Below are 72089 nucleotides of genomic sequence, written 5' to 3' on the forward strand. Positions count from 1 at the left end.
CATTTCCAGATGATGGATTGTACAGTGCTTTGTGATATGTTCAAGGTTTGGGATATTAATTTATAACCTAACCCTGTTATAAACTTCTCCACAACTTTTCCTTGACCTGTCTGGTGTGTTCTTTGATCTTCATGATGCTGTTTGTTCAATGAAAGCGTCAGCGTAAGTTCTACCAGGAAGACTCTAATACCACGTCATTCATTCATAAAATCGGCTTACCAATCACAGCTCAATGCCGACTATTTAAACGCTGAACTAACACTCTCTCCTGCTGCCCGTAGGTGTCGTAGCTGAAGTTCGTTTGCTCGATGCTTAGTGCAAACCAAACGTTTTCAAAGCGATTGTTACTCGTCCACGCAGAATCGGATGTCAAAACGCTCGCCCTTCCTCTGCTTATTTGTGAATTCAGTATGTTTACTCGGCCCGCAATGTTTTCGTGTCAATTTAACCTTTTCCCAGGATCTCTCATCCACGATATGCTACTCGTCTCATTTGCCGCTCGTTCTCACAGACTGCAACACAAGGTTACAGTAGGCGTGTTTGACCAGTCCCTTCGAACGCAACTCATCTTTGCCAAAGACCCTTATTTAGGGAAGCTCGCAAAACTTGGCACAAAAACGCAAGGAATGAGGCCGTTTCATTTCAATGAACAGATTAAAATACAATGCAGTCCTGTTAAGCGTAAACTGTAATCGACCATAGCAACTCACTGGACGCTTGCACAGGTGTCACTGATGATTGCCTGAGAAGTTCGGCCGCAACAGGTGTCACTGATCATATTGATTGCCTGAGGAGTTACGGTTCATGGTAAACACCGAAGGGTGATGTCTTCCTAACTAAAATATCTTTGTCTTCTCATCTAAACGAGAGTCACCACACGAAGGCTCTTTAAAGCAAAGATATAGATTTTTTTTACGGCATTATTCCTCCTGAAAGGCGATCGCGTTTCAACAGCACGGCATTAACGCGTGAGTAATTAACGTCAAAAAGACCCGAACCCAACTGTCTGTTTTCTGTGCGTGTTTGTTGTAAACAAATGGTGTAAAACGTGTAAACGACAAAATGGTGTAAAATCATATGTGTCTGCCTAAGAAACAAGGTAAGGTCACTGCTTTTCATAATTTTCCTGAATATGTCTAATCTATACAACCTTCACGATATGTGCCTACCTGTTCCTACCAATTTAAGGGACATATTAAATGTTACCTACTGTATTTGTCAGTTATTGCAGTCTTTGACCAAAATATACGGGATGTCTTATTTTAGTTGTTAATGTCATTGTTAATGTCACTGTTAAAATCACTATGCAAGCTGCTCAATACTGACGATAGGCCACATTGGCATACTAACACAGGAATAAGCACGCAGTCGTAACGCTCAACTTGCATTTCTTGCGCAAATTGCGAGTGATTGTCTGGTTATGTCGGTCAAATGTACAATTATCAATGTTTCGTCCGACGACCGTCGGAAACGCTGTCACACAGTTGAAATCAATTGATTGCATTTCATAAAATTGTGGCATTAAATGTACTGTCATTTTAATTTGGTGTGAGGTAAGTTACATCATTAAATTATATATATATATTTTTTTGCTCTAGTGTTGGGCGATATTATTCAGAGAGATAATTATATCGCAGCCCGTGAGATTGCCGACACGATAGTACTGGGAATGTGACAATTTATTTCTTCTATTTAATATAGCAATGCTGACATCGCGGGTACGCGCATCGAAATTAGGCATAAAATCTGCTTCCGCCCGCGCGGTACTTTTACAATGCGTCTCATGCAATATTCAGTCATCGTCGCAAGGTCGTAGTATGTTTTCACTAAATACGACAATAAATACGTCAAGTCCGAACACCGGAAGCGTTTGATATTGAGTATTCAATTCGGAGGTGTTTTTAGTTCACAGCAACGGTTTAAAACTGAGTGTCACTTCCAACCGGTCGGTGTGCTTCCACTAAACTCTGTCAATAATGAAACGTAAATGGACCACAATATATATCTTTTATCTTGGTGCTGAAACATGGTAATGGTATGGAGGAGATTGTATTTAAATAAATCGCGAAAATTTGCGTATTACGTTTCTTGTTTTAGACTACAGTGAACGTCATGTCAGAATGTCCACTGCAGGCATCATTCTAAAAATAATGGTTAACATGGGTCCGATGCCCATTCTGACTAAAGCAGCAAATGTTTATAATTTGATTTTGAAAGTACTAACAAAGTTCTACCTTCTGTCAAAATTTCATGAAAATATCTGATAAAATGAGAGTTATAAGCAAAAACATGTAAATAAGCAGCATTTCGGTCACACACATTCCATAGACATCCATATAACTTTCCTCTGATTTCTAATAATAAAAATATCATAACTTTCTCAATCTTCATCGAATTTTTCGTCTGCAAACCTCTTAAAACTTTGTTGCACATCACTGATACCTTAGCGGTCTGAAAATTACCTTGTAACAGGGAATGGAACTCTCTCTCATTGATTTTAAACCCAGCGTGCATTTTAACCACCCTAGTGCGAAGTCCACGCTACATGCATTACAAGTTCAGGTGCAACGAAGTCAAAGCATTACTCGTTTATTGAAAAGCTAGTTTCTTATGAGGCAAATCATGCTATGCATATTAGTGTTGCAACTGCAGGTTATGTAAGAATGGTATGTAAAAATGTTCAGCATAATTAAGTTAAATTTTATGGATAAACAAGTCAATCGCATGTTATCAAAGACTTTTGGTGAAGTCTGACTCGCAGTATGGTCTAAAATATGTTCTCTAAAATTGTTTGAGGCTACCGTGTCAACACAATCACATCCCGTAAATGTTTGGGGATCGCTCCCGTAAAGAGAACCTAGTAAAATTGGCGAAAGATACACGTTAAAAGTTTTCTGTGTGAAACGATGCATGCTCACTATACGTGCTGCTGAAGCTGAGATCATTCACCTGCATGACAGAGCAGCGTATCACACGCTCCTCATGATCTCATTTAAAATATGAGTTACGAATAACTGGCAAACCTCAGAGCGCTTAAAAGACAAGCATGTGCAGGACTTTACATGTATCACATGTCTTTACGGGTTTTCGCAGTAAGCATGACTCCGAAAAATAATCGGTAGCATAAATGACCCAAAAGTCTAATGATTCCGGACAAATCCTGGAAGCATTTTCTGTGTAGTATTCATAATCTCTGCGTGAGAAGGGCAATTGATGGTGTCGGCTATCATTGATCGTGGTCTATTGACATAACCTGATCCCGCACCTTCTAGTAGTTTCAGGATTTTAATAACACTCCAGTCAAGACACTAAGCATTCAATTGTGTATTGTTCGTTCACATTTAGTTCATACAGTTTAGATTAATTTACTTCCATATTTACTAATCTTTCTAGTCTATAATACCTTAATTTCTTTGTTTTATCAGTTTCATGTTAATGTTATGATTCTGTTTTCCTAGGTAATTTTTTTTTTTTCTGCCATCAATACACTTGAAATTCATAGCCAAAATCCCATCTTTTACTACATAAATACTTTGAAAAGTGAATACACTTGAAATGCAACGTTTCATCAGGTTCTATAGCTTTAAGCTGCATAATGATCAAAGTACGATCCAGCAGATACTGGTGGTGGTGTAGGTTACTCAACCATGTCTCATTTCTCGCTAAACTTATCTGTGGCATAGCGCGCTTTATAGGAATATTGTCGCTTTCCATCACAGCCTCCGACATAGCATTCGCAGCCTTTCTCACTATAGGGTATATTTTGTTGCCCCATTGCATGGCTCTCGTGACCTCCTTGCTGCGTGGCATATCATTGCCCTGTATCCAGCATTCGCAGTCGTACTGCTATACTGCAAATTGTTGATTTGTATCATGGCCTTCTCGCTAATCAGCATATCATTGCCTTATCATTGGCTCCAGCTCTGTTTTTCGCCATGTAACTTATGGTTGCTCTGTATTATGGCCTTCTCGTTACTTTGCATATGGTTACAATGTGTCATGGATACCACAACCGACTTATTACATTGCATAGGTTGCCCCGCATCTATCCTCCGCAGCCTTTATTATGATTCAGCATATCGTTGCCCCGCCTCATTGCCTTCGCGGTCTTCTCGCTACATGGGAAGTCGTTGCCCCGTAACCGTCTTTGTCGCATAAAGCATATCATTGCTCTGTATCTTGCCCTTCGCGGTCTTCACACTAAATTGCAAAACGTTGCCCTGTAAGTGTTCTCCACGGCTTTCTCGCCTATCGGGGCTATCGATCGATGTGGCCTATCGTGGCTTTACAAATCGCCTATCGGGGCTATCTATCGAAGTGGCTTTACATATCGCCTATCGTGGTTTTACACATCACCTATCGGGGCTTTCGATCGACGTGGCCTACCGTGGCTTTACACATTGCCTATCGAGGCTGTCGATCAAGTGGCCTATCGTGGCTTTACATATCGCCTATTGGGGCTATCGATCGACGTGGCTTTACATATCGCCTATCGGGGCTATCGATCGACGTGGGCTATCGTGGCTTTATACATAGCCTATCGGGGCTATCGATTGCTGTGGCTTATTGTGGCGTTACATATCGCTTATCCGGGCTATCGATCCACGTGGCTTTAAACATTGCCTATCGGGGCTATCGATCGTTGTGGCCTATCGTGGCTTTACACATTGCTATCGGGGCTATCGATCGTTGTGGCCTATCGTGGCGTTACATATCGCCTATCGGGGCTATCGATCCACGTGGCTTTACATATCGCCTATCGGGGCTATCGATCGACGTGGGCTATCGTGGCTTTACACATTGCCTATCAGGGCTATCAATTGCTGTGGCCTATCGTGGCTTTACATATCGCCTATCGGGGCTATCGATCCACGTGGCTTTACACATCGCTTATCCGGGCTATCGATCGACGTGGCTTTAAACATTGCCTATCGGGGCTATCGATCGTTGTGGACTATCGTGGCTTTACACATTGCCTATCGGGGCTATCGATCGTTGTGGCCTATCGTGGCTTTACACATCGCTTATCCGGGCTATCGATCGACGTGGCCTATCGTGGCTTTACACATTGCCTATCGAGGCTATTGATCGGTGTGGCCTATCGTGGCTTTACACATCGCTTTTCCGGGCTATCGATCGACGTGGCCTATCATGGATTTATACATTGCCTATCGGGGCTATCGATCGTTGTGGCCTATCGTGGCTTTACATATCGCCTATCGAGGCTATCGATCAACGTGGCCTGACGTGGCCAATCATGGCTTTACACAACGCCTATCGGGGCTATCGATCGACGTGGCTTTACATATCGCCTATCAGGCTATAAATCGACGTGGCCTACCGTGGCTTTACACATCGCCTATCGCGGCTATCGATCGACGTGACTTTACATATCGGCTATCGGGGCTATTGATCGACGTGGCCTACCCTGGCTTTACACATCGCCTATCAGGGCTATCGATTGCTGTGGCCTATCGTGGCGTTACATATCGCCTATCGGGGCTATCGATCCACGTGGCTTTACACATTGCTTATCCGGGCTATCGATCGACGTGGCTTTAAACATTGTCTATCGGGGCTATCGATCGTTGTGGCCTATCGTGGCTTTACACATTGCCTATCGGGGCTATCGATCGTTGTGGACTATAGTGGCTTTACACATCGCTTATCCGGGCTATCGATCGACGTGGCCTATCGTGGCTTTACACATTGCCTATCGGGGCTATTGATCGGTGTGGCCTATCGTGGCTTTACACATCGCTTATCCGGGCTATCGATCGACGTGGCCTATCATGGATTTATACATTGCCTATCGGGGCTATCGATCGTTGTGGCCTATCGTGGCTTTACATATCGCCTATCATGGCTACCTATCCACATATAGCCTACCGTTGCACTTTACGACGAAGCATATTGTAATTCTTATCCTATTCCTTTTGTGTGAATCAGACATTAAAGTGAATGCCTATGCCTATCGTGGCTTTATTTTTGGGGGGGTTCCAATAAATGGCTTTTATAGCTTAAGAAGTCTGATTCCTTCTTAAAAATTTCTCTTGTTTCAGGATTGACATCTCTTCAATTTCTTAGCAATCAAGCCAGTCGATCTACTTCACTTTTGGGCGTAGGCTCCGCCCCTGCCTTCAACATCAGGCAGGATCTGCCGGACTACAGCTAGACCCGGACGAAAGGCGGGGCATATGCCAAAAGAATCTTACGAGACTCAAGCATCTCTTTTATTTTGAGACTGATTCGAATTTCTGTCTTTTAATTCAACATGGAATAAATGTCATTCAAACGTTCACTTGCCTTCTGAGTCTTTATGGTAGAAATGAAAGCGTCAGCGTAAGTTCTACCAGGAAGACTCTAATACCACGTCATTCATTCATAAAATCGGCTTACCAATCACAGCTCAATGCCGACTATTTAAACGTTGAACTAACACTCTCTCCTGCTGCCCGCAGGTGTCGTAGCTGAAGTTCACCTCCATCCTCCCCACCACCACCAGGTTGTTCCCTGTTCTTTTGTCCGGGGGTAGGCTCCGCCCCTGCCTTCAACATCAGGCAGGATCTGCCGGACTACAGCTAGACCCGGACGAAAGGCGGGGCATATGCCAAAAAGAATCTTACGAGACTCAAGCATCTCTTTTATTTTGAGACTGATTCGAATTTCTGTCTTTTAATTCAACATGGAATAAATGTCATTCAAACGTTCACTTGCCTTCTGAGTCTTTATGGTAGAACTAATGTTCTCTAACACGCTTCTGAGGGCTTCACAGAACAGCTGTATTTATCCTGAGATTAAATTACACACAGGTGCACTCTATTTACTAATTAGTTAGTTATTTAGTTAGTTAGTTAGTTAGTTACCGTAAAACTGCAAATAACAGCCCGGGCTTTTATTTTCCCAAACCTATCATCACACCAGGCGTCTAAAAGAGACAGGCGTCTATAAGAGACAGGCTTTTAATTTAATTGTTCCAGCATGACAGCAGGAGGTTACCACATATTACGTTTTATTTTTAATTTGAATGTGTTTAACAAATTAGTTCGTGTAATAACAACAGTCTTAAATTATTGGCAGTATAAATAAAGCAAACAAGGATATGTTTTTTATTGGTGTTGCGTGAAATCTTACCCAGATACAACAGTGCTATTTTCTGATTGGCTATTGTGTAGCCTCTTTCTTTTTTTTGTATTGGCTCGCTCGACTAGAACTCTAGGGAAGACGGGCTTGATAGAGAGAGAGAGCAGTGCGGCCAGATACATTTTAGGCGCTGCAGCATATTAAATATGATAAATAGTGTTTCCGCGTGAGAAATACAATGTGTGGCGGGAGTGCATGCATGACAAAAGACTGAAAGCCCGGCTATTATCAGCGGCCCCAAAACACTACCGGCCCACCGGGAAAAGTCCTGACTCTCCCGATTGCCACTTCGCTACTGTCATCATCACCTCAATCCTGGCGACGAAGCTTGTTGTGTTGTCATAGTGATGAGTAAAGGAACGACTGCGTCTGTCACGTGACATCTACCGGTAAGCAAAAAAAACTTTAGCGTGTTCAATCTGCACCATAGAACTGTCTTAAACAGACTATCTGACGAGTTTTAGAAGATTAAATACAACCCGAAACTAAAAAACAGACCAGGCCTTTATTTGAGACAGGCGTTTATTTACCCAAACCTGTCGTCACATAAGGCGTCTAAAAGAGACAGGCGTCTATTTGGGACTCGGCTATTATTTGAAGTTTTACGGTAGTTAAAGTTTATTTCGGTCAATTTCAAAAAAAAGAAAAGAAAAAAAAGACAATTTACAAGCAAACATAAACACAAACATTAAATTGCAATATAAACAATTATTTAAAAAAAAGAAAAGGTTGACCGAAAAGGTACTGGCTGAAGCGTATGCTTATTACGCCAATCCTTTTTACATATCATTTGTTTTACACACAACACAAAGACCCAAATTCATCTTACATGTAATGACTAAAAGAAAAGAAACTAAGTTTGATTTGCTTTATATAGTGTAATCTTTTTTTTTTTTATAATTTCTTAAATCTACTAATGGATTTGCAAATTTTCATCTCGTCATCGAGGCTATTCCACAGTGTAACTCCTTGAACTGACAGACTTCTTTGTTTAACATTAGTACTAATTCGGGGTTTACTTAACATAAGAGTTCCTCTAAGATCATAGGAGATTGATTTCATTTGAAACAAGTTCTGGACACAGTCAGGAAGTTTATTATTTATTTTTTTAAACATTATTTTAACTATTTTGAATTCCACAAAGTCATCAAATTTTAATAAATTGGAATTTGTAAATAACTTGTTGGTTGGGTGAAGATAATCTGTTTTATTTATAGTCCGTATAGCACGTTTTTGGAGAATTACAATTGGTTTTATTATTGTTTTGTATGTATTTCCCCAAATCTCTACGCAATAAGTCATATACGGCAGTATTAGAGACTGGTAAAGTATTTTTAAGGCCTTTAAATCAAGAATATGTTTTGTTTTAGACAAAATAGCCAGAGTCTTAGAAATCTTTGACTTTATGTAAGTTATGTGGGGTTTCCAACTAATCTTATGATCAATAATGACCCCTAAAAATTTAATTTAATTTACCATTTCTAGTTCAAAATTGTCAATTCTAATATCGACGTTTGTATTTATTTGTTTGTTACTAAATAACATAAATTTAGTTTTATTTAAATTTAATGACAGTTTATTTACATCAAACCATTTTTTTAACATTTTCATTTCTGCTTCCACTATGTCCAGAAGCCGTCCCAAATTTTGATTTGAACAAAACAAAGTTGTATCATCTGCAAATAAAACACAATTTAATTGAGTAGACACATTACAAATATCATTAATATATAATAAAAATAACTTTGGTCCAAGGACTGATCCTTGTGGAACCCCACAAGTAGCCCTCTGTAGGTCAGACCTGCCATAGATAAATTGCACAAACTGAAATCTATTCCTGAGATAGTCACTAATCCATCTTAATGCAACACCCCTAATACCATATATTTCAAGTTTTTTTAATAATATTTTATGGTCAATGGTGTCGAATGCTTTTTTCAAATCTATAAAAATTCCATCTGAATGATTTTTATTTTCTATTGCAGAGGTCAGTTTTTCAACAAGCTCTATTACAGCCATTTCTGTGGATCGATTTGCTTGAAAACCATATTGATGATCACTTAATAGTTTATATTTTTTAATGAAACTATCTAATCTCATTTCAAATAGTTTTTCTAATATTTTTGAAAACTGTGAAAGAAGAGAAATTGGTCTAATTTGAAAGTAAATGGCTGTCACCATTTTTGAAAATAGGGATAACTTTAGCTATTTTCATATTGTCCGGAAAAACTCCAGTTTGGAGAGATAAATTGAAAATATAGGTTAATGGTTTAACGACAAATGTTATAACTTCCTTAACTATTATGTGACTTCTGAAGGAAGTTGGTTTCACAGGATTTTAGTTAGGGAATTAGAGTAAAGGAGGCTGAATACAAATGCACGCCACACCTTTCAGATACTTATTTGTCAAAAAATTGGACACTATTTATCATTTTCATTCCACTTCATAAATATGTGCAACTTTGTTTCAGTCTATTTCATAAAATCCCAATGCAATACATTTTTTTTGTGGTTGTAACATGTCAAAATGTGGAAAAGTTCGGTGGATATGAATACTTTTGCAAGGCACTGTATCGATGTGATCATAGCAGCCATAGAAATTATAAAGCTGGGCCAATTAGACACTGTAAAGCAGTTTCAGAGACTGCTAGGGCTCATGGCAGCTGCTTCCAGCGTGATACCTGCTGGTCTGCTGCATATGAGGTCTCTACAGTGGTGGCTAAAGACCAAGATGTTTTCCCAGAGGGGCAACCCATTTCACATTATCAAAATCACGCTTCTGTGTCTGCAAGCTCTGGTGATGTGGCAAAAGCCTTGGAATCTGTCCCAAGGCCTGCGTTGGGGGTGGCGCTGACAACAGACCCATCCCTCACAGGTTGGGGTGCAATTCTAAAAAGCCTAGAGGGCCAAAATTGCTAAAAAAAAACATTATCGCTATGGCACATAAACTGCTTGAAGATGATGGCAGTATGGTTTGGGCATTTCCTTCCAGACGTAGGGGGGGGGGGCTCATGTGCTTGTCCATACAGACAACACATCAGTGGTTTCTGTAGGTCTGCAATCGCCCCAGGGATGGTGAAGGCCTTTTTTACCCAATGCCAGTATATGTGCCTAAGGTATTAAACAATGTCCCAAGGACCATTGTTCTGCAGGCCTTTTGTCCTCCCCGATTGCAGACCAAGGAAAACTAAATTCAGTGTGTCCTTTGCAAGCAGCTTGAGTTCCCTCGAAAGGGAACATCTCAGGTTATATATGTAACCTTGGTTCTATAAGAAGGGAATGAGACATAGTGTTGCTATGATGATGCAGCGTCTTGTTTCCTTCTCGTAGAATCAGGGTTACATATGTGACCTGAGATGTTTTTTGTCTTTGTCAGACTGTCTTGTTTGTTTGAACTAGCATTGCTGATCTATAAAGTTAAGTTTTCCTTTTTGTTTTTCTTGTTTAACCTTTTAGTTGTTACTTTTTTATTTAGTTTTGTCCTTTGTTTTGTTTCATTGTGTTTTTCTTTGTTGTACTTTGCCAACTCATCTCGTCCTCTTCCCTGCCCTTTGTCTGTCCACCCTCTCCAGTCCAGCATAGCCTTGCTGCTTCTCCAGTTCTGCTCTTGTCACCTAGGTCTGCTAGTCGTTTCTCTGCTGGCGTTGCCTCATAGTCAGCTCTGACTGGGTCTGGGTTCTCCGCTGGTCATTTGCCTGGTCTTTCCATCCATCCATTTGCTCATGGGTTTCTGGCAGAGCTCTGTGATAACATTTTTATTGCTTCTCTGTCTTATTAACCCTTTGAGGTCTAAGGGGTTTTAGGGCCCTGGGAAAGTTTTGACCAGCAATGACATTTGTGACATGTATGTACATGTTTGTATTTTTGAGAGACAAAAAATATTTATTTGCACTACCATTCACTTAAACTTCTGTCATTGTCATTTATTTGCTCTACAGATTCTAACTACCATCTAATGTCATGTATATGTCATTTTATCTGTATTTTTGAATTAAGAGAATTGATTTACATCGTCTGTTAAGGAACCAACGCTGGACTTGATACCAAAACTCTTTCTGATTAACTTTCCTGGTGAAACATCTGGAAATTGAATTGCTGGTTTTGCTCTAAATTTTGTAACAAAAGTTGTGTTAATGCTTAGCCATATGAAAAAATACTGTAGTATTCTTTGGTATTTACTATAGTAAACTGTAGTAAACTGTAGTAAATTATAGTATATTATACTATTTACTACACATACCATAGTATTAACTATAGTAAACTGTAGTAAGTACCATAGTATACTTTAGTTCTTACTAACAATCATGACAATAAAGCATTTCAGATGTATATAAGAAGACTGCATTTGTCACTTTAGCAATGAAAGACCACTCAGTAGATGTACTTATGAGACTTAATACATTAAACAACTTACACTACACTATATATGCTAGCTTTGTGGAGGCCATTGTGTGTTATAATTCATCTGTAATACTCTTAAGAGTTATAATAACAAATAGGTAAGTATTATAATGTATTAAAACATAATGAGATGATACAACATATAAGGCATTATGCCTGCATTATAATGCATTGTATAATGCAATAATCCCCTTTACAATGCATTATTAATACCAGCTTCATAGAAAGTGTTACCTAAATGTATTAAAAATGTAAACCATTAAAGCAAATCTTAAGCAATTATGAATAACTCTCAAGGTAACATTGTTTTTCCAACTGCCCTTTATGTGTATTATTTCCACAAAATAGTTTTAATTCTAATGATATGAAATATGAATTATTAAATTAAATATAAAATATATTATAAATATATATATTTGGTTAATTTTAGGGGTTTTGGCTGATTAAGGCCTGATTAAAATTGATGTGAACAACCTTTCAAAATAAAATCTGATTTGAACATAAAGTTAGATTTAGGTCACATTTAGCTGCAGTAGGCATTATAAATTTTTATATAAAAGCATATTTTTGTTCTAAAGTACAATGCATCTCTGACCTCTGTGTGTTTGACCTTGTCATTACACTTGTTATTACATTTTCGGTTAAAGAGACAGGGGCTGCCAAACAATAATTAAGTATGAGCCACTCAATCCCTAAAGTAAAGAAATGAGCAATCAGAGTAGTCTTAAGGGTTGCTTGGTATTGTTTTTGTGAACAAGTCAACACAAGGTATCATTTTCATGTTCTAATCAATGATCCCCTATAACCATGATTTAATTGGATATGAGAGGTCTGCTTTACACCACTCGCAACTAATTGAATCGTGGTTTAGAGCGAACGTGATGGGGCTCTACCTGTCCAATTTACCATTGTCCTCAGGGTTTAGGGTAGGTGTACAACAGCCTCTTAGACAAGTGCTGACAAGTAAGTGTTTCCATCTCAAGTGATTAAATAAGAACCTTAGGTGTTATTCTGTAAAGCAACAACAATGCATTACATCATAATTAATTAACAGCATGACTAAGCATGCTAGGCAGATGAGTGAATTGTGGGATCAAAAGCTGACAACAGGTGTCCTGAGAATCCAAAATCTCAATCAAAACACAATTAATGACTGAGCTTCTCTGGAAAGGTTGGACCCAAAGGGAGAAACTCCCTAAACAAAGCCTTGTGTAACCTCATTGACATTTATCTGTTTCTTTTGTTCTAGTTTTTAAATAGTTATTATTATGTTTTTAAAACACAAAAAGAAAACAGAAGCTATTTCACAGCATAACAATAACAAGACTTCTACAATGGATGTAGCTTTTCCGACAACATCCACATTCATTGTTCTAACCACTCCTTATTTTTGAGTCCAGTAACCGTTTCACTTTTGTTAATCTATAAAAAAATATATATTTTGTAGAATGTTTATGGTGAATATAAAGGAATAAGATGTTTATACAGTTAAACTAGTTTGTATAATCAAAAAAACAAATTTAAAAAAGTTAACATAAAAAAAACTTAATAAAACCAGTAATGAGACAAGAATGGTGTTATCATTGCCTCTAGATTTATTCAAGCATGGAAACTAGTAAAGCTAATGTTGGTGTTAAATCACAAGAGGGCACTGCAGACCTGAACAGCAGGCAAATACACTGAATGGCAGAGCCAGAAAAAAATATTATATTGAGCAAAGACAGGCAGAACAGAAAAGGAGGTCAATAGGGTCCCAATAATATTATTATTAACTACTGAGAAAATAAAAAAACATATATTAGTTTCACATATTTGCTTTGTTCTTTTGTTTTGCTTAGTTAAAGATTGTGTCAAGTAAAGTCTGAGCTATCAATTGCAATCATGTGAAAAACCTTTGATGCACTGATTTATGTTTCTGCTGGTGAATGTTAATTTTGGTGTTAATATTTTCTAATTATAATAATATTTTTAATATTACAAGTAAACATTATAAATAAATATTTTCTGATTTTCTAAAGACAGAACTGTATTAAAAATGTTTTTAAAATAATGTTAAATAATATTTTTGTGACTATGACGTGTGTCGAAACTGTAACTACAAAAAATGGATACATTTGTATGCTGCATTTCTAAAAACATTGAGGAAATTGCAGACAGTCTGAGTTATCCGAAACGTGAAGCTTTAATACACATAAGAGTGAGGCCCTGTCTGACCAAAGAAATATCATGAAGAATTCATAAAGTATGGTCCACCTGCTCTAATGTCATCAACTTAGACCATCTAACTGTTTAACTAAGTGCTTGACCATTAAAGTATGACATCGGAAAGCACTTGTGTTAAAAAAATATAGACTTTATTATTGCTTTGCTAGAGCTGTCCAGCTATAGAACATTCAATGTGAATAGTCATATCCACTTTTAGGCCACAGATTAAGCTTTTGCGATCCCAATAGCAGGTTTAAACCTTACTTTGTTAACTTTGTTTTGTTTATTGTTTGTGTATACTGTAATAGTGAGGGTTATGAGTATCAATGGATCTTACTTTATGGGTTGTTTGCAAGATTATTTTGGTTGTTAAATTGGAAAAAGTCACTGTCCTGTCAAAACAGTATAATGTGGTATATGCTTTTAATCATGGGCAATGACTACAACAGAGTTATTAACACATTGAGCAATTTTTTTAAATTTTATTCTCTCCATTTCTCTTGTGCATTTCTTATGTGATGAGAAACTTGTACTGTAATTGATTAAAAGTTTATTGTTTCTGGTTCTGCTGTTTTAAATAAAATAACAGTATGTAATGCAGATAGAAAACAAATAGAGATAAATAAAGATCAAACGAGATAATAAGAAAAATCACAAAACATGAAAATCAACAAAGTTTTTAATTTAGTTTAGTTTTCAGTAAGATAAACATGTTTGTAACTTCAGAATGTTTGTGGGCAGAAGGTCAGGGTCAAGCTGAAGTGACAAGCAGAAATGCAAGCCTGATGACTTGATCTTTGACATGATTCAACCTGAATAACAGGCTGATGCAAAAGCTCCCGTGGCTTTTAATCGCCCGGGAGCAAATTTAATAGGTGTTTTCACAAAGAGGAAAAACACATAAGAAATTGTTTAATTAAAGCACAGCTGGAAGCTATACCTTATTAATATCATCAACACGTTAAGGGCAAAAACTGTAATAAACAAGTAAGCCACAGAAAAACATATGATGCAACATATTGTTTACTTAGATGCCATTATTTCTATGTTTATTTTTGGTGTGAAATGTCACAAAATACAGTACATACATATGTACATAAAATACATATCAGACATTATATTTGAATGAAATCTTAATAAATTTAGAATATAAAATGTTTCATTTATTAGCAAGAGCATGCATGTTATTTAATTAGAGAAGAAACATGTAGAAGAAAAATAATGATGACTATATTTTCTGTTGATAAGTAAATAAGTATTTACTGATTAATAAGTCATATGTATGGCCACTGACCTAGGTTAGTTTTTACATATTTTAATTTCTTAAAAGACAAGGACCCTGGTAAAATGATCATTTGAAAAGTTAAATAGTGACCCTGAACATTTTAGGTATTTGAAAGAAGGTATAAGATGGCCTACACTGTAAAATTTTGGTTTGACTTAAAATATTGCTTCATTTGGTAACACCTAAAAAAATTATGTGTATAATTGTTTAAACATATAAGTTGGAACAACTTGTTTTTTTAGGTGTTACCAATTGAAGTATTTTTTAAAGTCGATCCAACTTTTACTTTTACACTGTAAATGACTGGTGGGTCAACCCATTTGTGAGTTTATTTGCACATAATGCCAAATTGACCTACATTTATCACTATTTGATATTTGAACAGTACACTATCACTGGAAAAATCTTTGCTGCCTTAAATATTTTTGTTGAATCAACTCAGATTTACAAGTCATGTCAACTTATTATTATTTGTCTTGACAAGAGATGAGTTGCTACAAGTTATAAAATGAAGTTGATTTTTTTAACAACTTCTCTGTAGTCAAGATAAATAAAAGTAAGTTTAAATGACTTGTAAATCTAAGCTGATTCAAAATAAATAAATAAATAAATAAATAAATAAATAAGGCAGCAAGGAATTTTTTACATAATAAGTATTATGTATAATGTATAATGTATTCACATTGCTCAGGAGTGAACATCAAAGCCATTCACAACTGAAACAGTGCTGACAAATCACACATGGGCAAAAATCTTTAAAAGGAAATGTACCTTTTTAGAATATAGCACAGGAACAAACATTAGTTTTTAAACATTTTAACACATTGTCAAAAAATATCTACCTATTGTTGTCACTTTTGATAGCTATTACCAGAATTAAAAAGGCCTTTTTAAGACTATAATTGGCTCTTTAGTCCTTTTCAAATATCTACTTGAATACAATATTTACAAACTTGATTCAAATGCTATAATAACATAATTGCTGGATCGATTTTTATAGAAGTAAAAATCAGTGGTTGGACCTACAAAAATAAAATGTTAGATAGTGATATTGTACAGTATATCAGTGATCGATAGACAGGTTCAACCTAAACACATTACAGTTTGAAATAATGAAAAGAAGTGGAACAAATGAGCAAATCACACATTTTAGCCTTTACACTTAAACAGGTTATATGTGCTTTGGCTTTGTTTTTCCCCGCTGTGCCAGGTTATATCACATTTACTGTATATAATCCAATATATCTTATTTATGTGGAACTATTCACCATTTTAGCCAAACTTTGTTTAACAATTCTAAATATTTGCCTCAAAATGTTAAACAATCCTTTTTAATCCTGGGTAATAGAGAAACCTTTTATGGGAAAGCACCATCAATGTCCTAATAAGAAAAAATAGATTTTTTGTCTGTACATATGCTACATATGGACAATGTCACAGCTAGAGGACAGTTTGTTTAAGGTTAGGACATTCTGGACATAAGGAGCCTGCTGTCAAAAAGTGTAAAGAAAGGGTACAAAAGCTGTCACTAGGGTGGTACTTTTTCAAAACATACACATTTGTACCTAAAGAGTTCATATTATCACAAAGGTTCATACTGTATTGGTGCCTCACATTTCTGTACCTAAATGGTACATAAAATTATCTTTTTAAAATGGTACTGCCCTAGTGACAGCTTTTGTACCTTTATTTCTGAGAGTGCATTTGTTTGAAAGAAAGTGAATAGTTTACATTTGATAAACACTTTTTGTCGAAAACTGGTGAATATTCAGAAACTGTTTCTTTATTACCACTTACCACTGTGGCTCTTATTAAGGCCGGAAATACAGAACTTTCCTTCCTGATTCTCTTTTCATGGTTAACTTTTTGAGCTTGATGGTGATCAGTGTGTGTGGGGGGGGGGGTGTAGTGACAAGCAGAAACAAGGCCTGAGGAATTGAATTGTGACATGTTGCAACCTGAAAAACTGGCTGATGCAAAGGCTTCACTAGCATGTATGCACTTGGGAGTTTAATTAATAGGTGTCCCTACAAACAAGACCAGCAAATGGGAAACCTATTAATTAAAACATAGCCTGAAGCTACAGAATAATTGCGTCATGAACAGCTGAAGGGATTTAAAAAATTGTAAACAACTAAGATCAAATATGATGCAACTGTTTTTGACTTTGTGAAGTTGTTTTTGTTTCTAAAATGTAACTCTCTGTATCTCATTCAGGCCTCACAAAAATATATTTCATCTTTGAAAAGATAATCAAATCAAATAAAAAAGATGGTATAGTATATATAAAGTAGTGAGCAGTAATTGTAAAAAATCTTTGCTGCCTTATAATTTATTTTTTGTTGTTCAATCAAGTCGAATTTACAAGTAATTTCAACTTACTATTATTTGTCTTGACAAAAGATAAGCTGCTGCAGCTTATAAAATATAGTTAAAATCGTCAACTTCATTTTATAAGTTATAACCACTCTATCTCTAGTCAAGATAAATAATAGTAAGTTAAAATGCCTTGTAAATTTGAATTGATTGAACGAAAACTATTAAGGCAGCAAAAAATATGTGCAGTACACTGCACTTTCATGTATATGTTGTTTACCTAAATTTTAAACTAACATTTTAAGCAACATGTCCGTGGATCATGCCATTCTGTTTCTATTCAGTACATTGATTTAAGTAAACCATTGCAGAGTAATGTGAATATAGATCATGGATCTCTACTCCTTCTTCAAGTAAAAGCCGCAGTTCTACACTTTTAGCATCCAAATTCGCAGGTCAGAGTTCACCACATTTGCACTTTGGAATGCTCCGAAATGCAACTTTTTTGCATTTAGATTCTGTTTAACTGTATTTCACTATCACTACATTGTCATAACTACATCATGCCTCTCGAAAAACAATGCATGGTGTGCATGTGCATCTAAGTGGGTAAATATAGTTGAAATATTTGCAAGTATGTTGTAAGTGACATACTTCTTGCTGCCTTGGTGTCGTTGTGACCCACAAAAGCCACATTTATGTGATCAGCTCTTCTGACCAAACATACAGTTTAGGTTTGATCTAAATCGTCCAATGCACACAGAAGATAGTATAGAGACACTTTTTCTTTCTTTCTCTCTTTCATTTTTTGCCTTTCCAGGGCAACATTGAGATATCAAAAATCTTTGCAATTTAGCATCTTTTAGCAATTTAGTTTTGACATACTGTAATATTGATCAAGTTTGAAGCACTTGAATCCCCTATGAGGAGTATTTACTGTAAAAGTTTACATGCAATGCAGTTTTTAAAGTTGTTTGGTTTGGTGAGAACAATTTAGTTACCAATTTGCCCTATCACTTTAGTCAATTTGCCCATCCATGGCCATGTCTAAGCTTTTGCCCTGTCTGTTGTACGCGACACACTTCCTGCTTTTAATAGGTGATGCTATGACCGAATGTTATCAGACTCTATGAGCAAATATAAATCTCAAGTTTCATCGAAATCACTCAATGCATGTAGAAAATCCAAATTTCACTATCAATTGATTGGCTCAATGAGATCGTTGTGATCAGATCCCATGACTAAACTTTACTTTAACTCTTTCCCTGCCATTGACGAGTTATCTCGTCAATTAAAAGAAAACATTTGCATTAAAAAATGTGTTCCTGATGAATTTTTATGTTAATCTGCAATTCCGCAAAAAAAACCTAAAGCCAAAACATTATTTACTAATTTTAAACCTTGTGTATGTTTTGATAATCGTTCTGATTCTGATTTCTAATAAAATTCCTTTACAAAAATGCAATTATTTCAGCTTTTTGCTAAAAAAATATTTTTAAAGAAAAATACCCATATTTAAGAGTTTATAAGCAGAGAAAAAAATAGATAGGATGAAACTTTTTCCCCGTTTTGTTAGTTTATTTGTTTGATTTATTGTTTGTTTGAAAGCAGAGGGTATGTTATTTCATTTGATAAATTTGTGTTTATATATTTTTAAAATAAAATTTTCATGGAAGGCATTTTGTGAAACTTTTGTGAAAAAAAATGCTGGTGAGCAACTTTTCAAAAAATGGTTGGCGGGGAATGAGTTATTATATATTCTAGCCTTGCTTGACCTTGCATACAGTATGTCCTGCCCTATAAGGTTTCTGACTGGATTCACAATCGTTCATGCGTGATAATTGTGCATATAAAACAAATGCTAAAACTGTATAAGGTCAATTGCATTAGAAGTTGATCTCAGTTTTTGGGATGCTTATCTTGCTATACAGACTTCTGCTTATCTGTCATCTTCATGCAAAGGCAGAAAATGCTCTTTGCCAAATGATGGGAGACCACAAGTACCCGCTGCTGTCTAAGAATGGAGACCTAACTATTGGAGGACTTTTTGCAATCCACAGTAAAGAAACATTATCTTCATTTGAGTTTTCACAGAAACCTCAGCTTCTCTCATGCTCCAGGTTTGTTATATTGAAAATAGTGATTACATAATGTATTTCAAACTAATTTGTAATAGCAACATGACATCTTGATTTACATGATTTATAATGTAAATAAAATTGAACTTTTCTTTAAATTTCTGTGCAATTATTTGTTTGCTATTTAGCCTACTGGTTTCATGTTTTCACAGTGTGAATCTAAGAGATTTTCGGCTGGCTCAAATCATGATCTTTGCCATCGAGGAAATTAACAGAAGTGGAAATTTGCTCCCACATGTTTCTATTGGTTATAAAATCTTTGACACTTGTGCTTCAAGACTGTCTTCTATGAGTGCAACTATGGCAGTAATGAATGGTCAGGAGTTTGCAGCAGGAGAAAGATGCAATGGTCAGTCTCCTATACATGCCATTATAGGGGAAACAGAGTCCTCAGCCACAGTGATTTTGTCCAGAACTACGGGACCTTTTAAAATTCCAGTGGTAAGAGACAATAACAGTAAATGATTGACACAATTTCAAGCCTGATGACTGTTTCATTGTTTTTTTGTGCTTTTTTTAGGTAAGTCACTCAGCCACATGTGAGTGTCTCAGTAATAGGAGAGATTACCCTTCATTCTTCCGGACTGTTGCTAGTGATTATCACCAGAGCAGAGCTCTTGCATACATAGTCAAACACTTTGGCTGGACTTGGGTTGGAGCTGTGAACAGTGACAATGATTATGGAAACAGTGGAATGGCCATATTTCTGAATACAGCACAGGAGGAGGGGATTTGTGTAGAGTACTCTGAGAAATTTTACAGAACAGAGCCTGAAAAACTCCTAAAAGTGGTTAACAGAATAAAACAAGGCACAGCTAAAGTGATTGTTGCATTTATTTCAGTTTTTGAGATGGGACTACTAACTGAACAGCTATATATTCAGAACATTACAGGCCTCCAAATGATTGGCGTGGAGGCATGGATAACAGCAAAGAGTTTGATCGCACCAAATAGTTTTCGTGTGCTAAGAGGATCACTGGGGTTTGCAGTGAGAAAAATTAGTGTTGAAGGTTTTTCAGATTATGTTTTAAGATCATTTTGGGACACAGCTTTCCCATGCTCTCATAGAGATACCATTTCATCTAAAGATGAATTTAATTGCAGCACATATCAAGATTTACTTGTGCTAAAACATTACAATGAAGATGTACCAGAACAAAGATTTGCAAGCAACGTCTACAAAGCAGTGTATGCTGTGGCTCATGCACTACACAGTCTGCTGAAGTGCAAAGAACAAGAAGGTTGTGAGAAAGGCTTGACAATACAACCACAGCAGGTAAAAAAAAGAGAGAAACTGAATGCTTATGTATGCTTATGCATTAATGACTGGTAAAATGATTTTTCTGTCAGGTCGTCGAGGCCCTTAAAAAGGTCAATTTTACCGTAAAGTTTGGAGATAATGTTTGGTTTGACAGCACTGGTGCTGCTGTAGCCCCTTATGAAGTTGTGAACTGGCAGCAGGACTCAGATGGATCAATCCAGTTTAAAGCAGTGGGTTACTATGATGCCTCATTGCCCCCTAACCAGCGCTTTGTACTTAACCCTGAAAACATAATCTGGGCTGGGGGACAACTGAAGGTAAATGACTATATCCTGTTGTCCAACAATCTAAATTCTGCTGGGTTATTTTTAACCCAATGCTGGGTAAATATTAGACAGAGCACATGTATGTTTAATAAATATACCTAAGTTGGGTTGTTTCAACTCATGGTTGGGTTAACAACATCATCTTAGTATAGGTTTATTTGTATAAGCCAACATGTGTTATGTCCAATATTTACCCAGCATTGGGTTAAAAACAACAGAATTTATAGTTAAGTTATGGGGGCAGTTTCCCGGACAGTGATTAGACTAGTCCTAGACTAAAATAAATGTAAGAGCTGTCCAAACCGAAAACAACTTGCACTGACATATCTTAAAATGCATCAGTGCCCTTTCTTTTGCCTCAAAATACACACAAGTAATGTTTTTAGTAAGGCATGTTTGTTTCCTAATTAATCTAAGGCCTAGTCCTGGGTTAAGCTAATTCCTGTACGGGAAACCACCCCATAAACTACTAGATGCTCCCTAATTATTGTGTGAGGATATAATTATATTTAAATTGAAAGTAGTAATTATGAAAAATTAAGAGTGATTTTCAGTTTGGTCAAGTGAAAAATGACAGAGTGTGTTACAGGGAGTTTTTGAGATTCTCAATACTAATCTGCACTCCAGTTGCACATTTTGATAATTTTAATACAATATACAACACCATGTTCTCAATAGTAGATTTCAGTCTTTTTAGTATTTAATATGTTTTCCAGAAGCCAAAATCTGTGTGCAGTGAGAGTTGTCCTCCAGGCACTAGGAAGGCCGCACAGAAAGGAAGACCTGTCTGCTGTTATGACTGTATTACATGTGCAGATGGAGAAATCAGTAATGAGACAGGTAAACTTCAGACCATCTTAAAAATCCAAAGAAAACTGGCAAGCTGCATTTTCTGTGTTCTCCTCCTTCTGTTCAAGATGCAGTTTTATTTTCAAAGAGTTCATAATTAAAATATTTTTCTTTTTGTCTCTAACTACAGTGATCACAACTTCCTTTCCAGATTCAAATAACTGCCAGCAGTGTCCAGGGGAATACTGGTCTAATACTGAGAACACTGAATGTGTGTTAAAGGCTGTAGAGTTTCTGTCATTCACAGAAGTTATGGGTATAGTGTTAGTCTTTTTCTCTCTGTTTGGAGTAGGATTAACTTTGGTCTTGGTCATTCTGTTTCACAGTAAGAAGGACACTCCCATAGTAAAAGCCAACAACTCAGAGCTGAGCTTCCTGTTGCTCTTCTCGCTGACTTTGTGTTTTCTCTGTTCACTTACTTTCATTGGTCGCCCCACTGAGTGGTCCTGTATGTTGCGTCACACAGCGTTTGGGATCACTTTTGTCCTCTGTATCTCCTGTGTTCTGGGGAAAACAATAGTGGTGTTAATGGCATTCAAGGCCACACTTCCAGGAAGTAATGTCATGAAATGGTTTGGGCCTGCACAACAGAGACTCAGTGTTTTTGCTTTTACACTTATACAAGTTCTTATCTGTGTGCTTTGGCTAACAATATCTCCTCCTTTTCCCTATAAAAATATGAAATATTATAAGGAGAAGATCATTCTTGAATGCAGTCTGGGTTCTACTATAGGTTTCTCTGCTGTGTTGGGTTATATTGGCTTCCTGGCTGTCTTATGCTTCATTCTGGCTTTTCTGGCTCGGACGCTGCCTGATAACTTCAATGAAGCTAAATTCATCACATTCAGTATGCTCATATTCTGTGCTGTATGGATCACATTTATCCCATCTTATGTCAGCTCTCCTGGAAAATTTACTGTAGCTGTGGAGATTTTTGCCATTTTAGCATCAAGCTTTGGTTTACTATTCTGCATATTCGTACCTAAATGTTACATAATCCTGTTTAAGCCTGAACAAAATACAAAGCAACATTTGATGGGAAAAACATCATCAAAACCCTATTGAGATGTTAACTAACAAATGCAACCTTATAGTAGAGTGTCACCCTCATTAATTGTGAATAATCATTAATAGCTTTGTTTTTTCTTAATAAAGTAAGACCTCGGATTTTGTACTTTATTAGACATAGACAAACATTAAACAAAGCAAATTTACACTAAATACACCATAATGATTTTACACTTCAGAATATATTGGGTAATATGAACTTGTTAAAACGCTGGATATGAATAGTTTGTCATTATTTGTCATAAAAAGCCTGTTATACTGCACTTTGTATATATGAGAAACATCACCGCAGATATTCAATATAAAAAAAAAATTATATACCCCAATGGAAGCTTGTGACTTCTCTACCAAAGTGGTGGTTAAATTAAAAATATGTGTTTGGAGCGTCATGTGTGTTGCTCATTATGTCAAAATATGTGTTCGATGCGTCACTTTAACCATGTGCATTATGCGTCTTGTCAAAAAATGTGCCTGCTGCACACGCATCGAAAAGATTTATGATAAAAGAGAAGCTTGTGTTAACAAAATACTCGCAAGACACTTAAACTTAACACTAAACTCTGATTACACATGAGATTAAGCAAGCATCTGGCAAACACGAGCATCTCTTTTATCATAAACCCCTTCGTAGCCTCTGCAGCAGGCTAATACTTGTATTTTGACATCACGCGTTATGCACATAAGTTTACATGACGCGCCAAACACATATTTTGAAATGACAAGCCACACACATGACGGGCTACATACATGTGACAAGCTTCGCATTGTGTGCCCTTAAAAAAGAAGTCACCGGCCACCACTGCCCCACCATCTGATATGTTTACAGTCTTAAGTATGAACTATATGGGAAATTACAAATATGCCTGACCTTTACCGCCTGTTTTCTGTGTTTGTTTATTTATTTGTGTACTGTCTTACACTAGTTTTGTTTAATTATTGTTACTGCTTTAATTTCTTCACACCATAAATATGAAAGATTTTCAAATGGCTCAAGTCCGATCTTTGTCACTGAGGAGGTTAACAGAAGTGACAAGCATAATAAAACCAGGCTTTGCAAAATTGGTTGTTGTGTTTCTTACTGGATTTGACACAGTCAGAACAAAAATGTTGTAAAAAAGGCCTGACAATACAACCAGGAACATGAAAATTAGATTAATGAAAGAAATTTTAAAATTTAGGATTAGAAAAAAACTAACCTTACTTTTGTTTAACAGTTGTAAAATATTATCGGTTCTAAAAATTATTCTTTTCACAGTACAGATGGGAGATTCAGAAATGATTGATGCAGAAAAACAAATCTCAAGGACTGAAAAACAGGCTGATGCAAAAGCTCCTGTGGCATGTACATGCCCACAGGCAAATTTGACAGGTGTTTCCAGAAACATAAATAAGAAAACGTTTAATTAAAGCACATTTGGAAGCCTTGCTACATTAATTTAATCTGAAGAGATGAAACTTAATAACAAAAACAATGAGCAAACACATGATGCAACTGACTCTTATGTCACGTGATCATTTGATTGTTTATGTTTGGCCTTTTAATGTTGGAAGTATAATTTTAAATACATTTTATATCTAAGTGATACACTTTTAAAACACATCATGTTGTGCAACCGAAGCACCAAAAACAGGCACTGATGTGCAAAGATGTTTCACATGTGTAAAAGATGATGTGAATAAACTAGTCCTCATACATTTTATACACAAACTATGATCAAGTGAATCAAAATATATACAATTTAAATATAATGTGCATGTAAATTGATAATTAAGTGCAATTATTTGCCTTAATTGAACAGTTTTGGCATGTCTTAATAGATTTTTTAATATTACTGATTGTACTATGCATATTTACAGTATGTTAACTCTCAGCATGTATAATGTGTGTATCTCAGTGTAACACTTGCCAAGCACCAAATGCAAGTAAAATTTAGTATAATGTATTTTAATGTAGTATGATGTGATATTGTATGTGTTTTATGTAATTTATTGTTTGTCATTTAATATTGTAATTCTGTAACAACATCTTGCCCAGGGACTGCAGATGCAAATAAGCTCTATAGCTAACTCTGGCACAACATTGTTGTTGTGCGTTGTCCCTGTACAAATAAAAAATAAAAACAGCGCTGGTGAGTATGAAATGGTCGGCCGAGTCCGAGTCAAAACCGAGTCTTTGAAGTGTTGAGACTGAGTCCGTTGGTTTTCAAATACAGTCGAGACCGGGTCCTTTAGGAGTCGAGACCAAGACCATAAAAACATGTCAGTTTTCATATTCATGATTTAATTTCACCCCAGTTTATAATCAACAGTTAGGCCTACAGACTAAGCTAGATTGGGAATTGTTTAGAGGAGCAGTCTTAACGTCTTAATATGGACTATGACTTTACTATCATAAAAAATTCCCTACCACATGCATCATTTTCTGCCTATTTTTCTAGAGATAAATAAACGGCTCTGATGGCAGTATCTTTGCATTGCACCATGTGATGTCATTTTTAAATAATGCCCGTCAACATTGCATTTTATTATTATTGTTGTTAAAATGCATTGGTCTCGAGGACTCGGTCTGAAATTACGAGTCCTTCTCCTCCCACTGTGGTCCGAGACAGAGTCAAGACCGAGTCTTTGAAGGAACAAGTCCGAGACGAGTCTGAGAAAGCAGAAATCGAGACTCGAGTACTTCATCACTTCTGGCAAGTTTATGAAACAGTGTCTATTGCCAGTTGACCAGTGATGGGCAGCAAATAATGTTTGAAGTTGAAAATGTTTAGGTTAATGTTAATTAAAATGTACCAAGATTAATAAATCCTGTGGAAGTTTTATTTATTGTCTCTTCAGGTTAACTAATGTACATAGTTAAATAATGTTAATATATAATGTTCATGTTATTGCATAGTAATACCTAAATATGTTTAGATAATAACTATATAAAATAAACTGTTTCATGGCCAGTACAAAATATTTTTGGCTAGTAAATTTTCTCAAGTCATCGACCATGTGCAGATGTGGCAAAAAGTTAGTTTTAGGGCCTATGTGTAATGTTTTATGCATGTTAAGTATCAACAGCTCATTTGTTCTCAGCATGTCAGACGTGTCCAATAGAAATACTTCAATAGATACTTATACACTCTATATACATACATTTATATACAGTAGATACTGGGTAATCCAAATCTAAGTGTGCAGTTTTAGACTCTATAAAAAAGTTCCCTGTCTTTGCACATGCTTTGCCCTGTGAGATCACTTCCTACGTTCTTAATCAATCATCCTTTGTCTATAAAAACACCAGTATTGCATTGAGTCAGATGCAATGTTGAAGCTGCAGCTAAACTCAATCTTTAGGATGCTTATCTTTATTTACCCACTCTTCCTTTTCCATCAACTTCACGCAAAGGCGGAAAACACACTTTGCCGAATGATGGGAGCCCCTAAATTTCCACTGCTGTCTAAGGATGGAGACATAACTATTGGAGCTCTTTTTTCAATTTACAGTAAAGAAACATTATCTTCATTTGAGTTTACAGAAAAACCTCGGCTTCTATCATGCTCCAGGTTAGTTACATTGGGAACCTGAAAGCATTAGGGCAGAAACTTAACATAAATGTGTGGTGTTATTTACTGTAGCCTTCGGTTTTTTGTTTTCACAGTGTGAATCTAAGAGATTTTCGGATGGCTCAAATCATGATCTTCGCAATTGAGGAGATTAACAGAAGTGAAATATTGCTCCCAAATGTTTCAGTTGGCTACAGAATCTTTGATACATGTGGATCAAGACTGTCTTCTATGAATGCAACAATGGCATTGTTGAATGGCCAGGAGTTCGCATCAGGAGACAGATGCAATGAACAGCCTCCTATACATGCTATTATAGGGGAGTCAGAGTCCTCTGCCACAGTGATTTTGGCCAGAACAACAGGACCTTTGAAAATTCCAGTGGTAAAATGCAATAACAGAAAACATTTGACACAAATACCAGATTGATGACTGTTTCACTATTTCCTGTGCTTTCTTTTTCAGATAAGTCATTCAGCCACATGTGAGTGTCTCAGTAATAGGAAATATTACCCTTCATTCTTCAGGACTATTGCTAGTGATTATCACCAGAGCAGAGCACTTGCATACATAGTCAAACACTTTGGCTGGACTTGGGTTGGTGCTGTGAACACTGACAATGATTATGGAAATAATGGAATGGCCATATTTCTGAATACAGCACAGGAGGAGGGGATTTGTGTAGAGTACACTGTAAAATTTTACAGAACAGAACCTGAAAAACTCCAAAAAGTGGTAAACATCATAAAACAAAGCACTGCAAAAGTCATTGTTGCATTTCTCACCAGTTTTGAGATGAACAATCTACTTGAACAGCTATATATTCAGAACATTACAGGACTCCAAATGATTGGCGTAGACGCATGGATAACAGCAAAGAATTTGATCACACCAAAGAGTTTTCATGTGCTTGGAGGGTCATTGGGGTTTGCAGTAAAGAGGCTTGATATAGTAGGATTTGCAGACTATGTTATAAAAGCATTCTGGGACACATCTTTTCCATGCTTACATGGAGCTGAGAGTTCATCTCAATATATATTAAACTGCAGCAGTTATCAGGATCTACTTATGCTGAAAAATTACAATGAAGATGTGCCTGAACATAGATATTCAAGTAATGTCTACAAAGCAGTGTATGCTGTGGCTCATGCACTACACAATTTGCTAAAGTGCAGAGAGCAAGAAGGTTGTGAAAAAGGCCTGACAATACAACCACAGCAGGTAAAACAAATAAGTAGAGAAATAAAAAAATATATATATTTCATTTATGACGATAACATGATAAAATGACTTAATGATAATATTCCATCTTTTTTAAGGTGGTTGAAGCTCTGAAAAATGTGAATTTTACAGTAAAATTTGGTGATAATGTGTGGTTTGACAGCAGTGGTGGTGCTGTAGCCCAGTATGAAGTTGTGAACTGGCAGCAGGACTCAGATGGATCAATCCAGTTTAAAGCAGTGGGTTACTATGATGCCTCATTGCCCTCTAACCAGCGCTTTGTACTTAACCCTGAAAACATAATCTGGGCTGGAGGACAACTGGAGGTAAACTCTTTCCCTTTCCCAGATGCATAACATTAGAAAAAATCTACACAGGCTCATTAAATTGCATACATTTCTGCATAATCGGAAATACGTAGCTCCTGGTACACATCGCTGGATCTTTCTAGTGTCTACTAAAGGCACTGAGGCACTTGTTTTTTTCCCTCAGTTTTACTGTATGCAGGTTCGTTCAAGTTTACAAAGCAGACATACTGAACATTATTTGCATAGAAAGCATAGTGGTGACTTACAAAAGGGACAACAATGCATGATCCAAATACATCTGGATGCTTTAGTGTAATGCATATGGCACAAATCTACTTTACAAAGATGAGCAGGTTTTAATTTGTGTATGTCTCTGATTTGTAACTTTTAAAAATCCTAGGTCAAAACAGAACAAATAAACATACACCTAAAGTGGACAGTCCGTTGAATGATGCAGCGATATGTAACAGGAGCAACATATTTGATGCTGAAATGTAGGCAGAGGTACATTATGCGAGTTAGCCTGGGTTGAAAACAATAACACATACTTTTTAAAAATTCTATGTATAATGTGTATTTTTTATGTAGCGGCCCAGGTCTGTGTGCAGTGAGAGTTGTCCTCCAGGCACTAGGAAGGCCGCACAGAAAGGAAGACCTGTTTGCTGTTATGACTGTATTACATGTGCAGATGGAGAAATCAGTAATGAGACAGGTAAACTTCAGCCCATCTTAAAAATGCAAAGAAAATTTGCTAGTTGCTCTTTTTGTATTATCCTCTTTTTGTTCAGGATGCAGTTTCTTAATGGAGTTCATAAATAATAATAATAATAATAATAATAATAATAAAACAATACTGTTGTCTCTAACTATAGTCAGCACAACTTCCTTTCCAGATTCAAATAACTGCCAGCAGTGTCCAGGGGAATACTGGTCTAATACTGAGAATACTGAATGTGTGTTAAAGGTTGTAGAGTTTCTGACATTCACAGAAGTTATGGGTATAGTGTTAGTCTTTTTCTCTCTGTTTGGAGTAGGAATAACTGTACTGGTGGCCATCCTGTTTTACAGTAAGAAGAACACTCCCATAGTAAAAGCCAACAACTCAGAGCTGAGCTTCCTGTTGCTCTTCTCATTGACTTTGTGTTTTCTCTGTTCACTTACTTTCATTGGTCGCCCCACTGAGTGGTCCTGTATGTTGCGTCACACAGCGTTTGGGATCACTTTTGTCCTCTGTATCTCCTGTGTTCTGGGAAAAACAATAGTGGTGTTAATGGCATTCAAGGCCACACTTCCAGGAAGCAAGGTCATGAAATGGTTTGGGCCTGCACAACAGAGACTCAGTGTTTTTGCCTTTACACTTATACAAGTTCTTATCTGTGTGCTTTGGCTAACAATATCTCCTCCTTTTCCCTTTAAAAATATGAAATATTATAAGGATAAGGTCATTCTTGAATGCAGTCTGGGTTCCACTATAGGTTTCTCTGCTGTGTTGGGTTATATTGGTCTTCTGGCTCTCCTCTGCTTCATTTTGGCCTTTCTTGCTCGAACGCTGCCTGATAACTTCAATGAGGCTAAATTCATCACATTCAGTATGCTCATATTCTGTGCTGTATGGATCACATTTATCCCATCCTATGTCAGTTCACCTGGAAAATTTACTGTAGCTGTAGAGATATTTGCTATTTTAGCATCAAGCTTTGGTTTACTATTCTGCATATTTGCACCTAAATGTTACATTATCCTGTTTAAGCCTGAACAAAATACAAAACAACATGTCATGGGAAAAACACAAACTAAATAAAATATCATGACTGTTATAAAATTGCAGTAGTTTTCTTGATTTCTAATACAATATGACCAAATGTAATATTTTCTCCCTTGTTATTCTATTAAAACAAACTTTCAGTAGAAATTCATACAGTATTAGTCACACAGTGTTGTGAACTTGCAGGCCTACAGTATATCTTCTATAGGAGTAGACATCTCTCACATTACATCTGAACATCTCCATATAGATAAATTACAACATATACTGTAGAACGTTTTGCCATCTAATTAAATATTATGTTATTTGTTAAAGGTAATTCATGTCTAGCTTGATCTTATTGAGATCACCTATGAAACTTTAGAGGAGACAAATGTGAGTGTGTAAGATGTTGTCTCAGGAGACAAGTGTGGGAAGCAGGAGACTGAACCAAAAGTCTCCATTTGATGTTAAAGTAAACTAATTTATACCTATGGGCAGAAATAACCTTTCTGCTACTGTTCTGGCCATCTTTGTGAGTTTTCTGTTAATTTTGGAAGTTGTTTGTGACCAGTCAGACTGAAGTGACTAAAGCGAAAACACAAAGCATAAGAATTTTGACCTGTTGCAACCTGTTAAGCAAGCTGATGCAAAAGCTCCAGTGGATTGCACTTACCCTCAAGCTAATTTGAAAGGTGTCTCAGGAAACGTGAACACAAGTAGCAAACTGTTTAATTAAAGCATGGCTGGCAACAACATATTTTTGTTATGATTATACACAAAGGCAATGAACAAACACATGATGCAACCAGTGAGGTAAATCAAGTGTAATTAATCAAGTGTAATTAATTTATTTTTGTAAATGTCACAAGTGTAATTTAAATTACATATCATGCTTTATAATAAATTTATTATAACAAAATATTATAAGCAGAAAGGTTTTTAAGGATTTTTTTTGTTGAGAGACTTAGAATTAAACATGTCTCATAGTGTACTCCCACTCAGGCCATTCCAGGTCTATATGACTTCATTTCTTCAGCTGAACACAAATGAGGTTATATTCAATATTATCCTGACTCTTCTTAGCTTTGTAATGGCATTGAATAGTGGTTAACCCTATTTTAACAATCACAGTCTATAAGGGTGTGTCCAAATCCACTTTTGCTAATTTAACGCCGGAAAATGGTTTGTGCGGCTAGCGGACAGTCTTAAAGGGTTGTTCCTATTCTCGTAATAAGTAATGGGTGTGTTTGGGTGTAACGTGCAATTAACCAATGAGAGTCACAGTTTAAAAACAAAGTTTTATTACACAAAAATTTTAGAATAATTAGTGGGAGCATTTAATACAGATTTATTATGATTACTAAACTCCACAGCAACCTTTGCTCCCTGAATTTAAAGTAGATACTATAATATGCATACACACGCAGGCCAACCAGATCCACGCACGTGCTTGTGTGTTTGTCTTGATGCTTAGCACATATTGTTGATGACAAAGTTCTGCCAGAGCAGAGTAGCCTAACGTTCGCGGACCATTGTTACAAGGTCCTCACAGCACTAAAAACAAACCTTATGCCTGTGGATCAAGCCCGTCCACAGTGCTGGTAGTCTGACTCACTGATTTTAATGCGTTACTTAAAAAAAAATTCATTGCATGCGTTTACGCTGACAGCCCTAGTTTTAACATTAAATGAAGTTTTAAATGTAGGTTTGAGCTCCTTTCCAGGATAGCAAACCAAGTTCGTTTACCATTTAATTAAGTTAATTAAGACTTTCTGAAGTGTTCCAGACAGGTTTTTGTGCCTGTAATCACAATTTCAAAACCAAGACTCGGAACTGGGAGTACATCAATCTAGTATAAGTTCACGGGTGGGAAGTCACGGGTTTGATTGCCGTTCCAGTGCACTTTCATGGGTAGAAGGTTGGAAAGACATGGATTACATGTTGCCTGGAACTTGGCATCAATAGGCTGGCGAACTCATGAATTTACATTAAATTCCCCCGTGTACCACTACCTAGTACAACACTTAGAACCAATGGTTTAAAGCAAAACATTAAATTACTTACTAGGCTACAGGCGAACTTTACGCCTTCTAACGTCTTGTAGCCGGTGCTCAATTATTTTCTAAGAGACTCAATAATAATCTTGTTAATCCTTTTAGAGGTTTCCCGGACAGAGATTAGCTTAAGCAACGACTAGGCCTTAGTTTAATTAGAAAAAATATAACTAGTTTTACCAAACATGCCTTACTAAAAACATTACTTGTGTGCATTTTGAGGCAAAACGAAGGGCACAGATGTATGTTAAGATATGTCAGTGCAAGTTTTCAGTTTGGACAGCTCTGTAAGGGTTTTGCCTTATGTTCTGTTTGTATTCTTTTGTTAGGTCTTTTATTTTGAAGTCATGTCTTTGGTCTTTTATTTTGAAACCATGCTTCACATTCCACTTCCTGTTTGTTACTATAAAACTGGTTCAAACTCATATCACTCTACGAAGTATTGTATGTTTTTCAGCTGCATTCCATGCATTCATTACCAAGATGGCTGTCATGTTACATGCACCTGTTTTTAAGAAGGCTACCAACATTCCTGATTATCCATTACCTGTTATCCAAAGAGCCATTGCCACGGCCACACCTGTCTTCAAGAAGGCTATTGTTACCCCTGCACCTGCTATAAAGATGGGCTTCATACCTGCACTCAAGCCTGCACTCTATTCCCAAGATGACTGTCACACCCAAGCCACTGCACAAAATGGCTGCCTCACCTAGCTCTCCAGTTCACCCCTTAACCCAACGAGTGAGATCAAGTCTACTGGATACCCAGATGGTGTCAGTACGGAGGTCCAGGATCTCAAGTCAAGTTTCATCCTGTTCTGTGGTTCCTACGGCAAATGAGGTATGTCCTGTGAACTCTGTGTTTCCTGCATTTGCCATGGCCCTGTGGTGCGTGTGGTCTGCTTTCTGCTCTTTTGTTTCCTGTGTTCCTCAAGCCCTTGTGTCTGAATCATCTGATGCCGCTCCTGTCATGGCTAGAAGGTTCGAACCTGTGTCTCCTGCACTTGCTACCATGACTAGAAGGTCTGAACCAGAGCCTCCTGCACATCCCGTCAAAAGTGAATCGCCTGGGTTACCTGAACCACCTGGCTTACCTGAACCACCTGGCTTACCTGAACCGCCTGAATCACCTGGTTTACCTGAACCGCCTGGTTCAGCTGAGTCGCCAGGTTCCTGACTCGCCTGTTTCACCTGGTTCACCTGAGTCACCTGTTTCGCCTGGTTCACCTGAATCACCTGTTTCGCCTGGTTCACCTGAGTCGCCTGGTTAACCTGAGTTGCCTGTTTCACCTGAGTCATCTGATTCACCTGAGTCGTCTGTTTCACCTGAGTCTGATTCACCTGAGTCGACTGCTACACATGAGTCACCTGCGCTTCATGTTATAGTTAGAAGTTCTGAATCTGAGTCCCCTGAGCTTATTGTCCCAACCACGTCTGCTGAGCCTAAGTTTCCTGAGGTTTCCTTCACAACCATAAGGCCTGTTTCTGAGTTTCCTGTTTCCGAGGTACCTGTGTGTCATGTAGAGGCCGATATGGTTATTCCTGATTTCCCTGTGTCCTGTATGTCAACTAATGTCGTCACTCCCAAGCTCCATGGACTCTCTGCCCTTGCCAAAATTACTGTATATGACTCTGAACTCTTTGCCCAGCCTCTCTTTCTGCTATCTCTGCCTGCAGGTCTAAAGCGCTTCCAGCACCACCCTGGTGTCCTATGTCTCCGGTACTCTGGTCGGCAGAAGCTCCCCCAAGTTTTTTTTGGGGGTAGTAACCAGACAAATGAAGGAGGCAGAGGACACCGAGGAGGAAGCCGAGGTGTTCAAAGGTCCACGCCTGCCCCATGACCCAGGTCCATGCCTGCCCCATGACCCTGGACCGTCCTGGCCACATGACCCAGGACCGCCTCTGTCCTCTTGACCTACCCTGCCACAAGGTCCTGAATCGCCCAACCACCCACCCACACACCCATGGACTCTGTATAATGTTTTTGTTTTGTGTTCTGTTTGTTGGCCTCCAGGAGTCACTCTTTAGAGTGGGGGGGGTTCTGTAAGGGTTTTGTCTTGTGTTCTGTTTGTATTCTGTTGTTAGGTCTTTTATTTTGAAGTCATGTCTCTGGTCTTTTATTTTGAAATCATGTTATGTTACCTGTTCATAGTCTGTTTAAGTATTCCTGTTTCAGTTCATAGTCTGTTTTACATACCTGTTCTTGTTTTAGATGTTTTGGATTTCGACCTACACCTGTTATTTGGATTACCCTTTTGGATTGCCCTTGTTGGATTTGTTTGCCTTTCCCTTTGTGGATTTTAATAAACCTTCTTGCACATGGATTCTCATCTCTCTCGCTTTGTGTAAGCAGCCCACGTTACAGGCTCTTAAATTTATTTTAGTCTAGAACTAGTCTAATCCCTGTCTGGGAAACCCCATAGTGTTTATATTTAAAAACGTTTGTGTGCTGTCCATGTGTGTAATAAACAAACGTGTGTTGTCATCTCATTTATAAACGCATATTACTAATGCGTTCTTTTTAATAACAACAATATTTCCCAATTGACTTTAGACTTTAGAACAGGTTTTAGTTGGTCAATGGCATAGTCTATTAGTTGCCTCAAAATAGCAATGCACCAACAATGTGCCTGAACACACCTCGTTTTCAGACCAGCACCTTGCTGTCACCGTCCCAGATTACTGGGCCATGAAGTTTTGATAAAATATTGTTCCCTTATACCTACAAGTACGTACTGTAGAGGTACCCTGTTGTTACAAATAGGTATGCTGTAAATTCGGTTTAATTACGCGGTACTTTGCGGGTCGTAAAATAAAGTGTAACCAAAACTTCTCAGATCTTTGGCCTTGAAGTCAATCTGATAAAGACTGCAGTCCTGTACCAGCCCGCAAAAAAGAAGTTTATCAACTACCAAGCATCTCAATTCAAACAAACAAAACGTGCGTAATCTTGTCTGATGCCAAGATTGACAAAGAAGTTGACAACAGGCTGGCCAAGGCAAACAGTGCATTCAGCAGACTATATGGGTGTGTCTGGAACAATAACAACCTCAAAAAAGACACAAAGATCAGTGTATACAAAGCTGTTATACTGACCACCCTCCTGTATGGCGCTGAGTCCTGGGTCACGTACCGATTTCACATGAGACTTTTCGAACGTTTCCATCAGCACTGCCTCCGCACAATTCTCAACATCCACTGGAGTGATTTTGTTGCCAACACTGAAGTCCAAGATGGAGAACCATCACCTACCTAAGATTGTACTGTACAGGGAACTTTCCTCTGGCCACCATAGTATCGGGGCACCACAAAAGTGACACAAAGACTCTCTGAAGAAGTCCCTCACCGCTTGCCGCATCAATCACCATCAGTGGGCAACACAAGTAGCTGATCGCAACTCCTGGTGGCACACAGTCCATCAGGCCTTCTTTAAAGATGCCTGCAGGGCCAGTATGGAGGACAAAAGGAGAAGAAGAAAAAATTGTGCCCCCTCAGCACCTATCCTGGACCAGACCTTTACCTGCAGCCGTTGTGTTAGAATATGCCTGTCTCGTCAGGGTCTGAGCAGATGTACGAGCTTTTGCTTGTCCGATTGCTGCAGGTTTTTGGCAATATAAGCAATTCTTGCTGCTCGAAATTGGTTTTAACCCTCTGGGGTCCGACCATTTTGGGACACTGTCAGAGGTTCTGACATGCTCTTACATTTGGTCTTTTTTCAGTTGCTTTAAAACATAATAATGGCAAGTGTCTCATACCACTGTGTTCAGCACAAACTGGCCTAAACTATTATATGAGCTACATGTATGTACATGTTTGTATTTTTCAGAGAAAAAGGTTTATGCATGGTTTTAAAAAAAGCAAAAATTTTAAGTCACTGATATAAGTTCACAAAACCCATACTAAACATGTTTTAACAAGACTTTCCTAAACAGAATCTAGTAGCCTAGAGTTTTTTCTTTAAAATTATGTGAAAATCATTCTGCCTACTGATTCACATAAACCAATATATTGATTTAGAAATTGTAAGACACTTTTTGTTTAGAGTGGCAGTATGCGAGAAGGATTGATTGACAGCTAGCAAACAAAGGCTCGCATAATGAGCTGCATAATGAGCTGCATAATGAGGCAGGAGGGAACTACAGTAAAGAATGTGAGGATAAATGTACATGTTTGTTTAAGGTTTATTAAGAAGTTAACAATAAAATAAAAATAGAAATGAAGGTTAGTAGGACATTTTCAGTTTATTTGGAAACAAACCCTATTAAAAAACTTAACTTGTATAAGAAACTGATAAACAACAGAGCTGTAAACTTCATGTGGCTCATGTTACCATACAACTTTATGTCCAAAGAGTGTGAATATGTTTTTCCACTTCATAGTTTTGTACTGATGAGAGGGATGCAGACCTGTAAGAGAGTTATGAACAGCTGTCAGCATAAATTGTCCACAGAAATACCCTTACATACATAACTGATGGGTAAATGATAGCACTACATTCAGATAAACTATCATAAACTAAATTAGTATCTCAGATAAACATCTGCAATAATTAGTTTTATAAAAAGCTGTTTTCAGATGCCCATCCCCTCATCGTCTAGCTTCTGTTTTAAACGCATTTCTGTAAGCGAGTTTGAACTTTAAAAACGCAAATGGATGTGCGCGAGCTCGCGTCTCCGTGTAAACAACGCGGAGCTCATAATAAACAGTGTCGCCTGTAAAGCGCAATGTATGGAATGCGTTGCATGTAAAAAATATCATATTACAGCAGATCCCCCAGTGCAGCATTACTCAAAGTTGCCATGAAGAATACGAAAGTGAATAACGGTGTCTAACACTGTACAGCATGTAACAATGAAATCCGCTATTACGTGATCACACGCGTAACGTTACTCGTTTGTAAATAAGCATGTAAACATGGAGTCATATTACAGCACACACTTAAAAGATACAGCAGTGCAGCATTACTCAAAGTTGCCATGAAGAATACGAAAGTGAATAACTGTGTTTAACACTGTACAGCATGTATCAATGAAATCTGCCATTACATGAAATCACGCGCCCTCGTTTCTAAACAATGCAAAAGTTTTTAAATCCGAAGCGGGCAGTCTGCTGAGGTTGCGTAGGCTGAACTGCACAAGCCATAACATATTACATGATAGCAAATATAAATGAAGACAAATGACTTACAGTTTCTTCAGGAATATATCCTTCTCCATTGCGTCTTCTAGTGATGAGCGAGTCACTCGAAACTCGGATCATTTAACCCGATCCCTAAAATGACTCAAGAACCATGAGTCCTTAGTGACCATTAACCCGAGTCAGTTATGTCCTCTCAGATTTTGCTTTAAAAATGAAAAATTTGATCAAACACAAAGCTCTTCAAATGTTTACAACAGAATTACAACATATAACTCTACATAAGCTGCCATATGTTCTATAACGTGCAACAACGAGTTAATTTACATCACCAAATGTCGACTGGGGGTACCGAGTGAGCCAAAAGCTCACTCGTAATTTTCTGCAGCTCCGAGTACAAAGGGATGCGTGCGTGCGACAATGAGTCGGCGGCTCGGGATTCACACAGAGAGTGACTCAACTCATAGAGCTTGAATCTGACGACCTTGCTCGTGTTATTAACCCATGTAGGCTATCTGTTGCAATATTTGACTGGCACAATGTTTTGGGTAGAAGCTGCAAATATTTAAAAATTTTAAATACGAGGACTGTTGCAGCAGTGCTGCTGTAAAGATCCGCCACCGACGGACGTACACGGCTCCTCTTGTTGACTGAGTCACTCAGAGTGACGTGACTGGTTCACTCACAGGACCCGTGCAGGAGCGGGCGAGCGGCTCTGTCTGGGACTCACTCACAAGATCATGTTCAACAAATCCTCACATCTTTTAAACGTGGTGTTGATATATTTGTCGTTATGAAATGAAACTAAACACACACACCGAACTTTTACAATTATGTTATTGATAATGTTACCACGGACATGCATGTTTTTTTACAAGTTCCTCAGTTAACATGAGCCCTTTTTTGCGAGCAGAGGAGTCGTAGACTCGTATGCTTGATCTGAGTTGCTTGGTTGCATTAGTATTAGCGATTGGAACTGGGAGATTTTGACCAAGTGATTCAAGTGACTCAAGTGACTCGCACAACCCGGATCATATAAGTGAGTGACTCAGATTAACCCGAATCCTTAAAAAGATCCGAGTTGACCATCACCAGCGTCTTCCATTGTTCTTCTTCTTAGGTAACGTTAAAGATAAACGCTTCTCTTCCTTAATGTCCAGACATAAATGAAGATATTCCTCCGTGTGTGTATAAAGTTTATAATTCAAACATGCGGTAAAGTCTTTAAATCTGATAAAACTTTACGCTTTGTTTATTATTGTTGGAACTGCTCGTCTCTTCATTACCATGTCAACAGCCGGAGGGCGTGACCGCATTAGAGATAATGAGCTCAGCCAGGAAAAACGGTACTCTCTTTACTTCAATGCAGATTATATAAACAGGAAATATTTGTTTTTGATAATAAGTATCTTGTTTAAAAGTAGACATTTCAGGCTTTCTTTGGATATGTGTATCATGTTTGTGTGACGAGTATTCACGGAGTTTCAACTGATTTTTGTAACGTGATTTGAGAGACAGCTGGCGGAGACAGAAATCTGAATCCGCACCCTGTTTATTTTCTTTATTTGACAAAAACACAAAGATCTCTTGTTATTGTGAATGTACACTAATTAAAGAGGACCCTTCAGAGTTTCAAATGATGTCAAACACGTAAGTGGGGGTTAAACATTGACAAGCGATATTTTATATGTCTATGACATTAATTAAGCATCATTTAAAGGCAGAGGGCTGAAATTACATAATACACTTTTTGTTCTTGATTGCAATATATTTTGTATCATATACATATACATGTATGGTTTATGCATATCGTCGCTGTCCGATAAAAATCACGTATGTTCATTTTGCAGATTTTGAGATTTTTCGACAGATTGAATGTCCAGGTTTATTTCCGTATACAGTATGTGTCACAGGTAGGGGTGGACCCAGATGTTAATAAGGTCACGCCCCTTTTTCCACCTCGAGGAGGTTCCCAAGACCACCCCAATGACCAGACACACAAGGTAAGCATAATATTAAAAATACACTTTATTTAATTTACTTAAAATAATAAATAGGGGAGGGAAAAAGGGGAACTTAAAATAACGGCCACTTTAGGCTCTCGTTCTTCACCACCAGCTGGGTCTTCACACAGTTCATTCTCTTGGCGTTCATTACTGCTCTCCTTTTCTCCACAGGCAGCCGCTGGGACACAAAGACACGATTATTTCTGACTTGGTTGTTTCTCACCTCTACGCTGTTTACAGCTCTTGGTACGTATAATTGTCCACAGTTCGTTCTCCTGATGTTCACTCTCGTTCTCTCTCTCTCCACAGGCAGCAGCTGGGACACAAAGACACGGTTACTCCTGACTTGGTCGTTGCTCACCTCTACGCTGTTTACAGCTCTTGGTGCGTATAATTGTCCACAGTTCGTTCTCCTGACGTTCACTCTCGTTCTCTCTTTCTCCACAGGCAGCGGCTGGGACACAAAGACACGGTTATTTCTGGTTTAGTTGATTCTCACCTCTACGCTGTTTACAGCTCCTGGTAAGTGCAGCTTTTCCACAGCTCGCTATACGGTGTTCTGATCGACAATGTAACGGGGGCGGGCTTACGACGGCTGGCCTACACAGAACATCAAACGGCGATAATTTCCCAGAAGGCGCCGGGGACGAGACCCTCTCGGCTAGTTCGCTGGTCGGCAGAGGGACGAAATGTCACACCGTCTCACCGGGTCGAGCGCTGCCCTATCCTCACTACCCGTAGGGCGATCGAATGCCGGACAGGGGCGCCCTTTCGTAGAGACCACGGGGCGGCGGAGCTCCTTCGCCTCTAACTCTGCAACAAGGGAAAGTACACAGGTAAGGTATCAATGCAAGAGGCCCGTAGTTGTACTCACACACACTGCCAGCTCCCAAATCTTCACCGCCGTGCTCCGAAATCTGTCGATATACAGACAGGGGCGGCTTTCAGAGGTCCACACCATCACTTCCCACTCAAAACTGCACACAGCGTATGATAGATGATACTTCCTAGGACCGTTAGCCTCTCCGTCTCTTCCTCAATGAAATGGATGATGCGGGGTACGTCTGACAAGACACACAGCACTTGCACAGCAACCCACAGCAAATACACAGCACCACTTCAACGTGAAAGGTTTTCAAAATACAAGGACTCACCCACCACACTACAGGTGTACACAAGAGACGCCCGACGTTCTCCACTTTGCTTGGGTTGGATGGGGGCGATGACAATACGGCCTGGATATTTAATTCTGCTGCTGTGGCTGCTTAGACAAAATGTTCCTGCGGCTCACCTACCACGCTGGATCAGGGGTAGGGCCGCCCTCCTTCTCCTGGAGGTATTCAATGAATGCACAGGTTAACTTTCCACTTCGTTTTAATACCGGGGTTTATACTCACAGCGGTCCGCCTTTGTTTACGTTGCAAAACACGATACTTTTCCTTCCTCCTTTGTTTCCTCAAAATGTGTCACTTAGACCGATCCTTCTTCCACCCGAAGGGGTGCTCCTTTACTCCATCCACGTATCGCCTTTCTTTCGCCCCTGGCGGCTCCTGTCTTCTCTCCGCGCGCTCCAAGCACAGCCCGGATCAACAGAGCCTGCGGGCTCTTCAAAAGGTGCATGTCTATTTTCTGCCCTCGGCAGAGGAGCTTTCCCTGCGTCGATCCCTTCTCGTGCCCGAACCGCCTCCTATGTGTTCCTGCAGAGCTATTTATTTGGCTCCCTCTCACACAGCCTCCAATCACACTTCGCTCGCTTAACTCTTTGCACCTGTGGCTCATAAAGCCCCGATTCTGCTACCCTGTAAACCAGGAAGTGAAAAGGTGCGTCCTCGAATGCGGCCCAGTGGGAAACCTTCCGGGTGGAACCAAACTTCCCTAACTTTGGTTACGCCCCTGAAAAGCTCGTCACCTTGTGACATCTGCGTCACATACCTAAATGGCCAATGAAAACTTGTGAAATCATGTCATCTGATTTTCACGTATACCCATTTGGTGTCAAAGCTGTCAATCACGGCGCATATATTCCGCCTGTGAAGCATCTCGCCGGTCTCGTAAAGTTTCATCGAAGCTAAGCACTGGATATAGCCGAATAAACATGAAAATGACTTTCCTTCATCGAGGTAAACGTTTCCCCCGGACGCCAGACGAACATCTATGAGTGACTTAATTACGGTAGGACTGTGCAAACAAAGTATCTGTCTAGCATTGGTGTTATTTACGCTGGGGATTTCCCCACCACTTTTTGAAAGCATTTGGTTAAAATGTTCTGAAAAATCAAGCGATGCTTAAGACTGGTTTTGTGGTCTAGTGTCACATATGTTGCGTTGTATGCTTATGGTGTGTTTTCTTGTACATATGTAATGAAATTCATTGTAATCATTGACTAAAAGCGCTGCTGTTTTCTACGGTATGGTGCTTTGGCACTGTTCGGTTGAGCTGGTGTTGCAGGGACTGTTACATGTGTGCAGTCGACATTGTTGAGGGTTTTATGCTGAGTATTTTCTTGTTGTTGACTAGCCTACGCTATGCCCATTTTTGATGCGCCGTTATTCAATATTTTTCCTGTCCTGCAGTAATGTTTTTATCTGATCTTTTGTCCCCACCACTTTTCAACACAAACTGACGCCCCTGCTGTGTAGCATTAGCATGTCAGTGTATTGATTCATTGTCCCTTCATAGTTTGCAAGAGACATTTAATAAATGTATAATTAATATTAAATAAAGTAAGCGTATTTAACTAAGACGTAGGCTATTTAATGAACTGAGCGTATTCATCTGTCAATACGAAACGCGACTTGGCCATTCTAATTAATGATCGGAAGAACGCGTATCGATCACAGTTACCGTAAAATATGCACGCATGTCCATTTAAACTCAATTTTGGTCAAATGTGGATAATATCATTACACTGGCAAGAATATGGTTACATGTAAATATGCCGTACCAAGTATGACAACGCTACATTCAACTGCTTTTGATATACAGTGGGGTTTTTTTCACTTTCTGAAAAGTAACCGTTTTGGACATACGTGAGTTTCATCGGGCAGCGACGATATATTGCAATATATTGGAAAATATAAATATTAAATCCCATAAAATGGAATATGTTGCCTAATATATTACGTGATATTTTCCAATATACTGCAATATATGTTTGTTTTGTAAGGGAGTTGTCATATTCGTTTACCTCACATTATGCAAGCCACGTCCACATAAGCACCAACAATTTCCACCCGATATCTCCCATTCATTCAGAAATTTGGCAAGCAGGCGTAAATTGTATAGTGTACACCCTGCCTTATGAAATGTATTAAAAATTACCTAAAGAGATATTTTATGTTGGTGAGTCAGCATCCAACACATTCAAGTGTCTAACCTTAACAGGCTAAAGGTATCTAGGAACTGGCTTATAATTCACTAAACAAAGAGAGAACATTATGGAGTTTATTTATTTCAAATGCTTTATAGATCCTCCAAATTTAACTTTTGCACAGCAATAACTGAATATTGCCATATTTATCGTCCAATATTTGAAATTTCTACAAAAAAGATTCTAAAAGTGAACTTCTATTGCCTCAGTGACAACGTTTATACATTCTTGTACATTTTACCTTTAATTTCTGAGAGTGTACTGAACACTTGTTGACCTGGCTCATGTCCTGCCCTATGAGGTCATAGTTTTTTTCATAATCATCCAGCCAATTGTCTATAAAGGTCCAAATACTGTATTAGGTCAACTGCACTTGGCAGCTGCAATTGACAGCTTGCAATCTCTAGGATGCTTATCGTTCTTCCAACACTCCTGCTTTTTCACCACCTTTATGTAAATGCTGAATATTCTATTTGCCGAATGATGGGAGACCCTAGCTACCCGCTGCTGTCAAAGGATGGAGACATAAATATTGGAGCAATTTTTGCAATCCACAGTAAATTAACATTACCTTCATTTGAGTTTACAGAAAAACCTCAGTTTCTGTCATGCACCAGGTTTGTTCCACTAGTAGAAAAGTTTAGTCATTTTATTAAAGCATGTACTACAACATCTGGAGGATGTGATGTTATACGGATTAAACCACATTATAAATGAAGTATTAAACCATTTACAGTATTAAGCTAAATATAATTTACTTTCCATCTGTATGTATTTTTATTTAATTGCTTTGTATCAAACCTGTTTAATGTTTTCACAGTGTAAATCTACAAGATTTTCGTGGTGCTCAAACTATGATCTTTGCCATTGATGAGATCAACAAAAGTGATATGTTGCTCCCAAATGTTTCAATTGGTTATAAAATCTATGATAGCTGTGGTTCAAGACTGTCTTCTATGAGTGCAATTATGGCATTAATGAATGGTCAGGAGTTTGCAGCAGGAGACAGATGCAATGGACAGTATTTTATAAATGCTATCATAGGGGAACCACAGTCCTCTGCTTCAGTGATTTTGTCCAGAACAACAGGGTCTTTTAAAATTCCGTTGGTAAGAGACAATAATTTCAATTCAATTTTATTTATATTCCGCTTTTCAATAACAAAACAGGTTTAACAAAATAATCACACCAGTGACTATTTACCTATTTCCGGTTCTTTCTTTCACAGATAAGCCCTTCAGCCACATGTGAGTGTCTTAGTAATAGACAAGATTTCCCCTCTTTCTTCAGGACTATTGCTAGTGATTATCACCAGAGCAGAGCACTTGCATATATGGTCAAACACTTTGGGTGGACTTGGGTTGGAGCTGTGAACAGTGACAATGACTATGGAAACTATGGAATGGCAGTTTTTTTAAATACAGCACAGGAGGAGGGAATTTGTGTAGAGTACTCTGAGAAATTCCAGCGAACTGAGACAGAAAAAATTAAAAAAGTGGTAGAAAAAATAAAACAAAGCACTGCAAAAGTGCTGGTTGCATTTATGACTAGTTTTGAGATGTACAGTCTACTTGAGGAGTTAAATATTCAGAACATTACAGGTCTCCAAATTATTGGGGTAGAGGCATGGATGACTTCAAGTAGTATGATAGCTCCAAACAGTTTTCGTGTGCTGGGAGGATCACTGGGGTTTGCAGTGAGAAAAATCAATATTGATGGTTTTGCAGATTATGTAATAAAAGCATTTTGGGACACAGGTTTTCCATGTGAACAGAGATATAGAAATACATCTCAATATGAATTGAATTGCAGCAGATTTCAGGACCTACTTATGATGAGAAATTACAATAAAGATGTGCCTGAGCAAAGATACTCAAGTAACATCTACAAAGCAGTGTATGCTGTGGCTTATGCCCTACACAGTCTACTGAAGTGCACAGAACAAGAAGGTTGTGAAAAAGGCCCAAACATACAACCACAGCAGGTAAATCAATATGCTAGACAGATACATGGATGAAAATAAATTGTATTTGTGTTTAACAATGTGTTAAAATGTGATAATACTTCAGAATACTCTCTTGTTAATAGGTGGTTGAAACGCTGAAGAATGTAAATTTCACTGTAAAGTTTGGAGATCATGTGTGGTTTGACAGTACAGGTTCCACAGTAGCCCAGTATGAAGTTGTGAACTGGCAGCAGGACTCAGATGGATCAATCCAGTTTAAAGCAGTGGGTTACTATGATGCCTCACTGCCTCCTGACCAGCGTTTTATACTTAAAACTGAAAACATAATTTGGACTGGAGGACAACTGAAGGTAAATGACACTAACTATTTTACAATAACTGTTAGAGCCTGCCCAGTGCCCATTATGGTAGTTTACATATCATTAAATAGGGGCAGCTGGCTGCAAAACTGAACTTTGTAGCATTTTTCTAGCAGACCTGTGGAACCCACTGAGACACATTTGGCAGAAGTTTCCATGCTGCCAGATATTCTATAAGGAGGACCAGCCTCTAGAAACTGGCCTCTAATATACTGCTTAAATTTTGCCCGGTGCCCTGAATCAAACCGGCAGGGTTCAATCTGGCTAATATTAAAAGAGCATTTCACCCATAGAAACATTCATCTTTATTGAAAGTGTGTCATATTTGTAGTCGAAATGTAACATACATTTAGAATTTGGTGCCTATTTGACAGAGAAAAGGGGTGTTTGTAGTCTCACTCCCTCAACAAAGACATTGCACTTCCTTCTTTCAATGATGCAAAATGATGATTTTTACATCATTGAAAGAAGGAAGTGCAACACTGAAATCTGTATTTCTCCTGTCTTAGCGGAGACTGAGGAAATGATGCATGACCATTCAAAAACATGACTGGAGTTCTAACTATACACAGCTTAATGCAAATGGGTGAAGTGTCCCTTTAATGCCTCCCTACTTGGAGGGGTGTCTTGCATGTCCTGCGACCAAGGCACACAAAAGTTGAAAGCCTCTGTCCCACAAAACACTAATTGTGGCGGGGATGGCAGACTGGCACTGGAAAAGGCCAAGAGGCAAAATGTGGGCTTCTAATAGAGAAGCTATGTCCAAAGATTTTAGCAAATACAGATTAACTCTTTCCCTGCAAGCATTTTTTTTTTAAGTTACCAGCCAGTGCCAGCGTTTTTATGATTTTCACTTAAAAAATGATGCTGCGGCTGGGGAGAGATAGCTTGCGAACGTCTGCTTCACCCTGGGCATCGGCGAATATCCATGCTCACTCATCCCCACAATGGGATGGTGGCATTATACGAACACAACGTGAATATGGAGCTGAATAAAAACCCAAGGCTGGGGTTTTTGCCTTGAAAAACATTTGTCTAACGTGTTCTCAAGACAAGTGTTCTGTCTCTAGCGGCCAACCTATTTTTAACTATGCCACAGCATAAGTAAACACCACCGACATAATGTCAACCTTCTTAAAGGAAGAGAAATGCATGACTGGGCTCTCGCTCTGGGTGAAAGAAGCCATAGTGCGGGGCCTCTCTAGAGCTGACTGTAACACAGGGAAGATGTGTGTCCTCTCTCGTAATGTAACAAGAACACTGGAAGGCCCACTCCAAAACCCTTCTTCGACATGATACCAATCAAATTTTGACCTTTCACAGACCTAACACACACGCTTGCTGAGGCACAAAAAGCTGAAGCCGGCATTACCAGTTGCTCTTTTAAATATTCCTGGTTCCCACGTCACCCTCCCATAATGTGTCATTTGACCATTGGATTGATTTCACATACATGCTTCAGATGCATTCACGAAGAAATAGAATAGCTTCAGCGACAGTGATATTTGTATAATATACTGTTTGACTTCAATTTAATTTCAACCTGTAAATCAGTCAAACATATTAATCAATTCCTTGTGGAAATAACAGAATAACAAATAAATGTTTTTAAGGACAGATATTCCTAATATTAGGAAAACATTCGGAATAATTTTATGACATTATCTGGTATTCAAAATTAAAGGACAAGTTCAGTATTTTACACTGTTGCCCTGTTTTCAGATTGTTTATGATGAAATAGAATGGTTTTTACTGAAATTTGGACATATGATGCTGGCCCGAGAATTTTCGGGTGTTTCATGTATCACCTCCCATCTCTATAATGGGTTCATAGGTGCACAGGAACAATCCTTCCAAAAGTGCATTAAACTTTCATTTACAAAGACGTGAAACTCACCGATTGGTCAGAGTTGTTCACTGATATGCTCACACAAAAATCGCTGCAAAAGACGCATTCCAACAGGTTTTACCGTAGTTTTTGCCTTGTTTTTTTTTTACTTGTATTAGATGTGCTGTGAGGTACGGTATTACTCCACACCGGGAACTTTGTTTGTATTCTTGCAATTGGCAAAGGCGGATTATCGCCACCACCTGGGCTGGAGTGTTTATTATTCAATCTCTCGGCGGAAGAATATACGGGTGTGAGGCGTTTGGAAAAATAAGTCCACAAGTGTACAACGAATGCTAAAACACCTGTTGGAAAGCATCTTTTGCAGCGATCTTTGTGCGAGCATATCAGTGAACACCCCCGACCACTCGGTGAGTTTCACGTCTTTGTAAACAAATGTTTAATGCATTTTAGGAAGGATTGTTCCAGTGCACCTATACACCAATTCTAGAGGTGGGAGGTGAAACAACAAATACCCGAAAATTCTCGGGGCAGCCGCATATGTGGAAATTCCAGTCAAAACCGTTCTATTTCATCATAAACAATCTGAAAACAGGGCTTTAAGTGTAAAATACCGAAATTGTCCTTTAAGAGCTAAATGCTTAAAGGGGACATTTCATGAAAATCTCCATGTTTAAGTGCTACACTTGGGTCCCCGCACTGAAATACTCTTAATAGATTTTGAACAAAAAGAGAGTGCTTTACAAAGTGGACATATAAGTAATTGTTTTTAATTTTCTTTCCAAAATTAGAATAAAATTGCCCAAAGCATTTTACATATAATGTATATTTTCCATGCAGAGGCCAAGGTCTGTGTGCAGTGAGAGTTGTCCTCCAGGAACTAGGAAGGCTACACAGAAAGGAAGACCTGTCTGCTGTTATGACTGTATTGCATGTGCAGATGGAGAAATCAGTAATGAGACAGGTAAACTTCAGACCATCTCAAAGATCCAGAGAAAAATGGCTAGTTGCTTTTTTTGTGTTTTCCTTTTACTGTTCAGGATGCAGTTTCTCAACAAAGAAGTTCATAATTAAAAAAAACTACTTTATCTCTAACTATAACTTCCTTTCCAGATTCAAATAACTGCCAGCAGTGTCCAGGGGAATACTGGTCTAATACTGAGAACACTGAATGTGTGTTAAAGGCTGTAGAGTTTCTGTCATTCACAGAAGTTATGGGTATAGTGTTAGTTTTTTTCTCTCTGTTTGGAGTAGGAATAACTGTACTGGTGGCCATCCTGTTTTACAGTAAGAAGGACACTCCCATAGTAAAAGCCAACAACTCAGAGCTGAGCTTCCTGTTGCTCTTCTCATTGTCTTTGTGTTTTCTCTGTTCACTTACTTTCATTGGTCGCCCCACTGAATGGTCCTGTATGTTGCGTCACACAGCGTTTGGGATCACTTTTGTCCTCTGTATCTCCTGTGTTCTGGGGAAAACAATAGTGGTGTTAATGGCATTTAAGGCCACACTTCCAGGAAGTAATGTCATGAAATGGTTTGGGCCTGCACAACAGAGACTCAGTGTTTTTGCCTTTACACTTATACAAGTTCTTATCTGTGTGCTTTGGCTAACAATATCTCCTCCTTTCCCCTATAAAAATATGAAATATTATAAGGAGAAGATCATTCTTGAATGCAGTCTGGGTTCTGCTATAGGTTTCTGGGCTGTGTTGGGTTACATTGGCCTACTGGCAGCCTTGTGCTTCATTTTAGCCTTTCTAGCTCGGACGCTGCCTGATAACTTCAATGAAGCTAAATTCATCACATTCAGTATGCTCATATTCTGTGCTGTATGGATCACATTTATCCCATCTTATGTCAGTTCACCTGGGAAGTTTACTGTAGCTGTGGAGATATTTGCTATTTTAGCATCAAGCTTTGGCTTACTATTCTGCATATGTGCCCCTAAATGTTATATCATTCTTTTTAAGCCTGAACAAAATACAAAGCAACATTTGATGGGAAAAACACAAACTAAGTCCTAATGAAAAATAAATAATAAGAAAACATTAACACTGCAATGATTATTATCATTTATTTATTGAAAAAAATCAGAATTAAGCATACAGATATTTATGTAGTTTCTAAAGTCAGCATGATATCAAATGTTTTCCTTTTGGTATAAGGATATATGTAAACTGGTATGGCCCAAAACACTGACAAAATGTGCATACTTAAGATGTAAGCTTTGAAAATACAGTTTGTCATGTAGCCTACATAAAAAAGTCTAGAATTTTAATTACATAATTCTAAACTTCAGCTTCTCGTCAAAATTCCTGTCCAGTCAAATACTCTCTAGACGCTAAAGTGTCCTCTCACCTAAATTGGGCGAAACCTCTGCCTGAATTAACAAGCACCTAAAATGATAATTGAAAATTTAGTTTTATACAACTGTGTCTCTTACATATTTGTTACATCCTTGTCTGTTTCAATGTCATTTAACGCTATCTGGACTACATCTCCCATCATCCTCTTCACTCCTTCACCGGAACTGTTTGTGCAATTATCCTCACCTTCCATCAATTATCATCATCATGTCTATATACAGTATACTCTGTATATCTGTTCTCCCCAATGTTGTCCATTACTGTTGAATGTTAACTGTGTTGTGTGAGTATTGTGTATTATCATCTATAATGTTAATAAACTGTTATTTAATATCTCCTCATCATCCTTGTCTCTGTGCACCCAATGTCAATGTCAATTTATTTCTATAGCACTACTTAACACAACACCAGTTGACCAGTGTGCTTTACATAAATACAACAATACAAAATACATTAATACACAATACCTACAATACATTTCATCCCTTAGGCGTATGCCAAATCAAAAAGAATAATTTCTGGTTTGAAGACCGTAGAGACATAACTGGACAGTGTTCTATCAATAGATCCGAAAGATAAGTAGGGGCCAACCCATTTAAAGATTTAAAAACCAAAAGAAGAATTTTAAAATCTACACAATATCGTACAGGCAGCCAGTGCAACTGACGTAACACTGGAGTAATATGGTCCTGTTTTCTAGTACCTGTTAGGAGTCTTGCTGCCGCATTTTGAACAATTTGTAGCCGGGATAAAGCTGATTGGCTGATCCTGTAGTACAGTGAGTTGCAATAGTCGAGCCTTGTTGTCAAAAATGCATGTATTAATCTTTCGAAATTATTAAAAGATAAAATTGGTTTTACTCTGGCTAAAAGACGAAGCTGGAAAAAGCAGGATTTGACTACTGAACTTATCTGCTTGTCGAATTTCAGGCCAACATCAAAAACAACACCCCAATTCTTAACCCAAGTCTTTGCAGGTAGGGTTAAATTACCTAGGGTTAATTGAGTTGGAGAATTTAATGAGCCAAACACTATAATTTCGGTTTTATTTTCATTAAAAAGAGCTAACCAAGCTTTCACATCAGATATACATGCCTTAATTTTTCCAGTCCATTACAATTTGGTTTTAGGGGTAAATAAACTTGAGTGTCGTCTGCATAGCAGTGAAACGACAACCCATGTTTCCTGAGAATAGACCCTAATGGAAGCATGTATAATGTAAAAAGAATTGGAGCTAAAATGGATCCTTGCGGAACACCGCAGGACAGAGAAGCAGCCTTCGACATATGTTCCCCAATGTTAACACTAAAAGTCCTGTTTGACAGATAAGACCTAAACCATTCTAAGGCAGGACCTTTAATACCTACCCAATGCTCCAAATGGTCAAGAAAAATAGAATGATCTACTGTATCGAATGCCGCACTCAGATCTAGTAATAATAATACAGTAGAAACCCAGAATCGGCAGCTATTAACACGTCCTATGTGTCCTCTGCCTCCTCCATGCAGATGGGTACTACCGCCCCCCAAAAAATACTTGGGGGAGCTTCTGCCAACCAGGGTACAGGCGACATAGGACACCAGGGTGGTGCTCTGGACCTGGAGACAGAGAGACAGACGAAAGAGAGGCTGGCATAGCCAGGTAAGCAAAAAACAGGTATATAAACGTAATTAATTCAGTGAGTTCATTAAAGTCCATCTTGAGCCAGGCAGAGAGTTCAGGGTTGGTTATCTTTGGCAGGACAGAGAGTTCAGAGTCATACACAGACATTTTGGTAAGGGCAGAGAGTCTATGGAGCTTGGGAGTGACCATACTAGCTGACCTTAAGGGCAGAGAGTCTATGGAGCTTGGGAGTGACCATACTAGCTGACCTACAGAACACAGGGAACTCAAGGGTAACCATCTCAGCCTCTACATGACACAAAGGTAACTTGGAAACAGGACACTCAGAAACAGGCCTTATGGTTGGAACAGAAAACTCTGGAAACTTAGGCTCAGCAGACATGGTCGGGACAATAAGCTCAGGGGACTCAGATTTGGACTTTCCAATCATAACATGAAGTGCAGGTGACTCAGGTGAAGCAGACGACTCAGATGAATGAGACTCAGGTGAACCAGGCGACTCCGGTGAACCAGGCGACTCCGGTGAACCAGGTGACTCAGGTGAACCAGGTGAAACAGGCAACTCAGGTGAACCAGGCATTTAGGTAAGCCAGGCGATTCAGGTAAGCCAGGCGATTCAAGTAAGCCAGGCAATTTAGGCGATTTAGGTAAGCCAGGCAATTCACTTTTGACAAAATGGGCAGGTAAAGTGACAGCCATCTTGGGTGCAGAGACAGGCATGGTGGCAGCCATCTTAAAGACAGGCATGGTGGCGCCCATCTTAGAGACAGGTATGGTGGTGGCCATCTTAGAAACAGAGACAGGCTTGTTGGTAGCCATCTTAGGTACAGACATTATTTGAGCTGGTTCTGGTGAGATGGTTGCTGTGGGACTGTGGAGCTCCTCATTCATAGCTCCCTCAGTGAAGGAAGACCCACTCTATATCAAAGCCAAGTCTATGTACTTTTTTAGCCTCCAATGAGAAGTATTACCTGGCATCAGGCTGGATATATCATGATCCAAACCAAAACTAAATAAGTCCATAAGAGCCACATCATTATAATCCACCAGATAATATAAGTCCAAAAAAATCTTGAACATAATCTTCGATGGGGCATTGCCCTGGCGAAGACATAACAAACGTACTGCTGGGTTCATATTGCCGGCTGGAAATTACAAACCTCCGCTGGATTCTGGTATGGCGAAGTATTCTGTAACGTAGGGGCTGCTTACACAAAGCAAGAGAGAGATGAATCCATATGCAGAGTGTTTATTATAAAATCCCAGAAGGGCAGGCAAACAAATCCAAACGGTAATCCAAAAGCATAAATCCAAGAGACAGGCAGGGGTCAAAACCATGAACAAGAATACAAAACAGACCATGAAACAAGACAAGACTTTGAACGCTCAGTATGCAGTATACAGCTGTCAATACTTCGCAGTGTGATGTGGAGATTTAACCGGCTTTATAGGGACAAACAGGAAGTGCAATGTGACATGAAAAGATTTCAAAATACAATACCTAAAACAGAACATTTCAAAATAAAAGACCTAAACACAAAACCAAACAAAACACAAGAAAAAACCCTCACAATTAAATACCAATGAAATTACTAAATTGAAATTTGTGAAAATAAGGTATTGTAATTACTGACTAATAACCTTTTCATTGCCATAAGTAATGAAATGACTGAACCTAATGATTAGAGTCTGATAAGAGATGCTAATTTACAAGAAACCATGTCAGATGCACTTAGAGGGTTTAGCATCTGAACTTCAAGAAATGTAAGATTATTCTGTGGAGAATTTAAGATTTCTTTTTAAATTTTCTTTCTTATTACTTATTTGTATTTTTACTCTTATTATTCCTAATCTGAAAAACTATTGTAAACTATAGGGAGAAGCCATGCCAACCATACTGTGAAACATGCATTGTTCTAAACCTTTACTCTTGCATTTGAAGAGTTTGGTTCCAAAACGCGATAAACGCCATTTTTGAAAAAAATTAGTTGCTGCCAAAATCAGTATTATATCAGGTCAGTAGTTAAAAGTAAATTCTCAATTTTACGCAAAATCCAATATCCGCCATGTTATTCTGTCATCTTTTCTCCCTTTTTTTCCCAAAATGCGATAAACGCCACTCCTCCTTTTTTACAGAATGCAATAAATCCATTCCTGAAATTACAGCCCACCAGTCACAATGTAAGATTATTCTGTGGAGAATTTAAGTTCCCTTTCAGTCGGTCACTACGACGTCACGTCGTGACCGATGAATTGGAAACTCACTTAGAGAGACCAATCTGCTTCGTATACTACTAAAACGCCAATGAACTTGGCATTGATATATTTGCATAATGCTGGCGCCGCCCCGCCAGGTGCCTTTATAAGCAGCAGGTGCAAATAGGGAAATTAGCTTTTTCGCTTCGAAAGCCGGCATTATCTGCTACTGAGAAGCTACTTGCTCTTCTGGGAACGGTTGCTGAAGTTGATTGACAAGCAGTACTAACACAGCGGACGCTTGCAGTATTCCACTGCTCTGCATATTTTTTGTTTTGAGTTGAGTGTGTGCGTGGCCTTTCCCTGTGCGCATCATCAGCTGAGCACCTAAAGAGTGATTTCCCTAAAGAGTGATACGTGAGAGCTCTGTGTCTTTTTAAAGACAGCCACTCTCTCGTATATTCGGAGATCAGCGTCCTTTTCAGGATTGCTTTTCGTCCGTGCGATCTTGGATGCGAGAGGTATAAGGGTTCCAGTGACGGTCACGAGCGTGTCTTCGTGCTTGGGCATCAAGCACTCCGAGGCTGCGTTCGTGGAGAGTTTTTGTTCTCTCTGTGAGAGCACAACCCTCTTGGATTGCGGAGACGACTGACGTTTCTACGGGAATGCTGTCCGCGCCTTTGCAGTGCTGACGCCGCCATGGTGCGGCTGTCAAGCGCTCGCAGGACGCTCTTCGCATCACTACGCTGAGTAGGACGGAGGATGCGTCCTCCACCTACCGGCCTTCTCATCCTTAGCCAGTTGAGGCTCCGGTGGAGACTGCAGAGTCGTGTTCTACGATTTCTGCCGAATCCATTGGACCTCCTTCTGGTCCCGTTCACTTCTGCAGCATCAGAGGGGTGTCCATTTGTTCCTCCGAGGCGGAGTCGTTCCAGAGATGGTGGCCGTGCCCGCTCGAGCGGCGGAAACGGTAGAGTTGGAGAGGTTAACCCCTCTCCGCCCGAACCGTACCGCCCACATGATTGGTATTTCGGAGCTGCTCGGGCCTCTCGGTCCTCTCCTCCTGTGCCTTTCTTTCCCGACGGCACGAAGAACTGAGGTGATTTGCGGCCGTCTCGGCCGTTCAGCTTCAGCTTTCACCCCTCACCTCCCTCACCAACGGAGCCGTTAAGAGCGGGGACCCCTTCAGTGGAGCGGGGGGTTGCGATGCAGCTGCATTCCTGGAGGGACCACCCAACCCTTCCCTCCCGTGTTTGTATATACTATAGTGAAAGTGTCCGATGCACATGTACTGTGTGCAAAAGTCGATGTCCTGCTGGCGAAGGATGTATCGAGCCGGTCCCTCTTACCGAGATGATGGTGATAGGGTTTTCCAGCCTTTATCTCATAGTACCCAAAATACACGGCGGGTTACGATCGATTTGATTCACGCTCCGGTTTTACAAAGGTGATCCTTTAGGATGATAATGCCGAGGCTCGTATTTCAATATTCAGATCGGTTTGCAGCCTTAGACTTGTAAGACATGTACTTTATGTGTCCATCTCCCCTCGCCTTAGACCGTTTTTTTCGCTCTGCGTCGTGGGGTGGGCATTTTAATACTAAGTACACCATTCGAGTTGTCTCTCTCTCTCCGGTCTCCATGAAAGTGCTAGTCACAGCATTAAAATCTCAGAGAGAGAGCGTTGTTCGCATTCTGCTTTTATTTACGTCGACTTATAATAGCCCGTTCTTGGCAGACGTGCGCGAACACAGAGAGTTAATGCTTCTCGAGCATCTCGCTCGTTTAAGTCATCAGGTTGACTGGGAAAGAGCAACTTTGCCCCCGTGCAGAGGATCCTTTTTCTCAGTATGGAAATAGACTCGATCGACTAATTGGGGTGTTTTACAAGAGCGCGCAACCAGTCAGTTCTGACTTGCCTCGGTTTAATTCGAGGGAAGTACGCGGTCCCTCTGAAACAATTTCAGAAGCTCCTGGACATATGGCAGCAGCTGCGGCTGTGACACTGCTCGAGCTGCGTCATATGAGACCGTTTCAGCGTTGGCTTTACGATCGAGTCTCGAGGAGAGCGTGGCGCACCGGCATACACCGTGTAAACATTACACCTGCGTGTCATTTCAATTTTACCCCGTAGTAGACCCAGCATTTCTGATAGCAAGATATGCCCCTGAGGGGTCTCCTGGCATTCTGTAGCATGCGATGCCCTAAGCACTGGATGATCAGCCACGTATGACGGGCTTGCAGTCTCAGGGGTGTGCATAGCCCCCAACCGCGAGCGGTGCGCTGTATATCTGGGACTTGTACGCTCCGCTATGGAGATGCGAGGGAAGGATGTATTAGTCGACACCGACAACATTGTGACTGTTGCGTTATTTACCGTTAAGGCGGTTTTGCGCTCTCGTCACCTGTCGCATCTCGCTCGTCATCTCCTCCTTTGGAGTCAGAAGCATCTGAGGTCCCGGGGAATGGCGACTCCACCCCCAGACGGTCCAGCTATTTGGAAGAAGTTCGGTCGTGCGTAGATAGATCTGTTTGCGTCGCCGGACGATACCCACTGTCGCCTATTTTATTCACCAACCGAGGGCAGCCTCGGCGTGGATGGGTTGGCACACAGCTGGCCGCGGGGGATGCGCAAGCACGCATTCCTTCCAGTGAGCTTAATTGCACAGACACTGTGCAAAGTCAGGCTGGACGAGAAGAGCCTTTTATTAATCGTCCGTACTGGACGACCAAGAATTGGTTTTCATAGTTAATGCTCCTCGCGACAGCCCTCCCTGGCGGATTCCCCTGAGGAAGGACTTTCTTTCTCAAGAAAGGGGCACATTTAGCACTCGCGCCCCAACCTGTGGGATCTCCATGTATGGTCGTTGAGCACGCGCAATGTTTAAGTGATTTACCCCAGGCGGTATCTAACACAATCGACGCGGCACGAGCTCCGTCTACGAGACGGGCTTACGCGTTTAAATGGAACCTTTTCGTCACATGGTGCTCTTCGCAACGCGAGGACCCCAGAGAATGCCCTTTAACATTGTGATTTTATATCTTCAACATAGGTTAGATGGTGGGCTGCCCCTCCGCCATTAAAGTTGATATCGCCGCTATTTCTCCTCATCACTCACTATCAACTAGGGATGTCCCGATCCGATCACGTGATCGGAAATCGGCCCCGATCACGTGGTTTCAGACTCGATCGGAATCGGACGTTACCTCCCGATCAGGACTCGGATACATATGCAGGGTTTAAAATCCATTAAGGTCTCGCTCTGCTCCGCGCCAGTGTACGCGCTGCGCTGGTGCGTGTGAACTGATGAGAAGAGAATAGGCTTGTTCGACTTGATGCAGCGCCACAAGAACCGGCAGCCGGATGACGCCAAAGTTCCACAAGAGTGATTTAAAAGCAAACTCCTCCGTCTGATTTCGCGGATCACTCTCGCGGTAGTTTGACGTCACCCGGCTGTCGATCACCGCGGCGCCGCATGAAGCCGAACAAGCCCACTGACGTGCTTTCATTCATAGGCTTCACACTCGTGCGTGCAAGGAACCCACGACAAAACCGGGTTTTTACCGCTCATTTAAACGACGCGTTGATCGTTTTTGTCATCATGTGCTCAGACGCAGCTCCGCGTCTCACTCAGAACCTCAAGAACGCGCATTCGCGCAGGATACTGTAGAGATGAGAGATAGAGGTAAGAATGGTGCCCACGTCGAGAAAACTTAATAGAAGTCTAGAAACAAAGTATTAAAGTGTGTATAGCCATGTCACTCATCTCATCACAATATGTTAACTAGATAACTGGATACAACTGATTGTATAGTTTAATAAAATAATGTATTTTGATTATACAGATTAATTACGACCTAACTATAGGTATTTTATAACTAACTGCTGACCAGCTTAGGGAATCTCTATGGCTAATTTATAAGATATATTGCTGAATCAGTTTGGGTATCTTATGCCTAGAATTAGTCAAGGAGGTTGAGTCTTATAACTTTCTTCAAAGTTTGATCAATTGTGCATAATGACATGTGCAACAAATGCATATAGGGTGTCAGACTCATAGATTTGCATAATTTAAAGCTCCAGTGTGTACTTTTTTTAGTTAATTCTTAGCAAAAACCCATGTTTTCTTCCAAAAGTATGTGCTCATTCATGTGTAATTACTTCCACCCCACTAATCAAAGTATTCTCGTAAGTGTAGAATCTGCTATTTAAAATACATACGATCGAGTCGCTCTCTGGTTGAATCCATGTTGTGCCTCCATCTTTGAAATACATTCGCCGACGAGGGACATTCCTGAAATTCAAGCTCCGCCTTTCGCGCTTTCAGAGTACACTCAAGCTGGCCGCGAGCTGAAGCCTACGGAGGTTGCATGTGTAGGCGGTATACGTCATCAAGACAGTCTTATTTCAGAATATTAACAATTATAAAGCTGACATTTATTCTTAGTTAATTGTAAATTGATGTAATATGCTTATGACTTGCGAATGTAATGCTCAGTTAATTTAAATAAACCAGGCTTGATGACGTATGCAGCCCGGATATGCGACCTGCGTTAGACTGAATCCTTCGGCCGCACGCCGTGATAAACCTGCGATCTAATGCTTTGAAAGCCTGTTGAAGAACTATTCTCGAGGACATTAAAACAAGTCGCCAAGGAAGCGAAACAGGGATTTTAAACGACAACGCGACAGGAAAAACATCAAGACCAAAGTCAATATTGGAGTTAGTTTTCCAAGATGGGTCTCATTGGACAATGAAGTTGCTAAGTTATCATTACCACAGGTAATTCAGCATATTCGTTTACATCTATACAGTTTATGTTGTAAACTTGAAGTTTTATAGTTCCTTGGCTAACTATAGCATGGGTATGCGTAACACTTGTTAGTGTAAACATGCATGTGGTTTAATGTCTTGGAACAGCCACACGCCGTCTCTCCGCCCATTTATGTAATCTGAGGTAACTGTTACTGAGATAAATGTTTTTCATCTTTTCTGAACTCTAACACAAACACACGGTGTACAGCGCTATTTTTAGCCTTTCATTGATAAAAGCGTCTGATCTGCGCGTCTTTCGTTTCATTTTACAAGCGTGTGAAAGTTGAGCGATCTTATTTCACCAATATCAGAGAAAGCTCTTACATATACACGGACATGTAACGTTTACTTAAACATAAGCATTGGACTCTGACATATTAGTTCGCGTCCATTTAAACCCGTCATTACTCTAGCTCATGATTAAATGACAGAGGGACTCGTCCACAGACCATCTCCTCAGTAATCTGAAGAGAAGCGGTCGAAAATGGACAAAAAGAGACGGATTTAAACACCAAGTGTAAACGTAATGTGTCTCTCTCGTCCACTTGTGATCTGATTGACGAGCCCCTGTGATATTTTTCCTCGCGTGGATGAAAAAGGAGTGTCTAAGCTACGTTTATGGTTGTTTTTTGTATGTGATTTTAAGCGGACATATCATGACAATCAGACTTTTTCCATGTTAAACATAAATCCGTGTGCTTTGACGGATCACACGCAAATGACATTGCAAATTGTTCATTTTTTTCATTGCTTTTGCTTTGTAGCTACTGGAAGCCATGTTAACCTTGGCATGACACGGCCGGGCCACCGTACGAGTTAAAACGCGTTTCCGAATGGGGGGGCTAGAAAGTAATATTCAGTTGGTTGTCATATAGACTTTCACCGCTTGATGGGAGTAGATCCTACACAGTGGAGCTTTAAAGTTCAAGTTTTAAAGTTTGAGTCAACATGTGGCACAGATTTAAAACTGAAACTAAAATCCTATCAGAGGTCCAAAATGTAATTTAAACACACCAGTGGCTTTGCTGTCATCAGGATTAAACATGTTACCCCTCGAACCCTCCCTCCCAACAGAGCATCCCCACAAAACAAATCTCAATTTAACCCCTGTACATATCCTATATATATTCTCATTATTTTTTAACACATCTGTAGTTATGCGCTGGCACAGAGTTAGACTCTTTTGACTCCACACAGAAACAGCAATGCGTGCGGCATGACATAAGGAACATTCTGGTTCTGTTTTTTCGCTCTTCTTTATTCTTTTTTTTATGTATTATAGAAGTATCAGATCGGGACTCGGTATCGGCAGATACTCAAAATCAAATGACTCGGACTCGAGGGCAAAAAAACCTGATCGGGACATCCCTACTATCAACGGCAAATCAGTTGGCCAGCATGATTTAGTTATTACATTTTAAGAGGCGCTTGCAGGCTAAACCCCTCGCGCCCTCCCTCTTTCCTCTTGAGACCTGTCCATGGTGCTGAAGCTTTCAGGTCTCCCATTTGAGCCTTTGCAGTCTGCGAGTCTGAAGTTTTTATCAATGAAAACTCTGACCCTGCTAGCATTAGCCTCCATGAAGAGAGTAGGGGATTTACATGCATTCTCTGTTGACGATTCGTGCCTTTAGTTTGGTCCTGCTGTCTCACTGAGACCCAGACCAGGCTACATGCCCAAAGTTCCCACCACTCCCTTCAGAGATCAGGTGGTGAACTTGCAAGCGCTGCCCCCGGAGGAGGCAGACCCACCATGGCTTTGTTGTGCCCCGTACGCGCACTGCAACTCTACGTGGCTCGCACGCAAGCCTCAGGACCTCAGACCAGCTCTTTGTTTGTTACGGTGGTCAGCAGAGAGGGAAAGCAGAGGATGTCTCTTTGGATAGTTGTTACTATCGCCCTGGCTTATAATCTGCAGGGTATTTCTTGCCCCTTTAATTTGAGAGCGCACTCCACACGGAGTGTTGCCTCATTTTGGGCTATCGCTCGTGGTTCCTCGCTACAGACATCTGCAGAGCTGCTGGTTGGGCGACACCTAATACGTTCATTAGATTTTACAGTGTTCGTATTGAGCCTGTATCCTCTCGTGTTTTTTCCTCACCAGGGAAAGGAGAAGCCATGCCAAGCATACTGTGTAACATGCATTGTCTAAACCTTTACTCTTGCATTTGAAGAGTTTGGTTCCAAAACGCCATTTTTGAAAAAAATTAGTTGCTGCCAAAATCAGTATTTTATCAGGTCAGTAGTTAAAAGTAAATTCTCAATTTTACGCAAAATCCAATATCCGCCATGTTATTTTGTGATCTTTCCTCCCTTTTTTTCCAAAATGCGATAAACGCCACTCCTCCTTTTTTACAGAACGCAATAAATCCATTCCTGAAATTACAGCCCACCAGTCACGTAATGTAAACAAACAATGGGGGCGCGCTGAGTACACAGAGCCCTAGATTTCCTCATCTACTTTGTACTTCGTAATCAACAAACAAAACAAAATTATATTTTAATTGCATTGATAAACCTGTGATGTTTTTCTGTGACGGGAAAGAAACGTAAGCCATCAACATCTAATAATTTCTGCAAGAGGCACTCGGGTGCTTGTTCTCCCGACATCATCAAGCTTCTCATGCTAACACATTGACCCCAGAGGATCTTATAAAAAAATTTACATTATTTTACTCAAAGTCAACGAAAATCCAGCAGGACCTAAACATTTTACATCTGATCGCTGTGAAAAATGTAAAGAGACGACGTCAAGTATAACCGCAGCAATGACAGTGTTCTTAATAACAAAGTAAGTGTTTTGGTTAATGCCATTAATGTTTTTTTTTTAATCATTGTATACCACTAGTCAACTAAATAAATATAAAATGGTAAAGATGAATGCACATTTATACATTGATTTAATAGATTTATAGCATTTTGAAATAAAAAACTGTCATGGATTTATTGCATTTTGTGGAAAAAAAGAATTTGTTTTTATAATAAATCTTTGAAAATCAAGTTACGGATTTTAATTTTTTGTGTTTTTATAACCTAAAGATGCTATGTGAAAGTTTGTAACAGAAAATAGTGGTTTTCATCTTGTCACTTTCTTGGTATAGAAAACACGTTTTTACTGAAATTTGTCAAAATGGATTTATTGCGTTTTGGAACCAAACTCTTCATTTCTTACAGCTCTGTGCCCGGTTGCATGAAACTCCTTAAGTGAGGGTTTCCCTGAGGGAGAAAAGATCCCTGAGGTAAGGGATTTATTTAAGAGCGTTGCAACAAAGGTCCTAACTGTCACCCTTACCTAAGTGTTTATACTAAGTATTTTACCGTAGTCTCTGCCAAAACACGGCAGCGGAGACGCGGTTGCTATGGTTACAAAATCTCACAGCGGTAACAAATCAATGCACGCAGCTCAACAGACGGCGGATTGTGTAGAATGAAACATCGCAAATAACAGACTGTAAAGTGTCGCGTGTATAAAACCTCAAAGTAATTCAAACTGGAAACACTTTAGATTGACGGACGATCAAACCGCTATTCTCCTAATAAATGCACATCTTTTTCTCTAGGGATTATTTGGTACTTCATTTTCTTAAATAACCATAAAATCAGCCATCGCGTGTGACGTTAAGGGACCTGTTATAGTCCCTTAAGTTTTTAAGGGAAAATGTGACTTAAGGACTTTGTTGCAACGCATAGCAGAACTTAAGGTAATACTTTAGCATTTAAGGGTAAATACTTATTGACAGCCTTAAGGTTCACTTAAGGGTTTCTCTTGCAACCCATTTTTTATTAAGGTCACCCTTAACCTTATATTTAAGGGATTTCTTAGCTTAAGGACTTTCATGCAACCGGGCACTGGGCTGCGTTTCCCGATAAAGTTGACTCTTAACGCGCTACGAAGACTCTTAAATTAAACCTTAACTACAGGTTTACCTTTTCTAGGCGTGTTTCCCAAACTGTACCTTAGCGGGTTTCTTAAGGTATACTTTCTTATGTATGACGTTACCAAGTGCTGTCCATGGCGATGGTGCTGAATAGGTTGATATCGATTGCTCGACAATCAATTGTTCACTTTATGTAATAGGTACTTCGCTGCGTTATGAGAGAGCGGTGTTATTTATTAAAGAAATATTTCAGAAATAGTTCAAGTTACATTTATTGGGAATATCTGGTAAAAATATTTCAAATTGCAAACAATATCAAACCCATGCAAAACCGCAGCTTCATGTCCAAAAGTATCATGCATAAAGTGCTCCAATGCATCCATTATTCCTTCATTTTAAAGGATAATTTATATTAGGGGTTCCCAATAAATGCGTTGCACAGGGGAATAAGGTGAGGCGTGCAAGTCACCTGGCTTGGCATTACGCTTAAAATATATAAAAACAAATTGTTGTTCATTTGTTCACGCGTTTAGTACTTGGACACTGGATGCGCAACAGCGCGTTTACAATGCGGATAACGCTTAATGGACGCATTTCTGGAGCCGCGCCTGTCTGTTTACCTTATGGTTAGTAAATATAACATAAAAATATATATTATATGATATATAAATATATATTATGATTGTTTTAGATTTTAGCTTTGATTAGTTTTAATGTGGAAAATTTGTTGATCTTATACAAGCAATAATCAAGTGGAGCAGTTTCTTTTGAGTGTTTATAAAGAATATGGCATGCAGCTGCCTCAAATTAAAAACTTTGATGCAAAGTCGACTTAACATCAATAATAATATTTAGGAAAATCAACAATTATGAATTTGTGATGAATGTGCTCCCGTGGCATGCGATTTTACTTGATTTGTTTTATTGCAGCTAAAATAGCCGGTAAACTAAAGATTTAACGGATTTGAAATGCATAAATGAAATAGTAAGATTCGCTGTATAGTTGCCTGCCATAGTTTCCCCAACAGTTTTTTAATAGTTTAAAATCTAACAACCATCAGTGAAATGATGTCTAATTATGTGAATCTTTTATTCTTTAAATAAAAAATGCCTAATTTAACACGGAGTGTACTTCAACTTTTTTTTATAGATATTTAGTTATATAGACTGCAATATACATAAGCTTTTATCACAGTCATGGCCCCTAGCCGAGTCAAGTGGGATAAGGTATAGCTAAGAGCCTTCCAACGAATGACTTACAGAAGTGATACGTAACTAAGAACGTCTTGGGAAACACGTATTAAAGATAAGGTACAGCTTAAGGTACAACTTAAGAACGACGTAGAGCTAAGAAGGTTTCGGGGAACGCAGCCCTGGTGTCTGCATGTGGAAAAGGGTTTGCAGGGTTAGGTTTCAAGTATTTCAAAATTACAACTGGAGAGAGACTATAGAGCAAATGTGATATTTTTTATATTATATTAATAAAAAAGCTTCTGATATTAACACTATACAATAATATAGCTACACTATATCCTACACAAAAATAAAAAGTGTAATACCACCTCATGCACAAAAGACTTAAACTTTTATAGCATTATAACCTTTATACATACAGTTTATACAGATATGTTTTATATATTGTATAAACATGTAAGGTATATAGTTAATAGGTTTATAGATTTATATTTGGTAACTGCTAAATAAAAGACTATAAAAATGTATTGAGTGATTTAGATTCTGCACATTTTAAAAATTAAGTCTAATGAAGACGAATAGATGGATGTTTAGAAATGTAGCTTCAATTATTATTTTTTTAGTTTCTGATACAGGTGTCTAAAGTTGGAAAAGTGCTTTGAGAAAGCTACTTTTAAAGGCGCTATACAAAATAAATGTATTATTATTATTATTATTAATAAAGATAAAGCGATCAAAGCAGAGACACAGAGCCTTAGGTCTGTGACATACCTTTGACATACCACATAGAGAAAAAACATGCCCTGCCCTGTGAGGTCATTGGCTACATTCTTAATCATTCATCCATATTAATTACATCTATATAAGTGCAAACATTGTATCAGGTCAATTGCGTTTAGGAGCTGCAGTTGAGCTCAATCTTTGGGATGCTTATCTTTTTTTACAAACTCCTGCTTTTCCACCATTTTAATGCAACAGCAGAAAACACACTTTGCCAAATGATGGGGGACCCCAAATACCCGCTGCTGTCTAAGGATGGAGACATAACTATTGGAGGACTTTTTGCAATCCACAAACAAGAAACATTAACTTCATTTGAGTTCACACAAAAACCTCAGCTTCTGTATTGCTCCAGGTTGGTTAAACTGGGAGTTATTAGAAGACAGAGCACATAATGTATTTATTACAAACTTGCTTTGATAAATACACTTTATCTTAGTTACACATTTATTTTATAAAATGCAAATACTTAACATATTGCCAAGTTTATGTATACAACATAACATTTCAAAATATCAAAACAAACTGTTTACTCTTTCCGCCTTTGTATACTATATTTCTCATTTTGCCTACTGACTTGTCTTTACAGTGTAAATTTAAGAGATTTCCGGATGGCTCAAATCATGACCTTTGCCATTGACGAGATTAACAGAAGTGAAACTTTACTTCCAAATGTTTCTATTGGCTACAAAATCTATGATACCTGTGGATCAAGAATGTCGTCTATGAGTGCAACTATGGCAGTGATGAACAGTCAGGAGTTTGCAGCAGGAGACAGATGCAATGGACAAACTCCTATACACGCTATCATAGGAGATACAGAGTCTTCCACCACAGTGATTTTGTCTAGAACCACGGGACCTTTTAAAATTCCCGTGGTAAGAAACAAGGACACAAAATCTTTGACACAATTACCAGACGTATCACTCTTTGTTCATTTTTCCTGTCTTTGCTTTTTTCAGATAAGTCCCTTAGCTGCATGTGAATGTCTCAGTAATAGGAAAGATTTTCCCTCTTTCTTCAGGACTATTGCTAGTGATTATCACTACAGTGAAGCGCTTGCACACATAGTCACTTACTTTGGCTGGTCTTGGATTGGGGCTGTAAACAGTGACAATGATTATGGAAACTATGGAATGGCCACATTTCTAAAAATAGCACAGGAGGAGGGAATATGTGTAGAGTACTCTGAAAAATTTTACCGAACAGAGCCTGAGAAAATTAAAAAAGTAGTAGATATTATAAAACAAGGCACTGCCAAAGTGATTGTTGCATTTGTTTCGTTTCTTGATATGGGATTACTAATTGAGCAACTAAGTATTCAGAACATAACAGGCCTCCAAATGATTGGCTCAGAAGCTTGGGTAACTGCAAAAAATTACATCACTCCAAACAGTTTTCGAGTGATGAGAGGGTCACTGGGCTTTGCAGTGCGAAAAGTGAATATTGAAGGGTTTGCAGATTATGTAATGAAAGCATTTTGGGACACAGCTTTTCAGTGCTTACAAAGAGATGAGAAATTATCTCTATATGAAATAAACTGCACCCAACATCAGGATTTACTTGTGCTAAAAAATTACAATGTAGATGTGCCTGAGCAAAGATACTCAAGTAATGTCTACAAAGCAGTGTATGCTGTTGCCCATGCTCTACACAGTCTGCTGAAGTGCAAAGAACAAGAAGGTTGTGAGAGAGACCTGACAATACAACCACAGCAGGTAAACAGAATGTGGGGTAACCTTAGATGTCTTACACTGCTTATATTGTTATAATGTTCTGAATCTGTCTCTTCACTAGGTGGTTGAGGCTCTAAAAAAGGTCAATTTCACTGTAAAGACAGGAGATCACGTGTGGTTTAACAGTACTGGTGAAACATTACCCCAGTATGAACTCTTGAACTGGCAACAAGACTCAGATGGATCAATTCAGTTTAAACCAGTGGGTTACTATGATGCCTCATTGCCCCCTGATCAGCGCTTTGTACTTAAACCTGAAAACATAATCTGGGCTGGAGGACAACAAGAGGTAAATAACAACAATCTGTTCATTTTTACTCAGGTAGAGAATGCCAAATGTATCAATTCAAAGAACTGCATTAACAACTGTATCAAGGGCAATAATGACTTCATTGGATGGATAAAAACAAAGATCAGTGATCTATACTCCGTTTGATCTAAACCAATTTAAATAGACAGAACAGAAAAGTTGTTTTCCAAAACAACACCAGTAAAATTTCAAAGATGCAATTTGCTGTCTTAAAAATATTGGCATATCATCATTCGTCAAAGTCTGTAAAATTTTATGTTAAATGTTGTTTCTCATGTAGAAGCCAAAGTCTTTGTGCAGTGAAAGTTGTCCTCCAGGCACTAGGAAGGCTGTACAGAAAGGAAGACCTGTCTGCTGTTACGACTGTATTACATGTGCAGATGGAGAAATCAGTAATGAGACAGGTAAACTTCAGACCAGATCAAAGATCCAAAGAAAACTGGCTAGTTGCTCTTTTTGTGTTTTCCTTTTATTGTTCAGGATGCAGTTTCTTAACAAAGGTGTTCATAAATAACAAAAAAATATTGTTGTCTCTAACTACAGTGATCAAAACTTCCCTTCCAGATTCAAATAACTGCCAGCAGTGTCCAGGGGAATACTGGTCTAATACTGAGAACACTGAATGTGTGTTAAAGGCTGTAGAGTTTCTGTCATTCACAGAAGTTATGGGTATAGTGTTAGTTTTTTTCTCTCTGTTTGGAGTAGGAATAACTTTACTGGTGGCCATCCTGTTTTACAGTAAGAAGGACACTCCCATAGTAAAAGCCAACAACTCAGAGCTGAGCTTTCTGCTGCTCTTCTCATTGACTTTGTGTTTTCTCTGTTCACTTACTTTCATTGGTCGCCCCACTGAGTGGTCCTGTATGTTGCGTCACACAGCATTTGGGATCACTTTTGTTCTCTGTATCTCCTGTGTTCTGGGGAAAACAATAGTGGTGTTAATGGCATTCAAGGCTACACTTCCAGGAAGTAATGTCATGAAATGGTTTGGGCCTGCACAACAGAGACTCAGTGTTTTTGCCTTTACACTTATACAAATTCTTATCTGTGTGCTTTGGCTAACAATATCTCCTCCTTTTCCCTATAAAAATATGAAACATTATAAGGAGAAAATCATTCTTGAATGCAGTCTGGGTTCTACTGTAGGTTTCTGGGCTGTGTTGGGTTATATTGGCCTACTGGCTGTCTTGTGCTTCATCTTAGCTTTTCTGGCTCGGAAGCTGCCTGATAAATTCAATGAAGCTAAATTCATCACATTCAGTATGCTCATATTCTGTGCTGTATGGATCACATTTATCCCAGCTTATGTCAGTTCACCTGGAAAATTTACTGTAGCTGTGGAGATATTTGCTATTTTAGCATCAAGTTTTGGTTTACTCTTCTGCTTATTTACACCTAAATGTTACATAATACTTTATAGGCCTGAACAAAATACAAAGGAACATTTGTTGGGAAAAACACAAATTAAGGCCTGGTAAGAAATAAGATTACATTAAAATGTTTAATAAGCTTTTTCAACGCTATTTCAAATTGAATTTGGATACATTCAATTACTATAACCACCCAGAATGGGAGGGCCCCAATGACATTGTAAAAGAACCACTAAATCAGATTTTTACAGTAATGAGCCAGGCCTCTCATATATGGCAGACCATTTTATCCAAAGCGACACAAAAACAAGCACCTTCTGTAAAGTCAAACGTCACAACATGCTTCATTTCAATATTTTTTTGCCCAAAGCATACACAAAAGAGTAGGTGAGGCTTACAAAGATGCCTCTTCTCAAAATCTTCTTATCTTTTTTATGACAGTCTGGTGTTTCTGTATTACAGTCTTTACACATGTTTGGGGATGGGGTGTGTTCTCTGTTCTGTCTGAAATTCTGTTTTTGTGTTGGCAAAGTAGATACTTTTGAGTGCAGAACATTAGAGTATGCACACACTGGGACATACTTTTGTAAAGCGGAACAACCCAACATAATGTCTCGTTTAGCTACAGACACACTAAATATGGTTCTGTGTTTTATTTTGTCACTGTACCCTGCCTGTTTCCCCATGAATTCTCCATTTGCCATTCATCTGGAATACATCTCCCATCATCCTGCACGCTTCCTCACCTGTCAAGTGTCTACAATCATCCTCACCTGCCAGCTATCTCCCTCATCCTCTTTAGGATTTAAGCACTCTTGTTTTCTTTATTGGGCTATGTCCAAAGCTGACTTGTTGCCATGCTGCATCATGATAAAGTGTGCGGTTTCATCGGACACATGGCGTTGTCACGGTTATGCGTCTGGGCGTGACTTAACTTTCAGTTACTGTTTGTTTAATGGTTTGGCTAGTGGCTAAACAGCACTCTGGAATAAATAAATCATTGAAAATAACAAATGTTTTGGTTTCCTAAAGATGAGGGGTGACAGCAATCATGGATCACTGCTATGTGAAGGGAGGTTTGCCAGATCTGTAGTTAAGATTGTATTCATTATAAATTATACATTTTACACAGTAACATTAGTAGTTGTTGATACTCTTTAGCTATGATTTGAACTAACATAATCTACTTGTTGTTTATTTTGCTTGTTATTAGAAATAAACTACTCCAAAAAGACTTTTGTTGTTATTGATTCTTTACGGAGTTTATCGGAAGTTACACTTGTTCCATGAAAGCACTTTTTTATGTTGTTACTGCTGAAACCCTATTGACTTTGGTGGCATGAAAGCAGCTCTGGGGTACACATTTGGACAGCCTTCATAGGCCGCATAATGGTATTCTGTTTGAAATTTAAACAGAGAGCAATTTTTCTGGGATCCAGTCCCATTCTTGGCTGCCATTTTATTTTTTCTTGTCCAGGCTTAACCAATCACATTTCCTGCGCACACACATGAATTATGGGGCGATGATCATGAAAGTATCTTAGGAGACAGGAAGTAATCCAAATACTGGATTCGGACATGCCTTGGTACCTTCTTGCCTTCAAATTGTCTAGATTTTGGATGCATCCACTGTTTGTCCATTCTCGTTTAGTTTACCTGATGTGTGATTTTATATTCTCCTGTTTGTTTCCTGAGTTTTTACTATTAAAGGGGACATTTCGCAAGACTTTTTTAAGATGTCAAATAAATCTTTGGTGTCCCTAGAGTACATATGTAAAGTTCTAGCTCAAAATACCATTTAGATAATTTATTATAGCATGTTAAAATTGATTTAGACATCACAAGGGGAGACACATTTCAATTACCTATTTTTTCACATGCTTGCAGAGAATGGTTAACCAAAACTAAGTTACTGGGTTCTTCTTTTTCACATTTTCTATGTTGATAGAAGCACTGGGGACCCAATTATGGCACTTAAACATGGAAAAGGTCGAATTTTCATAATACTGTATGTCCCCTTTAAAAGTAGATAAAAAGATAGTTACTCTTACTCATCACTGTGCACTTTGTGGATTATACTGCACACCAATTAATCCATGAAACCTCTCAGAGAGCTCCAAATTTAGCTTTAAAACTTCTATGTAGAAGTCTTTGCTTAAGCGATTCAGGACCAATCTGAAAGCAACTCTGGAAAATTAAAAAACTATTTTCTTAATGAGGAGGCATGGCTGACCCCTTTTGCTGTGTATGACACAGTCTTTTAAAGATTGTGATTGGTTCCTTTAAGTACTGTATAGGGTCTATTATAAGCCATCAGTTGGAAATTACAGGTATACTTTTCCTATTTCACTGTACTCATGCACATACTATATGTGTATGTAAATGTATATGAAGAGTTTAGTTCCAAAACGCGATAATCTCCTTTTTTTTTTAAGTTACAAAATCTAGAATCAGTATTGTATTAAGCCAGTATTAAAAGTCAATTCTTCATTTTGTGCAAAATCCAATATCCACCGTGTTATTCTGTCATCTTTTCTCCATTTTTCCAAACCACTCTGCAGAATGCAATAAATTCGCTCAACAAATCAAAGCGCACAATTCCACACATTGTAAACAATAATGGCGGTGCTTTGTGATCAACAAACAAAAACAAAATAATAATTTTGATGGCATTGATAAACCTGCGGTGGTTTTCTGTGATGGGGAAGAAACGTAAGCCATCAAAATCGAATTTAGCCAGAGGCACCCGGACGAAAGAAAAATGACGGCTGTTGCTTTTTCTCACAAGACAGCATCAAACTTCTGTCATGCTAACACACTGTCATACAGTATATCGATCAACTGATTTTGTTACTTAAAAAATAACTTTTATAATAATGAAATAAATTTATAGCATTTTAAAAAAAACTTGGATTTATTGTATTTTGCGGAAATCTGTTTTTAGTATAAATATTTGAAAATCAAATTATAGATTTGAATTTTTAATGTTATTATAACCTAAAGATGCTTAGGGAAAGATTGTAACAGAAAAAAGTGGTTTTCATCTTGTCACTTTCTTGGTATAGAAAACTAATTTTTACCCAAATTAGTCAAAATTGATTAATATACAGTATATATCCACTGAAAAAATAACCATTCCAGATTTTCCTTTGATCATAATTTCTACATGTATGTGACCATTTCAGCAATGTAAAAGAATTTAGGGTTATTTCATCAAATAATCATTTTTCAACTATTCCATTTAGCAGTAGTGCTGCCCCGAATAGTCAACGTAATCGACAATGAAAATTTGTCCACTGCAATTTTTTAGTCGAGGAGTCGCATATTTATTTTTCTCAAATGGCTCAATGTAATTCACCTCCACACCAGTCTGTGCGCTGTGCACGCAATGCTGGTTATGCTATCATCTTTCTTCCCTCTCCCCCTGCATTCACTGCTTTGATTTTGAAAAATGGCGGTGGCAGGTGAGTCTATGGAATTAGGAGTCCGAAAGCACAATGACAATGCATGAGCATCTCAAACCAAAACCCTCGGGAGTTATTGACGATGCACCCACAGAGAAGAATAGAATTATTTGTTTTTCTTGCCAATCCTTGATTACGGCGATGTAGTGTATCAGCATGCTTCCTCTCATATTCTTGCCTCCTTAGACGCTGTGTATCATGGTGCTCTAAGATTTGTTACGAACTGTAAATTCTCTACACACCATTGTGCATTATATGATAGAGTTTCCTGGTCTTCTCTTGCTGTACGAAGGAAAACGCACTGGTATTTATTGATATACAAAGTGATTTTGGGTCTTTTACCATCTTATCTTAGTGGTAGCCTATGCTTAAGCAAAAAGTTGCAGGTAACTACTCATTGCGTTCACAGTAGAGGTCTTCACGGGTCCACTTAGATCCGAAAACCCGAGGTCCGACCTGAGACCCCATCGGGTTCGGGTCTAAAAGTTTCACCTGTGCCTCGGACACGGGTCGGGTACAATAATAGCGGCATCGGGTCTCGGGTCATTTTAAAATGAATGTGTTTTTTCTGAACGGACCCGAAAAGACCCGAACTCTCTGTCCTTTTCAAACCTCTCATCTGTTTGCCAAGAGCGCTTGCGACATTGTGTGGTTGTCGGAAGGTTCATTTTCGTTGAGACAAACATGTCAGTCAATTATAAATGTACATTTTAGCGGTTACGTTGGTGTCGTCGTCAGATAACAAAGTAAAACGAATGGAGCAGCTCGCCAAATTGGTTGCAAGGCCACCGGAGTTTCTTTCTGACTGACTGCTGCGCGTGGGTCTGCAGAATGCACACACGTCAGTGCCGTTTACATTCGGTTCCAGTCGGGTTAAAACATTTTTTTCACTAGTTCGGGTCAGACTCGGGTCTAATTTTCTCGGGTTTGTCTCGGGTCGGGTCTTTCTTTAAAAAAATTTTATTTATGCACGTCGGGTTCGGGTATGAAGTTATTGGGATCATTTCGGGTCAGGTACATTTCTTTGGACCCGAGAAGACCTCTAGTTCACAGTCTTTTCATAGTCTGCATGTACCTCGAGTCAGAACTAATCTGGGTCAAACTGCTTTTAACTACGCCACACCTTCAGACTGGAATTCACTACAAATGACATTGAAGCTGAACCATTTGATTTCTTTCAGCAATTTTAAAACACTTATACATGCACTAGAGAAAGATTTAATGACTTGCATATGTTTTTGAGATTGTATTTTAATGTTAGTTTATTGTGTGTTGTACTGTTTTATTGATATATGTGTGTATGACATATTGGGCTGCCTATCTTGGCCAGGACACTCCTGCAAAAGAGATTTTAATCTCAGTGAGGTCCTCTCCTGGTTAAATAAAGGTATTAAATTAAATTAAATAGGACAACGTAAGTAACTGTTATATGATTATTAATAAAAACGGCGAGCTAGTCTGTACTGTTTATGAACTCTTTTGAGAAGTGCAATGACTGTCTTTGGTTGTTAAAGGCGATCAGTGTTTTCTATACATTGATTTGTTCGGACCGCAACAAATAGATTCCCATTTACATTTTTATTTTACTATTTTAAACGGCTCAATTCATTGTTGCGAGTGCTCAGTGCATCTCACTCTCTCACTCATGTTGCGTGCAGCGCCTCAACAGCGCGCGCCTCTCTCTCACACGTGACAGTGAAAAGGTGGCAGTGTTTTTAATGTACGTTCCTCCGTATACTTTCTTTTTTGCTTAAACGTCAACATTCTCGGATGTTACTGACAAAGACGACTGATCGAGTT

General features: G+C 38.8%; 4 protein-coding genes across 4 annotated transcripts; all 4 read left to right on the plus strand.

Annotated features, from left to right (window-relative positions):
* The first annotated feature begins 19261 nt into the window (after nt 1-19261).
* LOC129419717 (extracellular calcium-sensing receptor-like) lies at nt 19262-23298 on the plus strand. Its single transcript, XM_055174882.2, has 6 exons — nt 19262-19470; nt 19641-19929; nt 20009-20764; nt 20839-21066; nt 21792-21915; nt 22076-23298. Exons 1-6 carry the CDS (start codon nt 19262-19264, stop codon nt 22987-22989), a joined length of 2520 nt encoding a protein of 839 aa, XP_055030857.2. The 3' UTR covers nt 22990-23298.
* Nucleotides 23299-26335: 3037 nt separating this feature from the next.
* On the plus strand, nt 26336-29874 carry LOC129419716 (extracellular calcium-sensing receptor-like). The gene is made up of 6 exons (XM_055174881.2): nt 26336-26544; nt 26640-26928; nt 27010-27765; nt 27864-28091; nt 28662-28785; nt 28967-29874. The coding sequence occupies exons 1-6, from the start codon at nt 26336-26338 to the stop codon at nt 29872-29874; spliced, it is 2514 nt and encodes an 837-aa protein (XP_055030856.2).
* Nucleotides 29875-42794: 12920 nt separating this feature from the next.
* Nucleotides 42795-48584, plus strand: LOC129419715 (extracellular calcium-sensing receptor-like). The gene is made up of 6 exons (XM_055174880.2): nt 42795-43003; nt 43207-43495; nt 43615-44370; nt 44475-44702; nt 47401-47524; nt 47674-48584. Exons 1-6 carry the CDS (start codon nt 42795-42797, stop codon nt 48582-48584), a joined length of 2517 nt encoding a protein of 838 aa, XP_055030855.2.
* Nucleotides 48585-63482: 14898 nt separating this feature from the next.
* LOC129419842 (extracellular calcium-sensing receptor-like) lies at nt 63483-66933 on the plus strand. The gene is made up of 6 exons (XM_055175032.2): nt 63483-63764; nt 63999-64287; nt 64372-65127; nt 65207-65434; nt 65736-65859; nt 66020-66933. Exons 1-6 carry the CDS (start codon nt 63556-63558, stop codon nt 66931-66933), a joined length of 2520 nt encoding a protein of 839 aa, XP_055031007.2. The 5' UTR covers nt 63483-63555.
* The last annotated feature ends 5156 nt before the right edge of the window (nt 66934-72089 follow it).

Source organism: Misgurnus anguillicaudatus, chromosome 15, assembly GCF_027580225.2.
Source record: "Misgurnus anguillicaudatus chromosome 15, ASM2758022v2, whole genome shotgun sequence".
In the NCBI taxonomy this organism is placed as follows: Eukaryota; Metazoa; Chordata; class Actinopteri; order Cypriniformes; family Cobitidae; genus Misgurnus; species Misgurnus anguillicaudatus.

Excerpts from the sequence above, each read along its gene's own strand:
- LOC129419717 (XM_055174882.2), top strand. The coding sequence starts at position 19,262 with ATGCTTATCTTGCTATACAGACTTCTGCTTATCTGTCATCTTCATGCA. Across the intron at positions 20,765-20,838 it reads TGACAATACAACCACAGCAG|GTCGTCGAGGCCCTTAAAAA; the intron begins GTAAAAAAAAGA and ends TTTTTCTGTCAG. Across the intron at positions 21,916-22,075 it reads AGAAATCAGTAATGAGACAG|ATTCAAATAACTGCCAGCAG; the intron begins GTAAACTTCAGA and ends CTTCCTTTCCAG.
- LOC129419716 (XM_055174881.2), top strand. The coding sequence starts at position 26,336 with ATGCTTATCTTTATTTACCCACTCTTCCTTTTCCATCAACTTCACGCA. Across the intron at positions 26,929-27,009 it reads GACCTTTGAAAATTCCAGTG|ATAAGTCATTCAGCCACATG; the intron begins GTAAAATGCAAT and ends TTTCTTTTTCAG. Across the intron at positions 28,092-28,661 it reads GGGCTGGAGGACAACTGGAG|CGGCCCAGGTCTGTGTGCAG; the intron begins GTAAACTCTTTC and ends TTTTTTATGTAG.
- LOC129419715 (XM_055174880.2), top strand. The coding sequence starts at position 42,795 with ATGCTTATCGTTCTTCCAACACTCCTGCTTTTTCACCACCTTTATGTA. Across the intron at positions 43,004-43,206 it reads CAGTTTCTGTCATGCACCAG|TGTAAATCTACAAGATTTTC; the intron begins GTTTGTTCCACT and ends ATGTTTTCACAG. Across the intron at positions 44,371-44,474 it reads CAAACATACAACCACAGCAG|GTGGTTGAAACGCTGAAGAA; the intron begins GTAAATCAATAT and ends TCTTGTTAATAG.
- LOC129419842 (XM_055175032.2), top strand. The coding sequence starts at position 63,556 with ATGCTTATCTTTTTTTACAAACTCCTGCTTTTCCACCATTTTAATGCA. Across the intron at positions 63,765-63,998 it reads CAGCTTCTGTATTGCTCCAG|TGTAAATTTAAGAGATTTCC; the intron begins GTTGGTTAAACT and ends TTGTCTTTACAG. Across the intron at positions 64,288-64,371 it reads GACCTTTTAAAATTCCCGTG|ATAAGTCCCTTAGCTGCATG; the intron begins GTAAGAAACAAG and ends TGCTTTTTTCAG.